At 45.4% G+C, this 64,393-nt stretch overlaps 3 protein-coding genes and 5 non-coding genes across 12 annotated transcripts; 3 read left to right on the top strand and 5 right to left on the bottom strand.

Annotated features, from left to right (window-relative positions):
* Positions 1 to 2,175: 2,175 nt before the first annotated feature.
* On the bottom strand, positions 2,176 to 2,269 carry trnay-gua (transfer RNA tyrosine (anticodon GUA)). Its single transcript has 2 exons — positions 2,233 to 2,269; positions 2,176 to 2,211 (listed from the first exon to the last, which is right to left on the bottom strand). It is a non-coding gene; the product is annotated as a tRNA-Tyr (tRNA).
* A 13,842-nt stretch (positions 2,270 to 16,111) lies between these two features.
* On the top strand, positions 16,112 to 23,886 carry LOC137310894 (zinc finger protein 229-like). The gene has a single exon (XM_067978444.1). The coding sequence runs from the start codon at positions 16,461 to 16,463 to the stop codon at positions 17,640 to 17,642; it is 1,182 nt and encodes a 393-aa protein (XP_067834545.1). The 5' UTR covers positions 16,112 to 16,460; the 3' UTR covers positions 17,643 to 23,886.
* Positions 21,146 to 21,219, top strand: trnat-agu (transfer RNA threonine (anticodon AGU)). Its single transcript has one exon. It is a non-coding gene; the product is annotated as a tRNA-Thr (tRNA).
* trnap-cgg (transfer RNA proline (anticodon CGG)) lies at positions 22,242 to 22,323 on the bottom strand. Its single transcript has one exon. It is a non-coding gene; the product is annotated as a tRNA-Pro (tRNA).
* Positions 23,887 to 30,610: 6,724 nt separating the features above from the next.
* trnaa-ugc (transfer RNA alanine (anticodon UGC)) lies at positions 30,611 to 30,682 on the bottom strand. Its single transcript has one exon. It is a non-coding gene; the product is annotated as a tRNA-Ala (tRNA).
* A 1,652-nt stretch (positions 30,683 to 32,334) lies between these two features.
* Positions 32,335 to 42,676, bottom strand: LOC137310896 (zinc finger protein 235-like). Its single transcript, XM_067978447.1, has 4 exons — positions 42,330 to 42,676; positions 41,265 to 41,385; positions 39,251 to 39,377; positions 32,335 to 34,660 (listed from the first exon to the last, which is right to left on the bottom strand). Exon 4 carries the CDS (start codon positions 34,295 to 34,297, stop codon positions 33,344 to 33,346), a length of 954 nt encoding a protein of 317 aa, XP_067834548.1. The 5' UTR covers positions 34,298 to 34,660; positions 39,251 to 39,377; positions 41,265 to 41,385; positions 42,330 to 42,676; the 3' UTR covers positions 32,335 to 33,343.
* Positions 42,280 to 58,067, top strand: LOC137310897 (zinc finger protein 79-like). 5 transcript variants are annotated; one of them, XM_067978450.1, is made up of 3 exons: positions 42,280 to 42,457; positions 44,880 to 45,037; positions 55,593 to 58,067. In XM_067978450.1, exon 3 carries the CDS (start codon positions 55,943 to 55,945, stop codon positions 56,570 to 56,572), a length of 630 nt encoding a protein of 209 aa, XP_067834551.1. In that variant the 5' UTR covers positions 42,280 to 42,457; positions 44,880 to 45,037; positions 55,593 to 55,942; the 3' UTR covers positions 56,573 to 58,067. The 5 variants fall into 5 exon arrangements, with proteins under 5 accessions (XP_067834551.1, XP_067834549.1, XP_067834550.1 ...); XM_067978448.1 differs by lacking the exon at positions 42,280 to 42,457 and adding an exon at positions 42,900 to 43,030; XM_067978449.1 differs by lacking the exon at positions 42,280 to 42,457 and adding an exon at positions 43,840 to 44,096.
* Positions 58,068 to 60,494: 2,427 nt separating this feature from the next.
* Positions 60,495 to 60,588, bottom strand: trnay-gua (transfer RNA tyrosine (anticodon GUA)). Its single transcript has 2 exons — positions 60,552 to 60,588; positions 60,495 to 60,530 (listed from the first exon to the last, which is right to left on the bottom strand). It is a non-coding gene; the product is annotated as a tRNA-Tyr (tRNA).
* Positions 60,589 to 64,393: the final 3,805 nt, after the last annotated feature.

The raw sequence follows: 64,393 nt of genomic DNA on the forward strand, positions 1-64,393 counted from the left end.
CACTCATGAAGCTCGACACCATCCAGGACAAAGCAGCCCGGTTGATTGGCGCCCCATCCACCGAGCACCAATCACACATCCCACCACAAGGTCTTTAATATCCCGTCTCATACCCGGCCACCATCTCATTTATCCGAATGTTTCCTCCATATCTTCCCATTTAGGGTGTCCGCCTGCTTTAGAGCCACGGATCCACTGCATTTCCGAATCGAATTGGGAACCTCTCGAAGTAAATCACTCTCCTCACAGTTTATTATCCTCACTGTTCACTACACTTTCAAGTTTTGGGTCATCTGCAAATTTGGAAATTGTGCCCTGTATACCCAGGTCCAAGTCATTAATGTATATCAAGGAAAGCAGTGGTCCCAGCACCGACCCCTGGGGAACACCACTGTACACCTCCCTCCATTCCGAAAAACAACCGTCCACCACTACACTCTGTTTCCTGTTATTTAGCCAATTCTGTATCCATGCTGCTACTGCCCCTTTTATTCCATGGGCTTCAATCTTGATGACAAACCCATTATGCGGCACTTTATCTGATGCCTTTTCGAAGTCCACACACCACATTAACTGCATTGCCGTCATCTACTCTCTGTTACCTCATCAAAAAACTGTATCAATTTAATTAAACACGATTTGCCTTTATCAAATCCGTGCTGGCTTTCCCTAATCCTTGTCCAATTGACTGCTAATTCTGTCCCGGATTATCGTTGCTAGAACTTTCCCCACTACCGAGGTTAAACTGACTGGTCAGTAGTTGCTGGATTTTTTCTTTCACCCTTTCTTGAACAGGGGTGTAACATTTGCAATTCTCCAGTCTTCTGGCATAACCCCCATATCTAAGGAAGTTTGGAGGTTTTTTGCCAGTACCTCTGCAATTTCCACCGTTACTTCCCTCAGCAACCGAGGATGCATCCCATCCGGACCAGATGACGTATCTACTTTAAGTACAGCTAGCCTTTCCAGTACCTCCTCTTTGTGAATTTTTAGCCAATCCAGTATCTCTACAACATCTTCCTTTACTGACACTCTGGCAGCGTCTTCTTCCTTGGGAAAGACAGATGCAATGTATTTATTTAGTACCTCCGCCATGCCCACTGCCTCCCACTGCTACTAATTCGTTATAATCTGGGCCAGTGGTGCAATGGATAACGCATTAGGTTCGATTCCGACCTGGCTTGGATTTTTTTATGCAAAATTTTATGGCATTCAATACCTTGCAAGCTGTCCTACTTGGTGGTGCTGCCTGGCTCCATACCTGGTAAGTGCCTTCTCAGTGCAGCAAGCAGTGCATCAGTGTCATAATCTGAAGGTCCTGAATTCAATCTTCAGAGAAGGCATCAAGGATTACGAAGCTTTTTTTCCATCTCTCACCTCATCTTTCCATCTTTGCTGCATAGCAAAATCAAGAACTTTTGCTAACTGCAGCACATCAAAAGATTTGCTGCCCCTTGATCTCTCTGTACCCAAACACACAGTGAAGTTTAGGAAGTCCATGGGCGATGGACTCACTGACAACACTCTTGTTTCTGTATAATTGCCCCAAGACAAACGGTGAGTGGAGAATATAATCAACGATCCCGCTACTTCTCACAGGCCAAGTGAGCGCTCCACCAGTTGAGCTAATTCCTCGTTTGCTGTTTGTAAATCGCCCCTCACAGTTCCTGCCTCACACTCGCCTTCAAGCTGCTCCAAGACCAGCAGAGAAATCTTGCCTTGGGTTGCCGCTCCCTGAATATATTAAATACTTTGCTCCAATCGGCGGTATCGAGCATCAGCAAGTGAGGAACAGCAGAACGGGAAGCCACAGTAATCATGAATGATGCTGAGAAGAGCCCGAGCCTTCGGAAGGAAGACGAGGTCACCGGAAAGCAACAGCCGCCCGAGCTCGAGGAGCAGCGAGAGCCCTGACTGACTGACTGATCGAAGACCATTTTGCCTGAAATTGAGGGCGATTTGAAGTGTTGCTGCTCAAAGGCACTCCCTGCTGGTGAGCAGAGGGAAATGCTCGAGTGAAACAGCCGTGCTCAGGCAGACAGAGAAAGCTTTCAGGTTTTGGAAAGGAAAAGAGGTGTCTTGTGCCTGAGTGGCAACATGTTAATCTGTGAGCTGCCTGCGAAGTTCAGAGAGTGACCTTGAGGTAATTGCTGCTTATTCCAAAATCACACTCACTCCTTCGAGCCGGAATTGAACCAGCGACCTAAGGATGACTTTATTTTGTTTTATTCACTACAGTCCTCCGCTCTACCAGCTGAGCTATCGAAGGGAAGTGATAAACAGTGCTGTCTTTGGTGATTGTTCACCGTGCGCCTGTTGACACGTTCAGACTCGTGGAGTCCGGTGCTGATCGAAGACTTCTTTTGCCTGAAAGCGAGAGCTGAGTGTTTTGAAGTGTTGCTGCTCAAAAGCGCTCCCTGCTGGTGAGCAGAGGCAGAGCAGCCTTGTTTGGGCAGACACAGAAAGTTTTCAGGTTTGAGAAAGGAAAAGAGGCGTCCTGTGCCTTCATGGCAACATGTTAATCTGTGAGGTGCCTGTAAAGTTCAGAGAGCGACCTTGAACTAATTGCTGCTTATTGCAAAATCACACGTTCTCCTTCGAGCAGGAATTGAACAAATGACGGAAGGATGACTTTGTCTTATTTTCCACGACAGTCTTGTCGCTCGACCAGCTGAGGTATCGAAGGGAAGCGGCAAAAATGTTTCACTTTGGTGATTGTTCACCGTGCACCTTTGACACACCCGGACTCGTGGATTCCAGTGCTCATGACTGAGGCTGACTCGGTACCTGCTCATACCGCAGTGCTGTGGGAGTGGGAGCTGCTCCGTGTTCTCCACAGCCTGGGCCAGTGACACAATGAATAATGGGACTGATTATTGATCTGGAGATTGTGGGTTCAAGTTTACGGAGGGTGTAAAGTGGAAGGCCGGGCCTGGAGAGCATTGGAATAGTCGAGTCTCGAGGTAAACAAAGGCACGGATGAGGGTTTCAGCAGCAGAACATCATTCTGGAAGTTGGGATTTGTTTCTGCTGATGTTAATAACCGCTATAACTGGGCTGAAATTCAATATTCTGGATCGATGTCAAATAATCAACTTTATTTCAAACAGAATGGGTCAATTACTTGATGAATTCAAGATAAGAGACTAATTGATGTCCTCATTACCGATTATTCTGCCTTTTCTCCTTTCTCACTGTAGATTATTTCAGTTCTCATACCTTCAATTACTCTCATGGCCAAGTCCCAGCTCCCCGGTCCTTCCCGAGTGCCTCTCCCAGCCTTGGGATCCAGGGAAGGTATCAGTAATGTACCCGGGATCACTAAACACAAAACCCAGTCTGTGAATCACTTTCAGCTACTGGACTTATCGTGTGTCCCACAGCATCTCTCTCACCTTCGATGTGTGAATAGAGCATCAGGCCTGGGAATCTCGTCTTCAATTTAAATACACTCAGCAAATGTATTTAACAAAATACAAACAAGTAAACACATCAAGGCCCAATAATCCAGCACTAAATTCAAAGGAGTAAGTCTGTTATCAAACTCCTTGAGTGGACAGAATAAAGAAAAATCCCAACTCTAAGATCCCCTCGAATCCTTTGCAAATAATTTACAAATCTTGACAATAATCAACAAGTCTAATTGAATGTTGACCTTTATCTTGAGTGGGGTTGGAATACAGAAGTGATGCTTCAGTTGTAATGAACCTTGGTCAGACCCCACCTGGAGAACTGGGCACCGAACCGAGGGAGAGATAAATCGGCCTTGGAAAAGGTACAGTGCAGATTCACCAGAATGATGCCGGGGTTAAAAGGGTTAAATTATGAGGACGGGTGGCATAAACTTGGTTTTTATTCCCATGAGTTTAGAACATTGAGATGTGACCTCATCGAGGTGTTTAAAATAATAAAATGATTCAATAAGGTAGATACAGAGAAATGATTTCTTCTGGAGGGGAATCCAGAACAAGAGGGCATAAGAAATAGGAGCAGGAGTGGGCCATACGGCCCCTCGAGCCTGCTCTGCCATTCAGTAAGAACATGGCTGATCTTCTACCTTAACTCCACTTTCCTGCCCGATTCATTGATTCCCTCGGTGTCCCAAAATCTCTCGATCTCATTCTTGAATATATTCAATGACTGAGCATCCACAGCCCTCTGGGGTAGAAAATTCCAAATATTGACAACCCTCTGAGTGAAGAAATTTTTCCTCATCTCAGTCCTACATGGCCGATCCCTTATCCTGAGACTATGCTCCCTAATTCTAGACTCTCCAGCAAGGGGAAACTTCCTCTCAGCATCTACCCTGTCAAGCCCTCAATGAGATCACCTCTCATTCTTCTAAACTCCAGAGAATATCGGGCCATTCTACTCAATCTCTCCTCATACAACAACCCTCTCATCCCAGGAATCAATTGAGTGAACCTTCGTTGCACCCCTTCTAAGGCAAGTATATCCTTCCTCAGGTAAGGAGACCAAAACTGTACACAGTGCTCCAGGTATGGTCTCACCAAGGCCCAATATAATTGCAGCAAGACTTCCTTACTCTTATTCTCCAACACACTTGCAATAAAGGCCAACATACCATTTGCTTTCCTAATTGTTTGCTGTACGTGGATATTAACTTTCTGTGATCCGTGTACAAGGACACCCAAATCCCTCTGAACACCAACATTTCTTAGACTCTCACTTTTCAAAAAAATATTCTGCTTTTCTATTCTTCCGACCAAAGTGAATAATTTCCACATTTCCCCACATTATACTCCATCTGCCACCTTCTTGATAATCTTAAAATTAGAGCTCGGTCATTTACGAGCAAAATAAGGTGGCAATTTTTCAAACAAAGGTTAGTGGAAATTACAAACTCACTTCCCCGAAAGGCTGTGGATGCTCGGGCTCGATTGAAATTTTCAATATTGAGATTGATAGATTTGTGTTGTGTGAGGGGTGAAAGGGACATGGAGCAAAGAAGAGCAAATGGAGTTGTGGCACAGATTCGTCCTGATCCAATTGAATGGCGGAGTGGGCTTCAGGGGCTAAATGGTTCATTCCAGTTCCTGAAACAAGAAACTGACACCAATCACCTCCAGTCTGATAAAAAAAATCACAGTCACTGACACCAATCTCCTCCTGTTTGATATAAACCAACCCCACAGTCACTGACACCAATCACCTCCACTCTGATATGAACCAACCCCACAGTCACTGACACCAATCTCCTCCACTCTGATATAAACCAACCCCACAGTCACTGACACCAATCTCCTCCACTCTGATATAAACCAACCCCACAGTCACTGACACCAATCTCCTCCACACTGATATAAACCAACCCCACAGTCACTGACACAAATCGCACTGAATGGTGGAACAGGCTCGAGGGGCTGAATGGCCTACTCCTGTTCCTAATGTTCCGATGTCACACTGAAGTTTCTAACATTCCTCTTCACAGTTCTTAATGCTCCCGATCTTGGTGCTGTCAGGAAATGTTGATCTTATGCCCTTGTACCCAAGCCCAGGTCATTGCTCTGTATTGAGAAGAGCAATGGCCCCAACACTGCCCCTGGGGGACACCACTGTTTACATCCCCACAGTCTGAAAAACATCCATTAACCAATACTCTGCCCTTTATCAAACTTCCCATCCACACTGACCCACTCCCTGTAATACCGTGAGCTTTAATCTGATCAACAAGCCTCCTGTCCGGCATCTGATCAAACATTTTGTAACAATCCATCTTCACAACATCCATTGCATTTTATCACAACACAGTGTTATTTCCTCCAATAATCCCTGCTGCCTGACCTGAATTAATCCATTTTATCCCGACACTGTGTAATTCCCTCCAATAATCCCTGCTGTCTGTCCTGAATTAATCCATTTTATCCCTACATTGTGTTATTTCCTCCAATAATCCCTGCTGTCTGTCCTGAATTAATCCATTTCAGCACCACACTGTGTTATTTCCTCCAATATTCCCTGCTGTCTGTACTGAATTAATCCATTTTATCCCCACACTGTGTTATTTCCTCCAATAATCCCTGCGGTCTGTCCTGAATTAATCAATTTTATCCCTACACTGTGTTATTTCCTCCAATAATCCCTGCTGTCTGTCCTGAATTAATCCATTTTATCCCTACACTGTGTTATTTCCTCCAATATTCCCTGCTGTCTGTCCTGAATTAATCCATTTTATCCCTACACTGTGTTATTTCCTCCAATAATCCCTGCTGTCTGTCCTGAATTAATCCATTTTATCCCCACACTGTGTTATTTCCTCCAATAATCCCTGCTGTCTGTCCTGAATTAATCCATTTTATCCCTACACTGTGTTATTCCCTCCAATATTCCCTGCTGTCTGTCCTGAATTAATCCATTTTATCCCTACACTGTGTTATTCCCTCCAATATTCCCTGCTGTCTGTCCTGAATTAATCCATTTTATCCCTACACTGTGTTATTCCCTCCAATATTCCCTGCTGTCTGTCCTGAATTAATCCATTTTATCCCGACACTGTGTTATTTCCTCCAATAATCCCTGCTGTCTGTCCTGAATTAATCCATTTTATCCCTACACTGTGTTATTTCCTCCAATAATCCCTGCTGTCTGTCCTGAATTAATCCATTTTATCCCTACACTGTGTTATTTCCTCCAATAATCCCTGCTGTCTGTCCTGAATTAATCCATTTTATCCCTACACTGTGTTATTTCCTCCAATAATCCCTGCTGTCTGTCCTGAATTAATCCATTTTATCCCTACACTGTGTTATTCCCTCCAATATTCCCTGCTGTCTGTCCTGAATTAATCCATTTTATCCCTACACTGTGTTATTTCCTCCAATAATCCCTGCTGTCTGTCCTGAATTAATCCATTTTATCCCTACACTGTGTTATTCCCTCCAATATTCCCTGCTGTCTGTCCTGAATTAATCCATTTTATCCCTACACTGTGTTATTTCCTCCAATAATCCCTGCTGTCTGTCCTGAATTAATCCATTTTATCCCTACACTGTGTTATTTCCTCCAATAATCCCTGCTGTCTGTCCTGAATTAATCCATTTTATCCCTACACTGTGTTATTTCCTCCAATAATCCCTGCTGTCTGTCCTGAATTAATCCATTTTATCCCTACACTGTGTTATTTCCTCCAATAATCCCTGCTGTCAGTCCTGAATTAATCCATTTCATCCCTACACTGTGTTATTTCCTCCAATAATCCCTGCTGTCTGTCCTGAATTAATCCATTTCATCCCTACACTGTGTTATTTCCTCCAATAATCCCTGCTGTCTGTCCTGAATTAATCCATTTTATCCCTACACTGTGTTATTCCCTCCAATAATCCCTGCCGTCTGTCCTGAATTAATCCATTTTATCCCTACACTGTGTTATTTCCTCCAATAATCCATGCTGTCTGTCCTGAATTAATCCATTTTATCCCTACACTGTGTTATTCCCTCCAATAATCCCTGCTGTCTGTCCTGAATTAATCCATTTTATCCCTACACTGTGTTATTTCCTCCAATAATCCCTGCTGTCTGTCCTGAATTAATCCATTTTATCCCTACACTGTGTTATTCCCTCCAATATTCCCTGCTGTCTGTCCTGAATTAATCCATTTTATCCCTACACTGTGTTATTCCCTCCAATATTCCCTGCTGTCTGTCCTGAATTAATCCATTTTATCCCTACACTGTGTTATTTCCTCCAATAATCCCTGCTGTCTGTCCTGAATTAATCCATTTTATCCCTACACTGTGTTATTTCCTCCAATAATCCCTGCTGTCTGTCCTGAATTAATCCATTTTATCCCTACACTGTGTTATTCCCTCCAATATTCCATGCTGTCTGTCCTGAATTAATCCATTTTATCCCTACACTGTGTTATTTCCTCCAATAATCCCTCCTGTCTGTCCTGAATTAATCCATTTTATCCCTACACTGTGTTATTTCCTCCAATAATCCCTGCTGTCTGTCCTGAATTAATCCATTTTATCCCTACACTGTGTTATTTCCTCCAATAATCCCTGCTGTCTGTCCTGAATTAATCAATTTTATCCCTACACTGTGTTATTCCCTCCAATAATCCCTGCTGTCTGTCCTGAATTAATCCATTTTATCCCTACACTGTGTTATTTCCTCCAATAATCCCTGCTGTCTGTCCTGAATTAATCCATTTTATCCCTACACTGTGTTATTTCCTCCAATAATCCCTGCTGTCTGTCCTGAATTAATCCATTTTATCCCTACACTGTGTTATTCCCTCCAATATTCCCTGCTGTCTGTCCTGAATTAATCCATTTTATCCCTACACTGTGTTATTTCCTCCAATAATCCCTGCTGTCTGTCCTGAATTAATCCATTTTATCCCCGCACTGTGTTATTTCCTCCAATATTCCCTGCTGTCTGTCCTGAATTAATCCATTTTATCCCTACACTGTGTTATTCCCTCCAATATTCCCTGCTGTCTGTCCTGAATTAATCCATTTTATCCCTACACTGTGTTATTCCCTCCAATATTCCCTGCTGTCTGTCCTGAATTAATCCATTTTATCCCTACACTGTGTTATTCCCTCCAATATTCCCTGCTGTCTGTCCTGAATTAATCCATTTTATCCCTACACTGTGTTATTTCCTCCAATAATCCCTGCTGTCTGTCCTGAATTAATCCATTTTATCCCTGCACTGTGTTATTTCCTCCAATATTCCCTGCTGTCTGTCCTGAATTAATCCATTTTATCCCCACACTGTGTTATTTCCTCCAATATTCCCTGCTGTCTGTCCTGAATTAATCCATTTTATCCCTACACTGTGTTATTTCCTCCAATATTCCCTGCTGTCTGTCCTGAATTAATCCATTTTATCCCTACACTGTGTTATTTCCTCCAATATTCCCTGCTGTCTGTCCTGAATTAATCCATTTTATCCCCACACTGTCTTATTTCCTCCAATAATCCCTGCTGTCTGTCCTGAATTAATCCATTTTATCCCCACACTGTGTTATTTCCTCCAATAATCCCTGCTGTCTGTCCTGAATTAATCCATTTTATCCCCACACTGTCTTATTTCCTCCAATAATCCCTGCTGTCTGTCCTGAATTAATCCATTTTATTCCCACACTGTGTTATTTCCTCCAATAATCCCTGCTGTCTGTCCTGAATTAATCCATTTTATCCCCACACTGTGTTATTTCCTCCAATAATCCCTGCTGTCTGTCCTGAATTAATCCATTTTATCCCCACACTGTCTTATTTCCTCCAATAATCCCTGCTGTCTGTCCTGAATTAATCCATTTTATCCCTACACTGTGTTATTTCCTCCAATAATCCCCCCTGTCTGTCCTGAATTAATCCATTTTATCCCTACACTGTGTTATTCCCTCCAATATTCCCTGCTGTCTGTCCTGAATTAATCCATTTTATCCCTACACTGTGTTATTTCCTCCAATAATCCCTGCTGTCTGTACTGAATTAATCCATTTTATCCCTACACTGTGTTATTCCCTCCAATATTCCCTGCTGTCTGTCCTGAATTAATCCATTTTATCCCTACACTGTGTTATTTCCTCCAATAATCCCTGCTGTCTGTCCTGAATTAATCCATTTTATCCCTACACTGTGTTATTCCCTCCAATATTCCCTGCTGTCTGTCCTGAATTAATCCATTTTATCCCCACACTGTGTTATTTCCTCCAATAATCCCTGCTGTCTGTCCTGAATTAATCCATTTTATCCCTACACTGTGTTATTTCCTCCAATAATCCCTGCTGTCTGTCCTGAATTAATCCATTTTATCCCTACACTGTGTTATTTCCTCCAATAATCCCTGCTGTCTGTCCTGAATTAATCCATTTTATCCCTACACTGTGTTATTTCCTCCAATAATCCCTGCTGTCTGTCCTGAATTAATCCATTTTATCCCCGCACTGTGTTATTCCCTCCAATAATCCCTGCTGTCTGTCCTGAATTAATCCATTTTATCCCTACACTGTGTTATTTCCTCCAATATTCCCTGCTGTCTGTCCTGAATTAATCCATTTTATCCCCACACTGTGTTATTCCCTCCAATATTCCCTGCTGTCTGTCCTGAATTAATCCATTTTATCCCTACACTGTGTTATTTCCTCCAATAATCCCTGCTGTCTGTCCTGAATTAATCCATTTTATCCCTGCACTGTGTTATTTCCTCCAATATTCCCTGCTGTCTGTCCTGAATTAATCCATTTTATCCCTACACTGTGTTATTCCCTCCAATATTCCCTGCTGTCTGTCCTGAATTAATCCATTTTATCCCTACACTGTGTTATTCCCTCCAATATTCCCTGCTGTCTGTCCTGAATTAATCCATTTTATCCCGACACTGTGTTATTTCCTCCAATATTCCCTGCTGTCTGTCCTGAATTAATCCATTTTATCCCTACACTGTGTTATTCCCTCCAATATTCCCTGCTGTCTGTCCTGAATTAATCCATTTTATCCCTACACTGTGTTATTTCCTCCAATAATCCCTGCTGTCTGTCCTGAATTAATCCATTTTATCCCTGCACTGTGTTATTTCCTCCAATATTCCCTGCTGTCTGTCCTGAATTAATCCATTTTATCCCTACACTGTGTTATTTCCTCCAATATTCCCTGCTGTCTGTCCTGAATTAATCCATTTTATCCCCACACTGTGTTATTTCCTCCAATATTCCCTGCTGTCTGTCCTGAATTAATCCATTTTATCCCTACACTGTGTTATTTCCTCCAATATTCCCTGCTGTCTGTCCTGAATTAATCCATTTTATCCCTACACTGTGTTATTTCCTCCAATATTCCCTGCTGTCTGTCCTGAATTAATCCATTTTATCCCCACACTGTCTTATTTCCTCCAATAATCCCTGCTGTCTGTCCTGAATTAATCCATTTTATCCCCACACTGTGTTATTTCCTCCAATAATCCCTGCTGTCTGTCCTGAATTAATCCATTTTATCCCCACACTGTCTTATTTCCTCCAATAATCCCTGCTGTCTGTCCTGAATTAATCCATTTTATCCCTACACTGTGTTATTCCCTCCAATATTCCCTGCTGTCTGTCCTGAATTAATCCATTTTATCCCTACACTGTGTTATTTCCTCCAATAATCCCTGCTGTCTGTCCTGAATTAATCCATTTTATCCCCGCACTGTGTTATTTCCTCCAATATTCCCTGCTGTCTGTCCTGAATTAATCCATTTTATCCCTACACTGTGTTATTCCCTCCAATATTCCCTGCTGTCTGTCCTGAATTAATCCATTTTATCCCTACACTGTGTTATTCCCTCCAATATTCCCTGCTGTCTGTCCTGAATTAATCCATTTTATCCCTACACTGTGTTATTCCCTCCAATATTCCCTGCTGTCTGTCCTGAATTAATCCATTTTATCCCTACACTGTGTTATTTCCTCCAATAATCCCTGCTGTCTGTCCTGAATTAATCCATTTTATCCCTGCACTGTGTTATTTCCTCCAATATTCCCTGCTGTCTGTCCTGAATTAATCCATTTTATCCCCACACTGTGTTATTTCCTCCAATATTCCCTGCTGTCTGTCCTGAATTAATCCATTTTATCCCTACACTGTGTTATTTCCTCCAATAATCCCTGCTGTCTGTCCTGAATTAATCCATTTTATCCCCACACTGTCTTATTTCCTCCAATAATCCCTGCTGTCTGTCCTGAATTAATCCATTTTATTCCCACACTGTGTTATTTCCTCCAATAATCCCTGCTGTCTGTCCTGAATTAATCCATTTTATCCCTGCACTGTGTTATTTCCTCCAATAATCCCCCCTGTCTGTCCTGAATTAATCCATTTTATCCCTACACTGTGTTATTCCCTCCAATATTCCCTGCTGTCTGTCCTGAATTAATCCATTTTATCCCTACACTGTGTTATTTCCTCCAATAATCCCTGCTGTCTGTCCTGAATTAATCCATTTTATCCCTACACTGTGTTATTTCCTCCAATATTCCCTGCTGTCTGTCCTGAATTAATCCATTTTATCCCTACACTGTGTTATTTCCTCCAATAATCCCTGCTGTCTGTCCTGAATTAATCCATTTTATCCCTACACTGTGTTATTTCCTCCAATAATCCCTGCTGTCTGTCCTGAATTAATCCATTTTATCCCTACACTGTGTTATTTCCTCCAATAATCCCTGCTGTCTGTCCTGAATTAATCCATTTTATCCCTACACTGTGTTATTTCCTCCAATAATCCCTGCTGTCTGTCCTGAATTAATCCATTTTATCCCTACACTGTGTTATTCCCTCCAATATTCCCTGCTGTCTGTCCTGAATTAATCCATTTTATCCCTACACTGTGTTATTTCCTCCAATAATCCCTGCTGTCTGTCCTGAATTAATCCATTTTATCCCTGCACTGTGTTATTTCCTCCAATAATCCCTGCTGTCTGTCCTGAATTAATCCATTTTATCCCTACACTGTGTTATTCCCTCCAATATTCCCTGCTGTCTGTCCTGAATTAATCCATTTTATCCCTACACTGTGTTATTTCCTCCAATAATCCCTGCTGTCTGTCCTGAATTAATCCATTTTATCCCTGCACTGTGTTATTTCCTCCAATATTCCCTGCTGTCTGTCCTGAATTAATCCATTTTATCCCTACACTGTGTTATTTCCTCCAATATTCCCTGCTGTCTGTCCTGAATTAATCCATTTTATCCCCACACTGTGTTATTTCCTCCAATATTCCCTGCTGTCTGTCCTGAATTAATCCATTTTATCCCTACACTGTGTTATTTCCTCCAATATTCCCTGCTGTCTGTCCTGAATTAATCCATTTTATCCCTACACTGTGTTATTTCCTCCAATATTCCCTGCTGTCTGTCCTGAATTAATCCATTTTATCCCCACACTGTCTTATTTCCTCCAATAATCCCTGCTGTCTGTCCTGAATTAATCCATTTTATCCCCACACTGTGTTATTTCCTCCAATAATCCCTGCTGTCTGTCCTGAATTAATCCATTTTATCCCCACACTGTCTTATTTCCTCCAATAATCCCTGCTGTCTGTCCTGAATTAATCCATTTTATTCCCACACTGTGTTATTTCCTCCAATAATCCCTGCTGTCTGTCCTGAATTAATCCATTTTATCCCTACACTGTGTTATTTCCTCCAATAATCCCCCCTGTCTGTCCTGAATTAATCCATTTTATCCCTACACTGTGTTATTTCCTCCAATAATCCCTGCTGTCTGTCCTGAATTAATCCACTTTATCCCTACACTGTGTTATTTCCTCCAATATTCCCTGCTGTCTGTCCTGAATTAATCCATTTTATCCCTACACTGTGTTATTTCCTCCAATAATCCCTGCTGTCTGTCCTGAATTAATCCATTTTATCCCTACACTGTGTTATTCCCTCCAATATTCCCTGCTGTCTGTCCTGAATTAATCCATTTTATCCCTACACTGTGTTATTCCCTCCAATATTCCCTGCTGTCTGTCCTGAATTAATCCATTTTATCCCTACACTGTGTTATTCCCTCCAATATTCCCTGCTGTCTGTCCTGAATTAATCCATTTTATCCCTACACTGTGTTATTCCCTCCAATAATCCCTGCTGTCTGTCCTGAATTAATCCATTTTATCCCTACACTGTGTTATTCCCTCCAATATTCCCTGCTGTCTGTCCTGAATTAATCCATTTTATCCCTACACTGTGTTATTTCCTCCAATAATCCCTGCTGTCTGTCCTGAATTAATCCATTTTATCCCTACACTGTGTTATTCCCTCCAATATTCCCTGCTGTCTGTCCTGAATTAATCCATTTTATCCCTACACTGTGTTATTCCCTCCAATATTCCCTGCTGTCTGTCCTGAATTAATCCATTTTATCCCTACACTGTGTTATTCCCTCCAATAATCCCTGCTGTCTGTCCTGAATTAATCCATTTTATCCCTACACTGTGTTATTCCCTCCAATAATCCCTGCTGTCTGTCCTGAATTAATCCATTTTATCCCTACACTGTGTTATTCCCTCCAATAATCCCTGCTGTCTGTCCTGAATTAATCCATTTTATCCCTACACTGTGTTATTCCCTCCAATATTCCCTGCTGTCTGTCCTGAATTAATCCATTTTATCCCTACACTGTGTTATTTCCTCCAATAATCCCTGCTGTCTGTCCTGAATTAATCCATTTTATCCCTACACTGTGTTATTTCCTCCAATAATCCCTGCTGTCTGTACTGAATTAATCCATTTTATCCCTACACTGTGTTATTCCCTCCAATATTCCCTGCTGTCTGTCCTGAATTAATCCATTTTATCCCTACACTGTGTTATTCCCTCCAATATTCCCTGCTGTCTGTCCTGAATTAATCCATTTTATCCCTACACTGTGTTATTCCCTCCAATAATCCCTGCTGTCTGTCCTGAATTAATCCATTTTATCCCTACACTGTGTTATTCCCTCCAATATTCCCTCCTCTTTGTCCTTTATTAAAGTCCAGTTTTTTCCCACGAGTTTGACATCAATCAGGTTTAAAATTGATGCAGAGTTTCAGCCAATGAGGGAGATCCGGGCTCAGCCCCGCCCACTCGGTGCCGCAAGTCCCGCCCCTCCCCCACTGCCATTGGTTGGAGGACCAACCGACCGCTCGGTCCTCCAGCCCCTCTCCGCTCTTCCTATTGGTCCGGAGCTCCCGTCAATCACCCGGGCAGTGTCAGCTGAGCATGCGCGGCGGGCGGGGAGTGAGGCCGAGATCGTGTCGGCAACAGGTGAGAGATGGGCGGGGGGAGCGGGTTAATAAACCCCGGGGGAGGGGGCGGGGGCTTCACAAACCCCGAGTGCGGCCCCGGGCCCGAATATCAAACAGTGAACATTCTCCTCTCTCTCTCTACACTCCGGGGGCTCCGGTTTAGATCAGACCCGAAACTCAACACACGGCCCGCGGCCTCCGAGCATGCGCAGTGTCAGCGTCAAACCTCGTGACTCATCGAATCAGGGAGCGTCTGTAAATGAAGGAGAAATGGTTTTCGGTCAGGGAGCGTCTGTAAATGAAGTAGAAATGATGATCGGTCAGGGAGCGTCTGCAAATGAAGGAGAAATGGAGATCGGTCAGGGAGCGTCTGTAAATGTTGGAAAATGGTGATCGGTCAGGGAGTGTGTGTAAATGAAGGAGATATGGTGATCGGTCAGGGAGCGTCTGTAAATGAATTAGAAATGTTGTTCGGTCAGGGAGCGTCTGTAAATGAAGGAGAAATGGTGATCTCTGTATCTTCAGTCATCCAGGGAGCTCGAGCTTTGGATGCTGTTCCTTTCCTCCTCGTGGGAATCTGTCTACTCTGTACCCAAACCAACTCCTCCTTGAAGGCCTCCCATTGTTCAATTACTGTTCTGCCTGACAATTTTTGATTCCAATCCACACGGAGAAGATCCCTTTTTAACTCATGAAATTCGCCCTCATCCAGTTCAGAATTTTCACATTTGACTGTCCCCTGTCCTTTTCCATAACTGTTCTGAACCGAATGAGATTATGATCACTGCTGCCCCAATGAAACATGCTCCACCTGCCCCACTTCATTCTCCACACCGAGCCCACTGCTGTACTCACATTCACTCTCTCACACTGTCTCTCTCTCACTGTCTCTCTCTCTCACTGTCTCTCTCTCTCACTGTCTCTCTCTCTCACTGTCTCTCTCTCTCACTGTCTCTCTCTCTCACTGTCTCTCTCTCTCACTGTCTCTCTCTCACACTCTCTCTCACACTCTCTCTCTCTCACACTCTCTCTCTCACACTCTCTCTCTCTCACACTCTCTCTCTCACACACTCTCTCTCTCACAGTCTCTCTCTCTCACACTCTCTCTCTCACACTCTCTCTCTCACACTCACTCTCTCACACTCACTCTCTCACCCTTTCAATCACGGTTTAGGGCCACTGAAAGATGATGCGATGGGTTTGGATTTCAGCACAGGGAGGAGGGAGAGTGTGTGGGACAGGGGATTTTCAGCTTTGAGTAATGAGAGAGGAAATAATGTTCCATAGAAAGTAGAGTTATCTGATCTGAATTTCTATCCTGTACTTACAGTGATAACTTTTTTCAACTCCTTTTACAGGGGAGGATTTACAGAGGGAAACTCAAACCAAAGATCACGTCAAGATCTGACAGAGTCACTCGATTCATCAGGACCTGAATATCATCGGCCTTTGAATGTGGAAGGAGAAAAGTTTGTCTGTTCTATCCGTGGGAGAAGATTTCAAACATCAGTGTGAGTGGAAAAGCACCGAGACACACACACCCGAGTGAGAGTGTTCCAGTGCACTGACTGTGGAAAGAGCTTTAACCAGTTACACAGCCTGAAAAAACATCACACCATTCACAGCGGGGAGAAACCGTACACGTGTTCTGTGTGTGGACGAGGCTTCAACTGATCGTCCAACCTGGAGAGACACAAGGACACCCAGACCATGGAGAAACAGTGGAAATGTGGGGACTGTGGGAAGGGATTCAATTACCCTTCAGAGCTGGATACTCATCGACGCCGTCACACTGGGGAGAGGCCGTTCACCTGCTCCATGTGTGGGAAGGGATTCACTCAGTCATCCGGCCTCCTGACACACCAGCGAGTTCACACTGATGAGAGACCTTTTAAATGTTCTGACTGTGAGAAGAGGTTTAAATGCAAAAGGAATCTGCTGGAACACCAACGCACTCACACTGGGGAGAGGCCGTTCACCTGCTCCGTGTGTGGGAAGGGATTCACTCAGTTATCCAACCTGCTGACACACCAGCGAGTTCACACTGATGAGAGACCTTTTAAATGTTCTGACTGTGAGAAGAGCTTTAAAAGCAAAATTGAACTGCTGAAACACCAACGCACTCACACTGGGGAGAGGCCGTTCACCTGCTCCGTGTGTGGGAAGGGATTCACTCGGTCATCACACTTTCTGTCACACCAGCGAGTTCACACTGGGAAGAGGCCGTTCACTTGCTCAGTGTGTGGGAAGGGATTCGGTCATTCATCCACCTTGCTGACACACCAGCGAGTTCACAATGGGGAGAGGCCGTTCTCCTGCTCCATGTGTGGGAAGGGATTCACTCAGTCATCCAACCTGCTGACACACCAGCGAGTTCACACTGATGAGAGACCTTTTAAATGTTCTGACTGTGAGAAGAGCTTTGAAAGCAAAATTGAACTGCTGAAACACCAACGCACTCACACTGGGGAGAGGCCGTTCACCTGCTCCGTGTGTGGGAAGGGATTCACTCAGTCATCACACTTTCGGTCACACCAGCGAGTTCACACTGGGGAGAGGCCGTTCACCTGCTCCGTGTGTGGGAAGGGATTCGCTCATTCATCGAACCTGCTGAAACACCAGCGAGTTCACACTGGGGAGAGGCCGTTCACCTGCTCCGTGTGTGGGAAGGGATTCGCTCATTCATCGGCCCTGCTGACACACCAGCGACTTCACACTGATGAGAGACCTTTTAAATGTTCTGACTGTGAGAAGAGGTATAAAAGCAAATTTAATCTGCTGACACACCAACGCACCCACACTGGGGAGGGGCCGTTCACCTGCTCCGTGTGTGGGAAGGGATTCACTTGGTCATCCTCCCTGCTGAAACACCACCGAGTTCACACTGAGTGACCTTTAAATGTTCTGAATGTGGGAAGAGATTTAAAATCAGAAACGAACTGCTGAGACATCGACGCACTCACACTGGGGAGAGACTGTTCACCTGCTCCGTGTGTGGGAAGAGATTCACTCGATCATCCCACCTTCTGAAACATTAACTTGTTCACACTATTGAGTGACCTTTTAATGCAGTGACTGTGAGAAGAGCTTTGAAAGCAGAAATGAACTGCTGACACATCAACGCATGCCCATTGGTTGAGAGACTGTTCACCTGCTCCGTGTGTGGGAAGGGATTCACTCAGTCATCACACGTGCTGAGACACCAGCGAGTTCACGAAATGAGCAGGTCCAACGAGCCGGTCTGTAACACAGGCCAATGACTCAGTGCAGCTCGTTACCCAGTCACTGGGCTCCGTTATAGCCTCTCCTGTCAGTAACACACAAAGAGAAATTGTAAATCTGAAACAGAAAGAGATAATGTATAACACTTCATATCAACCACCAGTTTTTCCCTCTTTCCGGCTTTTAAAACAATCTGTTTCACAGTTTGTCAAACCCGAAACAGCCTCTGGGATTTGCTGATCGAGAATTTCAGTGGAAATTGGGAACGTCACTAAGTATCGGAACAAATATCCCCGCTGAGGTTTCGGGATTGTTACTGGTTTATTCATATCAGTGAGTGACCAATTTTAAACAAGGTGACGGTCTAAACCTAAGGTAAGAGCCTGGGATAGACAAGAGATTCTTCAATGTATCAAGTTAAATTACACTGATTCCACCAACACTGGACATCACATCCCTCAAACATTGTTACCTGTTACTGTATAAAACTGGTGAGGGTGGAAATGGGAAATAACTGAAAAAAACTTCATTGTATCAAAGTTAATTCTGATCATTATTATTATACAAACATTCTACAGCCGGTCCCTTAAAAAGGACCCAATATCAAACCAGTCCCCAGTCCTTGGGCCTGTGCCTATGTTGTGATTTGCACCCGCTTCTGACTGACTTGGTATCAGACGCACTCCCGTCAACAGTAAACGGATGGAGCCGGATCCATAAGAGAAAAGTGAGGACCGAGCTCCGCGGTTCTCCCAGAGTGCGGGAGGCAGAGTAACAGCAGCAGACAGAGAGATCTCTCTAAACCAGCCGCTGCCGCCGGAGAGAAGCGAGTCCCGTTCCGAGCCGTGTCTGTCAGGCGCCCGCTGACCCTCTCTTCACTGAAGGGGACCGATTCAGCACCAACTCACACACCCACCATTGGATCATTGAATCACCTTCAACACCTGAATTACATCACCACTTAATCCTCTATACACGAGGAAATACAAACCTTGTCCACGCAACTTGCCCTCATAATGTTACCATTTTAGCCCCGGTATCATTCTGGTCTTTCTGCGCTGCACCTCCTGCAAGGCCAATATATCCTTCCTGAGGTCTGGTGCCCAGGACTGAATGCCGTGCTCTAAATGTGGCCTTAGCAGAGTTTATAGAATTCTAACATAACTTCCACCCTTTTGAATTCCAGTTCCCTTGAGATAAAGGCCGACATTCCATTCGCCATTTTAATTATTTTTTGCACCTGTCTGCCAACTCGTCCTGATTTCCCGAAGTATCTCTGCTCACCCACAGTTCCTGGCTTCTCACCATTTCGAAAATACTCTGATTTATCTTGCTTAGGGCCAAAGTGGATGGCCTCACACTTCCCCAGATTGAAACTTTGAACAGTCTGGGGCTCTTTTGTAGAGAAAAGAGAAGGCTGAGGGTGACCTGATACAGGACTTTAAGATTATGCAAGGGTTTGATAGGTCAGATGTAGATAAGGTGTTTGTACTTTTGGGAGTGGGGACGTCAGAACTTAGGGCCATGAATATAATAGTCATCAATAAATCCAATCTGGCATTCAAGAGAAACATATTTATCCAGAGAGTCGTTAGAATGTGCAGCTCGCTCCCACAAGGAGTAGTTAAGGCGAATATCATGGATGCATTTACAGGGAAGTGAGATAAACACATGGAGGAGAAAGGAATATTCGTGTTTGCTCATCGAGTTCGATGAAGAGGGGTTGGAGGAGGCTCGTCTGCAGCATAAACACCGGTATAGTCTAGTTGGGTCGAATTGCCTGTTTCTGTGATGTGCATTCGATGTAATTCTATGTAAGCTCCATCTGACACAGTTTTACCAACTGACTGAATCTATCAATTTCCTTTTACAACTTTATGCTCCCATCTACACGACTCACTGTGCCTCCTAACTTGGTGTCATCAACAAACCTGGATATACCGCTCTCGATTCCTTTATCTGCCTCATTTATACAGATCCCTGGGGGACACCACTAATCAAATCCTGTCAATTTGAGTACATCCCCATTAACCCTACTCTCTGTCTCCTACCTCCAAACCAACTCCCTCCCAATGTCAATGGGTTGCTTTGAATTCCACATGTCAACAGAAATGAGAACAGTCTCTGATGTTAAACCTTAACGAATGCCTCTGGAAGTCAATGTACACATAACCCCCATAGACACTCCATCATTTACCACGTTAGTTACATCTTCAAAAAGTTCAACTATTTTCATTGGACTTGACTTACACTTTACAAATCCATGCTGGCTCTCTCTGATCAATTCAGGTTTATCCAAGTGCTCAGTCATTCTTTCCCTAATAACAGATTCTGGGAACTTCCCCACAACAGACATCAGACTAATCGGTCTATAATTTCCTGTTTTATCTCTCCTACCCTTCCTATATAATGGAATGATATTTGAATTTTTTCAATCCATGGAACAATTCCTGAATCAAGAGAGTTTTGAACGATCATGACTAAAGCATGTACAATTTCCTCACCTATTCCCCTTCGTCCCCTGGGATGGTAAACATCAGGTCCTGGAGATTTGTCTATCTTTAGTCTAATTATTTTCTCCATTACCATTATTTTACTTACACTGAATCCCCTTGATTTATTTTCAGTTTTCCTCGTGTCTCTGGTTTATTATCCTCATGCTTTTCTGTGAGTATTTAGCAAGTCTGCCATTTCCTGATTTTCAATTACAATATCACCTCCATCTGTCTTTAAGGGGCCCACATTACTCTTAGTCACCCTTCTTTCTCTTAATATACGTGTAAAAACCTTGAAAGTTGTCCTTAATTTCACTCACAAGTTTTTCTCGTTTTCCCTCTTTGCACCTTTTACGATTTTTTTTTAGTTTCAGCACCACAATAAACAACTCTTCACTGTGAAATTTGCTCAATTAATTCTTCAGTGTCAGAGCGAGAATTGTCCATCCCTAATTTATTTAAAGTAACAAACAAACACAAGCACAAATATTCATCCATGTATCAAAGCACTGATGGACACAGAAAGATAAACACAGCCTGAAACGCAGTCAGTATCGGGATTCACAGGGAAACGGGCAAGTGAAATAGACAAAGATCAAACAGTCTGAACCCACAACAGAATGTGACGTGTAGCTGATAGATATTAATGAGAGGAGGTGGGAAACAGTACCATGAATTGGCACCGTGGCTTAGTTGGTTAAAGCACTTGTCTAGTAAACAGGAGATCCTGGGTTCAACTCCCAGCGGTGCCTCTGTGTAATTTGTGATGTTTAGTGAATTTGAGAAGCACACAGTGCTGTGTTTTGTTCAGGATCCAACACGGAACTGATCAGGAGGTCTTTTCAAAAATGCCTTTTCATCAGACAGACAGCCCTCTCATGGAATGTGTCCGTGACACGTTCTTGTTTCTGGGCTCGTTAAGGTCGGGGTATAATTCTTGATTCGATGTTTCATACCCTGGAGAAACACTAATTTAGCCCTGGACTTTGGATCTTGATCTGCGGTTCAAAGTTTTGCGAAGAGGGAAAAGGAGTCCCCAAATCACTCCACCTGAATCTCAAGCGCTTTTGAAAGAAATTCAGTTCAAACAATCAGGACTTTAAAGGCACCTCAATGACCTGCACTTTCATTGAACGAGCTTTGCTTCCAATTACATTCAACCTTGAAACCGCTCTGGGTTTTCCCCTCACTGAAGCAGAGTGTGGCCGCTCTGTATCTGTGAGCATGTCGGTGACGAGGTTCGCTTTGATGTTGGTCGCTTTCAATTTTTAAGATCTCGCCAAGCTCAGGGAAAAGAAACCGCGAATCGAATTGTCCCTGTAAGTGATGAATTGAAGGGATTGGTGCTCCAAGCAGATCTGGAAAATGCGCAGTGCGGTCGCTCAGGAATTCCAAATCCACCCTCTCACCACTCCCCCCGTCTCAGTCTTTCCATCTTTACCCTTCACTGCCGGTGTTCCAGGTTCGATCATCCGTGGCCGTTCAACGAAGCCTGAGAAGTCCATGAGGGAAAAACACGGAGAGTCAAGAGACAGAGACAAGGTGGGATCAAAGTATAGGAAGAAATAGGATCAATGTCAAGTTCTGCGAACGGGCAGAATTTAAGATGGAGCTTGGGAGAGATTCCTTCACGTGTCTTGCAATTTTGCAAGAGACCATTGGGCTCCGAATTAAAAGCATGAGCCGCGCTGGAGAGTCTCTCTGAGAGAGGGAATGCGGTTCGTCAACTCCAGTTCATCGTTATTTGAGCAGTAAACATAACTTTAAGAAGTAGCGCTGCGAGGAGGATTCGAACGTACGCAGGAAATCCCCAGGGGATTCCGAGTCCAACGCCTTAACCACTCGGCCATCGCAGCTACAAACATCTGTTATGCACGGCTGTAAATCAGAATGTGTCGGTTTATCACAAGCGATCTGTGATACAATGTTCTCTCCGACAGGTGAAAGGCCCTGATCCCTGGTCTGTGCTGATTCTCTGATCGTTTACTGGGTAAAGGCCCTGATCCCTGGTCTGTGCTGATTCCCTGATAGTTTACTGGGTAAAGGCCCTGATCCCTGGTCTGTGCTGATTCTCTGATAGTTTACTGGGTAAAGGCCCTGATCCCTGGTCTGTGCTGACTCTCTGATAGTTTACTGGGTAAAGGCCCTGATCCCTGGTCTGTGCTGATTCTCTGATAGTTTACTGGGTAAAGGCCCTGATCCCTGGTCTGTGCTGACTCTCTGATGGTTTACTGGGTAAAGGCCCTGATCCCTGGTCTGTGCTGATTCCCTGATAGTTTAGTGGGATTCATTCTGTGTCTCTCAGTCTCTGGTACTGTGTGTGAGTGTGGGATTCATTATGTGTCTGTCAGTCTCTGGTACTGTATGTTAGTGTGGGATTCATTCTGTATCTGTCAGTTTCTGATACTGTGTGTGAGTGGGATTCATTCTGTATCTGTCACTCACTGATACTGTGTGTGAGTTTGGGATTCATTCTCTGTCTTGTCAGCAGTGTGTGTGAGAGTTTGTGATTCATTCTTTATAGGCAGTCTCTCATACTGTGTGTTAGTGTGGGATTCTTTCGGTATCTGTCAGTCTCTGTTTCTCCATGTGAGTGTGGGACTCATTCTTTATATACAGTCCCCAGTACTGTATGTGGGAGTTGAATTCATCCTAAATATGCAGTTACTCATACTGCATGTTAGTGTGGGATTCATACTGTACCTATCAGTCCCTGGTTCTTGATGAGAGTGTGGGATTAACTCTGTGTCTGTCAGTCTCTAGTACTGTATGTGAGTTTGGGATTCCTTCTGTATCTGTGAGTGTTGGATTCATTCTGTGTCTGTGTGTCTCTGGTACTGTATCTGAATGTGAGTTTCATTCTGTATCTGTACATAATTATTCTCTCAGATTACATTATTGCGTTCAATACTTCAGCTTTAATATCTTAATGTTTGAAGAGTTTTACTCCTTATTTAATTTGTAAATATGGACGAACTTTAGGATTTAATGTTGGAGGTTTTAATCAGATAATTTGTGTGCTTTTTGGACCACTATTAAATCTGCATCTCTGTGAGTACTATTGTGGATGATAATGAATCTTTCAAACTGATAAGGTGACATTTTTGAATTGGTTTGTAATGTGTAGATCAGTCTGTAGAAATGGAATTGATACTGTATCTTTCAGTCTAATATTGTATGAGATTTTTGGACTGGTATATAATGTGTATTTCAGTCTGCACTAATAGAATTGATACTCTATCTTTAAATTTCATTCAACGAGTGCATTCTGAACAGGTATCTAATTTGTTTCTCAGGTTTACTATCTTTCAGTATTTCTCAATCGATACTGTACGTGAGGTTTGGATTTGTTTGCAATTTGTAGCAAATGGTTCACTTTTCGAATGGATATTTCATGTATTAAAGTCATGTGTGAGAGAGTTCTGGGATAGTATTCAATTGGAATCTCGGGTACATTATTGGGATTCATTCTGTCCCTTTCAATCGGATACCGTGTGTGAATTCTCTCTGGTATTTAATTCGTAGCTATGTTGCCCTATTGTGAGATTGACACAGTGCCTTTCAATCTGAGAGTGTGATTTTGGACTGGGATTTTTGTATCTACCTGTCAGCGGGACAGAGTTCGGGGCAAATGGAACAGAGTCTGCCTCACCCGCTCTGTTTGAATGTTGGATTGAAATTGTGTCTCTGGAACTTGGGATCAGTGTGGGACTGACTACTTCTGCTGTCTGAGACTGTGGAACTGATGACCTGTCTGTGTCTCTGTGCTCTGTGGGTGATAATGTACCTCCTGTGTGTGAGAAGGAGCTGGCTGCACTCCTCCTTGTGCCTCGGGTGGAGGAAACATCACATTCATTCTGGATCATTCAAGGATTCGCCTGTGGAAAGAAAATGATCTCTTGTAACTCAAGAAACGGTGAGGTTGAAAATGGAAAAGTGATCAGTTTAATATCTCTAATGATCATTTTGAATATCCACAAATGAAAACCGGTGATACAAACAGTGTCAGTGTCTGACTCCACTGCAGCACTCAGCTTTTGCACACCGGATGTGTTGGGCTGTTTTACAACAATTTAGTGACATCCAGAGACAACCCAACCCCTGCACTGATCCATGAATGGGACTACCCGATGGGGCAGGGACCTTTGTACAGGTCAGGTTTCTAATCCCCTCTCCCATGGGACTAACCGTTCAACCGAAACCAAACAGCCGCTGTTTAAATTGTGTCCTTCACACTTCTCACCTGATGCCTGCAATAGATGCTCTTTGTATAACTCCCCACATCCTTACTGTCCGGCTCTGTTTCCACTCTTCACTGTCCAATAACAATAAACAGGGTGAGACTGGAACTAAACCAGGACCATTCACTCCTGGTTTGGGGAGAGAAAGCAGCAATGGTTTTAATAGCAGGTTCTTCCCATTCTCTCTCCCTTCCCCTGGACACACCCTGTCCACACACAGCCCGAGAATGACCTCTCCCTTCCCCCCCTCTCACTCCATGTTCCGGGACCAGTTCCTGATCCACTCCGCCTCTTACAAACAGGCCCCGGACTCCCCCTGCCCTTCCCCCGGACTCAATGCCGATCTCTGAGCCCATCTGCGGACACGGTCCCGGAGCGATGAGCTGCTGTAACGAGGCTGCTCTTTGCTCCCTTCCCCCGGGGGCCGTGATCTCTCCATTCCCGCCTGTCTGAGCAAAGGAAGTGGGTCTGGGGGAAAGGTCAGAGGGAATGGGCTCCACAGGCAGTGCAGGAACAGGCACCAGAATGGGAAACAGATGGGATTCCACCAGTGCCTAACGCTGGAATCCAGACTGACTTTACAATCTCCAACTATTAAACTCGAGGTTTCCATCCCTGCTGTTTCTCTCGGGCTCTTTTGATGGGAAATCGTCTTTCAGAGATAAAGTGAGCGGCTGTGGAATGAGCCAATGGGTTCTGTTCATTCTTGGCTCCCTTACTGATAAAGTAACGTTTGACTCCGAAACTGGAGGGAGGATTCCTCAAACCAATCCTGGAGAAACGGGAGAGGAAAGTGGGAGTCGGTGTATTTGCTGGGACCGTGTAGGATTAATATCAGGCAGCAACAGTCCCAGTTTATTTCAATCGGAGTGAAACTCTCGGTCACTGAGAGTAATACAGAGCGGCCCTGAGCTGCAAGATTGCAGAGGGGACAACAGGCAAGAGAGGGTTAAATGTGTGACACTGTCCCTGAGAGTGGGATTAATAATGTGTCTGTCTCTGAAATAATATCAGTGAGAGATGAGACTGCACTTTCTGTCACTCCACCTTGGAATAGAAATTGGGATGGAATATTTTCCAATTTGTTACTGGGTGAAAACGGGACATTACAGGTCAGTTTCTCTCTCTCTCTTTTGTACAGCTTATGAAGGTGGGAGACTGTTACTGAGAGTGATACAGAGACACTGATAGGAAGTGTAATTCTGATACTGTGCCTGTCTGTTTTTATCTCTCTCTGGCGCTGTACATGAAGGTGGAATATTGTAACTGAGTGTGAAACGGACACACTGATGGGAAGTGTGAGACTGATACTGTGTCTGTTTGTCTGTGTGTCTCTCTCTGTCTGTCTGTCTTTCTCTCTCCCTAGTGCTGTACAAGGAGGCGGGATACTGTTACTGAGCGTAATACAGACACACTGATAGAAAGGGAAAGACTGATTCTGTGTCTGTGAACAAACCTCCGGTGCTATTGGTGAGAGGGTCACTGTCCCTTTTACTGTATATCAGCCGGTCTGACGGGGCATTCATCATTCGCCAGTCCTGTCAGGAAAGGTGGAGAGAAACCGTCTGTAACTGTCTGACACTGGACTGTCTGTGAGTGTTGAATTTATTCAGTAACTAGTCGTCTCTGGGTGTTGAGAACGGGATGGAGAGGACACCAGTTACTATTATCTGACAGTCAGTTTAGGAGGAGAGAGAAACACAGAGAGACTGGAGGAGCCCAGAGCGGATAATTTGTATTTTCATCTTAACCAAACATATCACTGTGTGCGGACAATATAATAATGTAAAAGGAGGAGGACGAGGTGAGGCACAGACAGCATTGAGTCTCATTTCACTATAGACGGACGCAGGACTTGCCCCAGGTGAGGGTTTTGTGCTTAAAGATCACTTCACTAAAAACACCTTGACGATCTGGGGTTACAGGCGGACATGACGGGCAGGAAAAGACCAGCTCGTTCATCAATCCTGCCCCACATGCCTGGAGCATCGTGACTGGACACTTCCTACACACACCACCAGCCCCACCCACCGGGAACATGGAATCTCCTGGGAGCGGTCACAAACCAGAAAAAAAACCAGAAAAAAGTTGGAGAGTCAGCGCCCACCGCACCAGAGAGAGTCAGCACCCACCCCACCAGAGAGGGTCAGCACCCACCACACCAGCCGGGAATACATTCCAGATGCTCAGTCCTCTCTGGGAAAAGAAGAAGCTCCCAACATCCAGACTATTCTTCCCTCTTTGTGGTCGGAACGCCGGTCCGCTGCTTCCCCCCAATCTGTGAAACTGGAAATAATCTATCACTGGGCAAGCTGATCCACCATGATATTTGTAAACAATTTTACAACACCAAGTTATAGTCCAGCAATTTTATTTTAAATTCACAAGCTTTCGGAGACTTCCTCCTTCCTCAGGTAAATGTTCAGGATCTCCTTGAAGCCTACGCATTTATACATATAGAACAATACATGGTGTTTCCAGACTGCCCCTGCAACTGCCCGTTGCCAAGGCAATCACCGTGTTCAGACAGAGAGGTGTCACCTGCAGAACCCCCGAATACACATTCAACAAAAAAACAAACAGGGAAAAAAAACAGAGAAGAAAAACAGAGAGAGGCAGAAACATCCGGAAGGCAGAGAGAGCCAGCAAATGACCCATTATATTAAAAACAGATAACATTTGTTCGCTGGTGGGGTAACGTGTAGCGTGACATGAACCCAAGATCCCGGTTGAGGCCGTCCTCATGGGTGCGGAACTTGGCTATCAATTTCTGCTCGACGATTTTGCGTTGTCGTGTGTCTCGAAGGCCGCCTTGGAGTACGCTTACCCGAAGGTCGGTGGATGAATGTCCATGACTGCTGAAGTGTTCCCCGACTGGGAGGGAACCCTCCTGTTTGGCGATTGTTGCGCGGTGTCCGTTCATCCGTTGTCGCAGCGTCTGCATGGTCTCGCCAATGTACCATGCTCTGGGGCATCCTTTCCTGCAACGTATGAGGTAGACAACGTTGGCCGAGTCACAGGAGTATGAACCATGCACCTGGTGGGTGGTGTCATCTCGTGTGATGGTGGTATCTGTGTCGATGATCTGGCATGTCTTGCAGAGGTTACCGTGGCAGGGTTGTGTGGCGTCGTGGACGCTGTTCTCTTGAAAGCTAGGTAATTTGCTGCGAACGATGGTCTGTTTGAGGTTGGGTGGCTGTTTAAAGGCGAGTAGTGGAGGTGTGGGGATGGCCATAGCGAGGTGTTTGTCCTCATTGATGACATGTTGAAGGCTGCGGAGAACATGGCGTAGTTTCTCCGCTCCGGGGAAGTACTGGACGACAAAGGGTACTCTGTTGGTTGCGTCCCGTGTTAGTCTCCTGAGGAGGTCTATGCGATTTTTTGCTGTGGCCCGTCGGAACTGTCGATTGATGAGTCGAGCGTCATATCCCGTTCTTACTAGGGCGTCTTTCAGCGTCTGTAGGTGTCCATCGCGTTCCTCCTCGTCTGAGCAGACCCTGTGTATTCGCAGGGCCTGTCCATAGGGGATGGCCTCTTTGACGTGGTTAGGGTGGAAGCTGGAAAAGTGGAGCATCGTGAGGTTGTCCGTGGGCTTGCGGTAGAGTGAGGTGCTGAGGTGCCCGTCTTTGATGGAGATTCGTGTGTCCAAGAAAGAAACTGATTCTGAGGAGTAGTCCATGGTGAGCTTGATGGTGGGATGGAACTTGTTGATGTTATCGTGTAGTCTCTTTAGTGATTCCTTGCCGTGGGTCCATAGAAAGAAAATGTCGTCGATGTATCTGGTGTATAGTGTTGGTTGGAGGTCTTGTGCAGTGAAGAAGTCCTGCTCGAACTTGTGCATGAAAATGTAGGCGTATTGGGGTGCGAATTTGGTCCCCATGGCTGTTCCGTGTGTTTGGGTAAAGAACTGGTTATCGAAGGTGAAGACATTGTGATCCAGGATGAAGCGGATGAGTTGTAGGATGGCTTCCGGAGATTGGCTGTTGTTGGTGTTGAGTATTGATGCTGTCGCAGCGATGCTGTCATCGTGGGGGATACTGGTGTATAGTGCCGAGACGTCCATCGTGGTGAGAAGTGTTCCTGGTTCAACTGGTCCGTGGGTACTGAGTTTTTGTAGGAAGTCTGTAGTGTCGCGACAGAAGCTGGGGGTTCCCTGTACGATGGGTTTCAGGATGCCCTCGATGTATCCAGAGAGGTTCTCACACAGGGTTCCGTTGCCTGATACGATGGGACGTCCGGGTGTGTTGGCTTTGTGTATCTTTGGGAGGCAGTAGAAGTCTCCCACGCGGGGAGTACGTGGGATGAGAGTGCGTAGGATGCTTTGAAGGTCTGGATCGAAGGTCTTGATCAGTTTGTTGAGCTGGTGGGTGTGTTCTTTGGTCGGATCTGCGGGTAACCGTCTGTAGTGTTCCTGGTTGTCCAGTTGTCGGTATGCTTCTTTGCAATAGTCTGTTCTGTTCTGTATGACTATGGCTCCTCCTTTGTCCGCTGGTTTGATGACGATGTTGCGGTTGGTCTTGAGAGCGTTGATGGCGTTGCGTTGTGCTCGGGTGACATTCTGGACTGTCTTCTGAGTGCGGCTGATGAATCTGGCATTGACGCATTTCCTGACAGCTTGAGCATACATGTCCAGCTGAGGGCAGCGACCCTCCGGAGGAGTCCAGTTTGACTCTTTCCTCTTCGGTTGCTGTACCGCGGATCCCTCTGTCTGCTGTTCCGGATTGTCGATTGTCTCATTGGGTTCGCTGCTGAAATCTTGGGGTTTGTGGTAGAATTCCCGGAGCCTCATTCTCCTGATGAATTCCTCTGTGTCCGCCGCGAGACTAGTGGGGTCCATTTTGGTAGTGGGGCAGAAATTGAGCCCTCGGCTGAGAACTTCGATTTCGTCTGGTTGAAGGGTGTGGTCGGATAAATTGACAATAGACTTCCCTGTGGTTGCAACCGTGGTACCAGGGGAAGCTTGGTCGTTGCTGGTGGTGATGCCGAGTTTCTCAAGCTTCCTGCTCTTGGTTTTCATGCAGGCAGCGTAGTTCCGTTGCCTCGTCTGTTTGGCGGTATAACGTAGCTGGTCTGCTGTGTCCTGAGTACAGGTTGAGAGTATGGACTCTATCTTGGTTTCGAGGTTGTGGCGTCTGCTGTAGAGTTGGTGTATGAGATGGTTGCGGAGTGTGCGAGAGGTACGGCGGCAGAGTCTCTCAGCGTAATCCGAGTTGTATGTGGACTTGAGTGGGTTCGTGATCTGGAGTCCTTTCGGGATCTTGTCTGCTTTCTTGCAGCTCTGTTAAAAACTTGATGTCTGTGTCTAAATGCGCGATCTTCTTGGATATCCTTTCCACTGTGAGCCGGCAGTTTGTGGTGTCGATGGTAGTCATGATGTGGAGATGCCGGTGATGGACTGGGGTTGACAATTGTAAACAATTTTACAACGCCAAGTTATAGTCCAGCAATTTTATTTTAAATTCACAAGCAGGTGACACCTCTCTGTCTGAACACGGTGATTGCCTTGGCAACGGGCAGTTGCAGGGGCAGTCTGTAAACACCATGTATTGTTCTATATGTATAAATGCGTAGGCTTCAAGGAGATCCTGAACATTTACCTGAGGAAGGAGGAAGTCTCCGAAAGCTTGTGAATTTAAAATAAAATTGCTGGACTATAACTTGGTGTTGTAAAATTGTTTACAATTGTCAACCCCAGTCCATCACCGGCATCTCCACATCATGACCACCATGAGATGGGAGCCATTGAAACACCGTGGGCGCTCTCCCATTGAATTATATTCTGTGCGGAGCGTTCGGTTTTTCGCGAGGTGAAGAAACTCTTGTCTCTCCTTGTGTGTCAATGTGAGGCGAGTCTCAGATGATATTCTCACAGTTGAATCCAAAACTGGAAATGTAACTTGTTTGGAGATGCCGGGGATTGAACCCGGGACCTCATACATGCAAAACATGCGCTCTTCCACTGAGCGACATCCCCACGGAGCAAAAGGTACCTGAGAAATAAACAAGCAGACACTTTAGAAGTGAAGCCGTGAGCTTTCTGCTCCGTCTCTCCAGGACATCGAGATGCCCAGCGGTCCCGCGTGTTCACAATGTTCAACCTCAGCTTCAGTTCACGGGGTTTCTGCTCCTCTTTACTTTGAACTTTCCAAAAAAAAGTCTGTGGAAATAAAAAAAACCCAATCGCTAATGGTCAGTGACAAGGCTGAAATCCAACCTCTGAATCATAAAGTGAGATGGAAGAATGACAGAGCGTCAAACAGGAACAAGAGCTGGGACTGCTCGCTCGATATTGCACCGTCACACATTCCCCTCAGTCGGCGGCTGCTTTGAGTTGAGCTGTTGAGGGGACCGTGAGATGAAGTCCCGCTCCGGACAATTTAATGCTGGTGGAGCCTCAGAAGTTGGAACTCGCTGAGCTCAAAAAGCGTCATTCAACTTTCCGTGGGTAATTCTGGTGAAAAACTATTTCGGGAGATGCTGGGAGTTGAACCCAGGACCTCAACACATGCGAAACATGCGCTCGATCACTGACCGAAACCCCCAGATTCCACAAACCGCTAACCAAGGAAAGAAGAACTGATTGTCCTAATTTTATGAGGCCACCCGTGGTGGGTGTGCACTCCGCTCACTGCATTTTACTGGAAAAATAATCAATTTATATTATGTAACTATCCCCCACTCACTGCATTTTACTGGAGAAATAATCAATTTATATTATGTAACTATCCCTCCAAGTGACTACGGTGCGGTCTCTCTCTCTCTCTCTTGCTGTGATCTGTTGACTGAAAAGTTATCTTCTTCCTTGCCAGAATCTTGTGCGCCTTCCTCAGCTTTTGAGGTCTCTTCTTATTCCCTTTTTCAGTTTATGAGCAGTTCACTCTCACATCCACATCTCTCAGCCTGACCATTATTCATGTCTCTCAACCTTCAGAAGTTACATTCCAAGCATAACTCCTGGTACCATCCGTGCCTTGTTGTTACAGACTTAACAGAACCTTATTTAGAGTTTACATTGCCAGCCTTCACAGAACCGTTTGTTTCAACAGACTTCGACTCACTGGCTTGTGGAGGCTTGAGATTGAGAGGCCTGAGCCTGAGTGACTCCTTGATTTAATGAACCTTCAGTCCCTTTATCTACATGTCTTTTAGACATTATGCTATTACAGCACATTCCTCCCTTAGGTCTGTTCATTCCCACTTTACTGTTGTCAGCATCCTTTTAGTTTTAACTGCAAACTTGACTGAAATAACCATCATTCATCCTTCTCGGCCCACCAGCGCTTTCTTATTGAACACACGTTACATGGTTCATTCTATATTAATACACAGTACAGTTTACATTTACAGATACATAGATTCACAGTACATTTTGTTCTACTTCTACTATTGATTATAATTATACTAAATTCTATCTGTTAATGGGTTAATCCTTACACGTTGTTCTTCCTGACTCTAAACACACTAGTTCATTCCTGGATTTGATTAACTGCAGAATCCAACCCCGCAGTCATATGTGAACTCGCTGGTGTCTCAGCACGTGTGATGACTGAGTGAATCCCTTCCCACACACGGAGCAGGTGAACAGTCTCTCCACTGTTGTGGGAAAATCACCACTCGGAGTCAGACTTAAAGATTCAACATGCAGTTTATTGGACAAAGCTTTGGGAGAAGAGCTTGACACTCCGCAGTGTACGCAGTCACCTTCTCAACTTTAAAATGGTCGTTGAGATTCTTTTATACATTTCAAGTGCAGACATTTAGCAGCTATTACATTATTAGCCTTGCTTAGTGACACATTAGCCAATTAGGCCCCCACAGCAACAATTGACCTCCAATCACATTAAAACAACTGTTATCAACTTAAGACAGTCTGGTCTTTGTCTATTCAGTCTGGTTCTGTAGTTTTTATCAGTTCGTTGTGCTCAGTCAGCATTTTTAATGTCTTTTCACAGGGTCCATCTTGTTTAGCAGAGTCCATTTTGTTTAGAAGTACATTAATTTGTTAATCATCATTTGTTATGTTTAAGCTTTAATTATGGTTAGTCTGGTTCGCACAAGGCACATTTCAGTGTGGTCTCGGGGCAGTGACCGCAGCCACACACACACTAGTCGCCAAAAAGGTCATTTTTACCTTTAACCCAACAGCTTAAATTTTACTTTAACACCACAATGTGCGTGAGTTGATGTGTCAGCAGTTCATTTCCGCTTTTAAAGCTCTTCTCAAAGTTACTGCATTAAAAGGTCACTCAATAGTGTGAACAAGTTGATGTCTCAGAAGGTGGGATGAATTCGTGAATCCCTTCCCACACACGGAGCAGGTGAACAGTCTCTCCCCAGTGTCAGTGTGTTGGTGTTTCAGATCATTTGTTTTAAAGCCCTTCTCACAGTCAGAACATTTCAGAGGTCTCTTATCAGAGTGAACTCGCTGGTGTCTCAGCAGGTGTGATGACCGAGTAAATCTCTTCTTACACAGGGAGCAGGTGAACGACCTCTCCCTGACGTGAGTGTGTCGATGTCTTCACAATTTCTATCTGCATTTAGAGCTCTTCATGCAGTCAGAACATTAAAAAGGTCTCTCCCCAGTGTGAACAAGTTGGTGTGTCAGCAGTTTGGATGAAATAGTGAATCCCTTCCCTCACACGGAGCAGGTGAGCGGCCTCTCCCCAGTGTGAGTACGTTGGTGTGTCAGCAGATCCCTTTTGCTTTTAAACCTCGTCTCACAGTCAGAACATTTAAAAGGTCTCTCATCGGAGTGAACTCGCTGGTGTCTCAGCAGGGTGGAAGAATGAGTGAATTTCTTCCCACACACGGAGCAGGAGAACGGTCTCTCCCCAGTGTGAACTCGCTGGTGTATCAGCAGGTGGGATGACCGAGTGAATCTCTTATTACACACAGAGCAGGAGAATGGTCTCTCCCCAGTGTGAGTGCGTTGGTGTGTCAGCAGATTAATTTTGCTTTTAAAGCTCCTCTCACAGTCAGAACATTTAAAAGGTCTCTCATCAGTGTGAACAAGTTGATGTTTCAGCAGGGAGGATGAATGAGTGAATCTCTTCTTACACACGGAGCAGGTGAACGGCCTCTCCCCACTGTGAACTCGCTGGTGTGACAAAAGTTGTGATGACAGTGTGAATCTCTTCCCGCACACGGAGCAGCTGAACGGCCTCTCCCCGGTGTCACTGCGTTGATGTCTCAGCAGTTCATTTCTGCCTTTAAAGCTCTTCCCACAGTCAGAGCATTTAAAAGGTCTCTCATCGGAGTGAACTCGCTGGTGTGTCAGCAGGTGTGATGACCAAGTGAATCTCTTCCCACACACGGAGCAGGTGAACGGCCTCTCCCCAGTGTGAACTCGCTGGTGTTTCAGCAGGTGGCATGATCGAGTAAATCTCTTCTTACACACGGAGCAGGAGAACGGCCTCTCCCCAGTGTGAACTCGCTGGTGTTTCAGCAGGGTGGATGACCCAGCGAATCCCTTCCCACACACGGAGCAGGTGAACGGCCTCTCCCCAGAGTGATTGCGTCGATGAGTTTCCAGCTCTGAAGGGTAATTGAATCCCTTCCCACAGTCCCCACATTTCCACGGTTTCTCCATGGTCCGGGTGTCCTTGTGTCTCTCCAGGTTGGACGATCAGTTGAAGCCTCGTCCACACACAGAACACGTGTACGGTGTCTCCCCGCTGTGAATGGAGCGATGCTTTTTCAGGCTGTGTAACTGGTTAAAGCTCTTTCCACAGTCAGTGCACTGGAACACTCTCACTCGGGTGTGTGTGTCTCGGTGCTTTCCCACTCACACTGATGTTTGAAATCTTCTCCCACAGATAGAACAGACAAACATTTCTCCTTCCACATTCAAAGGCCGATGATATTCAGGTCCTGATGAATCGAGTGACTCTGTCAGATCTTGGCGTGCTGTTTGGTTTGAGTTTCCCTCTGCAAATCCTCCCTTTCTAATACCCTACAAAGGAGTTTATAAAAGTCATCACTGTAAGCACAGGATAGAAATTCAGAACAGACAATTCCAGTTTCTACAAAACATTCTTTCCTCTCTTGTTCCCTGACCGATCACCATTTCTCCTTCATTTACAGACGCTCCCTGACTGATCACCATTTCTCCTTCATTTACAGACGCTCCCTGACCGATCACCATTTCTCCTTCATTTACAGATGCTCCCTGACTGATCACCATTTCTCCTTCATTTACAGACGCTCCCTGACCGATCACCATTTCTCCTTCATTTACAGACGCTCCCTGACCGATCACCATTTCTCCTTCATTTACAGACACTCCCTGACCGATCCCCATTTCCCCTTCATTTACAGACGCTCCCTGACCGATCCCCATTTCCCCTTCATTTCCCGGCGGGTAGTGAGGGGGGGATAATGTTCACTGTTTTATATTCGGGTCTGGGGCCGCACTCGGGGTTTGTAAAGCCTGAGCCTGGGCCTGAGCTCGGACCCGGGCCCCGGGGTTTATTGAGCCTCTTGCTCCGATCCTCTGACCTGCACCGAACGCGCTCCTCCCGCAGCCTCGACTGGCCGCGCATGCTCAGGACACACTGCCCGATAATGAGTCACTACTGCGCCTGCGCACTGGGCTCCACTGATTCAGATAGGGCACAATCTGAACCGCGCTGCATGCTGGGTGATGCAGCCGCCATTGATGATCTTAATATCAGGCCGAAAAACAAAGACATTGGAAGCAGATAATTCAAGTGTTTAATTTATTATATAAATAATTCAATCGTTCAATTCATTAAATAATCAATTGTTTAATTTATTACATAAACAATTAGTGTTTAATTTATCATAGAAATAATTCAATAGTTTAATTCATTATATAAATATTTCTTCGTTTAATTTATTACATAAAGAATTCAATATTTAGTTGAATTATTTATAATAAATTAAACACGAGACTTCTTTATATAATAAAGTCAACAGTTGATTATGTGTAATGAATTAAACCTTTGAATTATTTATATAATAAATTAAACAATTGATTATTTATACAATAATGTTTTGAAATTCTTCATACAATAAATTAAATAATGGATTATTAATATGATTAAATAAACACTTGAATCTTTGTATGATAAGTTAAACCTGTGAATTAATTATATAATTTGAACACTTGACCTCTTTATATAATAAACTAAACAATTGGTTATTTATATAATAAATTAAACACTTGTGTTATTTATGTTATAAATTAAGCTGTTGAATTATTTATATAATAAATTAAACACGAATTATTTATATGAATTAAACAATTGTTTCTTCACAGAATAAATTTAACACTTGAATTATTTGTATAATAATTTCATCAATTGAATTATTTAGATGCTTAATTTATTATGAAAATAATTCAATAGTTTAATTTAACAACTGAAGTTGTTATGTAAGAAATTAAACAATTGATTATTTATATAATGAATTAAACTATTGAATTATTTATATAATAAATGAAACAGTTGAATTATTTATATAATAAATAAAACCTTTTAATTATTTATATAATAAATTAAACTATTGAATTATTTAGATAATAAATGAAACAGTTGAATTATTTAAATAATAAATTAAACAAATGAACTATTTATGTAATAAATTATACACTTGAATGCTTCATATAATAAAATAAACACTTGTTTATTTGTATAATAAATTCACAAATTGAATTATTTATACAATAAATTAAACAACGGAGCTATTTATATATTAAATTATACACTTGAATTATTATATAATTAAACTACTGAATTATTTATCCAATATATTAATCAATTTAATTATTCATAGCATAAATTAAACAATTAAATAATTTACATTAAAAAATTAAACACTTGAATTATTTATAATATATTAAACAATTGAATTATTTACATAATAAATTTAGCTATTGAATTTTTTACACAATAAATTAAACTCTTGGTTATTTATATAATAAATTAATCAATTGAATAATTTAAACTATTGAATTCTCTTTATAATAAATGAAACATTTGAAGTATTCATATAATAAATTAAACACTTGAAAACAATTTAATTATTGATCGAATAAAATAAGCAATTCATTACTTATTTAATGAATTAAACTATTGAGTTATTTATATTACATCTTAAACTTTTCAATTATTTATATAATAAATGAAGCCAGCTTGGACAAAATGGCGGCAAGCGCGGCCACCATCTTGGAAAAAAGAGGCCGACAGACTGTCCCCAGTGATCCCGCAGTGACCCCAGGATGTCCCAGTGACCCCAGAGTGATGCCTCTCCTTTTCTAACAGGTCAATCCCACCACCTAGAATCTGACAGCGCAGGAGGCCTCTCGGCCCATCGTGCCTGTGCTGGCTCTTTGAAAGAGCTGTCCAATTAGTCCCACTCCCCTGCCCTTTCCCCATAGCCCTGCAAATGTTTCCTTTCAGTATTTATCCAATTCCCTTTTGAAAGTTATTATTAAATCTGCTTCCACCGCCCTTTCAGGCAGCGCATTCCAGATCATAACTCGCTGCGCAAAATAAAACCCTCATCGCCATCTGGTTCTTTTGCCAATTACCTTAAATCTGTGTCCTCTGGTTACCGACCCTTCTGCCACTGGAAATAGTTTCTCCTTATTTAATCTATTAAAACTCTTCATAATTTTGAACACCTCTATTAAATCTCCCCGTAACCTTCTCTGCTCTAAAGAGAACAATCCCAGTCTCTCCGCATAACCGAACTCCCTCATCCCTGGTACCATTCTTGTAAATCTCCTCTGCACCCTCTCTAAGGATTTGACATCCTTCCTAAAGTGTGGCGCCCAGAATTGGACACAATACTCCAGCTGAGGCCTAACCAGTGTTTTAGAAAGGTTTAGTATAACTTCCTTGCTTTCGTACTCGATGCCTCTATTAATAAAGCCCAGGATCCTGTATGCTTTTTTTAACAGCCTTCTCAATTTGTCACCTTCAAGCATTTGTGTATGTGCACTCCCCAGGTCTCTCTGTTCCTGCATTCCCTTTAAAATTGTACCATTTAGTTTATATTGCCTCTCCTCATTCTTCCTGCCAAAATGTATCACTTCCCACTTCTCTGGGTTAAATTTCATCTGCCATGTGTCTGCCCATTCCACCAGTCTATGTCCTCCTGAAGTCTGTTACTATCCTCCACATTGTTTACTACATTTCCGAGTTTTGTGTCATCTGCAAAGTTTGAAATTATACCCTGAATACCCAAGTGCAAGTCATTAATATATATCAAAAAGAGCAGTGGTCCTAATACTGACCCCTGGGGAACACCACTGTATATTTCCCTCCAGTCTGAAAAACAACCGTTCACCACGACTCTCTGCTTTCTGTCCCGTAGCCAATTTTGTAACCATGCAGCCACTGTCCCTTTAATCCCAGGGGCTTCAAATGATCCCTTCTGTCTCTGGACCCCGTTTATACCGTCCTTCCCCAAAAACTTATTCCACAACTCTGCCCTCTGGTGTAGAAAGGTCCCAGCCCTCTGACTCCAACTCCCTGGTTTAGATGAGTGGAGGCCTCCAGCCCATGGAGCACCCCATCCAACGGCCCATGAAAGGACTCTGTGTTTTCCCTCCGCTACCCTACTGAGAGCCTCCCCTCCGGGTGTTCCATCCTGCCCACACTCGCCCCAGTTTGTACACACGTTCCCTTATCCTGCAGTCAAACTTGGAATGAAAATATGCAGATTCTTATCTGCCTCTACAAGGCCCCCTTGTCAGAAGGTCATGGGATCGAGCCCCACTCCAGAGACTCGAGCACCTAATCCAGGCCGACACTCCCAGTGCAGTACTGAGGGAGTGCCGCACTGTCGGAGGTGCCGTCTTTCGGATGAGATGTTAAACTGAGTCCCTGCCTGCCCCTCTCAGGTGGACGTAAAAGATCCCACGGCCACTAATGGGAGAAGAGCAGAATTCTCCCCTGGGTGTTCTGGCCAATATTTATCCCTCAACCAACGCCACTAAAACACAGATTATCTGGTCATTATCACAACGCTGTTTGTGGGATCTTGCTGTGCGCAAATTGGCTGCCCGTTTCCTAAATTGCAACAGTGACTACACTTCAAAACAGTACATTATTGGCTATAAAGTCCTTTGGGACGTCCCGAGATCGTGGAAGGGGCGAAATAAATGTACGTTTTTTTAAAAACTAAGTCCCTTTGACACCGGGGATCAGTCCTGCAGTCCTTTTAACCCCTGACCCCTGGTACCCAAGCCCTAGACCACCCCTCTTTACTGCGAGGGCTAGTGGAGGGCAGTTGGGGCAAGGGATGCTTTGCCACAAAGTGCCTGAAGCAGAGCCCACTGCATCTTTCACAGGACGACTGGATAACCGTATGAAGCTGAGGCTCGTGCTATGGGGGAAGAGAAGGGGAGAGGGGCTTATGTCCCGGGAGGTGGAGGGAGCTAAAACCCACAAACTTCTGACTCGGAGCGGTGAGTGACGCTGACCGAGGAACGAGACAGGGTCCCCGAGACCGAGAGCAGTAAGTGGAGAAGGGGCGGGTGTTGCAGACTGAAGCCTGTGCTGGGTGCTCCTACCATTGGTGTCCCTCATCTCTTCCTCTCGCTGCTTCATGTCGGCAAAGTCATTGACGATCGACTCTGACAGATCCTCCAATCGTCGCAGCTCCACCTCAAGTGGCTTCAGCTTCTCCGCCTTGGCGATCTGGGCAGGGAGAGAGAGAGAGAGAGACGGTCTGTAAGATCGGACAAAGATGTAGTAAATCCATTGTTGACTTGAGAGACCCACACTACAGAAAGGATATTGAAGCACTGGAGGCGAGGGGAGGGGTTGTAGAGAGGGACTAGGTTCTTAACACTCCCAATCTTGTTTCTTGATATCACGTGGAGTGAATCAAATTGGCTGAAGGCTGGCTTCTGTGATGGTGGGGATATCGGGAGGAGGCCGACATGGATCATCCACTTGCCACTTCTGGCTGAAGATGGTTGCAAACGCTTCAGCCTTGTTTTTGCACTCACGTGCTAGACTCCGCCATCATTGAGGATGGGGATGTTTAGAGAGCCTCCTCCTTCCGTTAGTTGTTTAATTGTCCACCACCATTCACAACTGGAGGTGGCAGGACTGCAGAGCTTTGATCTGATCTGTTGGTTGTGGAATTGCTTAGCTCTGTCTATAGCATGTTGCTTCTGCTGTTTACCATGCATGTAGTCCTGTGTTGTAGCTTCACCAGGTTGGCACCTCATTTTTAGATACGTCTGGTGGTGCTCCTGGCATGCTCTTCTACACTCCTCATTGAACCAGGGTTGACCCCCTGGCTTGTTGCTAATGGTGGAGTGAGGAAAATGTCGGGCCATGAGGTTACAGATTGTGCTGGAATACAATTCTGCTGCTGCTGATGGCCCACAGCGCCTCATGAATGCCCAGTTTTGAGCTGCTAGATCTGTTCTGAATCTATCCCATTTAGCACGGTGGTAGTGCCACACAACACGTTGGATGGTGTCCTCAGTGCGAAGACGGGACTTCGTCTCCACGAGGACTGTGCGGTGATCACTCCTACCAATACTGTCATGGACAGATGCATCTGTGACAGGTAGATTGGTGAGGGCAAAGTCAAGTAGGTTTTTCCCTCATGTTGGTTTGCTCATCACCTGCCGCAGGCCCAGTCTGGCAGCTATGTTGCGAACAGTCCTTTTATACTTGTTTTAACTGTATGATTCACTTGTTTTATTCCTTATGCTATCTGCACTTGTGGAGAGAACTCTTATTTGGGCAACAGACCTACTAGACCACATCTAGAATATACTGTGTGCAGTTTTGGTCTCCTTATTTAAGGACATAATTGCTTTGGAGGCGGTTCAGAGAAGGTTCACTCGACTGATTCCTGGGATGAGGGGGTTATCTTATGAGGAAAGGTTGGACAAGTTGGGCCTGTACACACTGGAGTTTAGAAGAATGAGAGGTGATCTTATTGAAAGATACAAGATCCTGAGGAGACGAGAAGGGGCAGATGCTGAGAGGATGTTTCCCCTTGTGGGAGAGACGAGAACTCGGGGACCACAGTTTGAAAATAAATGGTTTCCCATTTAAGACAGAGATGAGGAGAAACTTTTTCTCTCAGAGGGTGGTGAGTCTGTGGAACTCCCTTCCCCAGAGAGCGGTGGAGGCCGGGTCAGTGAATATTTTTAAGGCTGAGTTAGATAGATTCCTGATTAACAGGGGAGTCAAAGGTTATAGTAGATGGACAGGAAAGTAGGGTTGAGGTCACAATCAGATCAGCCATGATCTTATCAAATGGCAGAGGGGCCGAATGGCCTACTGCTCTTAATTCGTAGGTTCTGATGCTGTTTTTCTCACTTCTTAAAAATATATCACACTTGTTTTTCATCACTGCTGTATTATTTTTTAATCAGTTATTTTATTATTTCCTGTATTTTTTGATGAACCTGAAGTATTTATATTACCCGTGACACTATTTGTGACCTGGACTTTGTTCTCATCCCTTTTTCTTATCAGTGAGCTATTTTCACTTTTATTATTATTTCTGCCCGAGCCCTCCCCGTACCCCAGGACCCCCCCCTCGGACTCACTCACCCGGGGGCAGGCGGCTCTCGAAGCAGATCTCAAACATGTCGTAGTCGTCAGTGGTAAAGGCGAATTTGCCCTTCGTCGCCTCCTCCTTAGAGTACAGGATGTGGCCGGAGGAGTCCGTCACCTGGGGGAGGGGAAACAGAGAGGTTACACCCTGGCTCCAGCCCGGAACTGTCCCCCACAGCTCCCTCCCCACACCACCCTCCCAATGGTGGAAAGGTACAAAAAGATCATTAAAAAGGAGAATGGAACGTTGGCCTTTATCTCGAGGGCTGGAATACAAAGAGGTGGAAGTTATATTACAGCTGGACAGAGCTCTGGTCAGACCCCATCTGGAGACACTGCGTCCAGTTCTGGGCACCGTCCCCTCAGGAAGGATATATCGGCCTCGGAGGGGGTGCAGCGCAGATTCACCAGAATGATACCGGGGCTAAAAGGGTTAAATTACAAGGACAGGTTGCAGAGACGAGGCTTGTATTCCCTCGAGTGTAGAAGATTAAGGGGTGATCGAATCGAGGGGTTTAAGATGATTAAAGGATTTGATGGGGTCGATAGAGAGAAACTATTTCCTCTGGTGGGGGGAGTCCAGAACAAGGGGGAATAATCTTAAAATTAGAGCCCGGCCGTTCAGGGGTGATGTCAGGAAGCATTTCCTCACACAAAGGGGAGTGGGAATCTGGAACTCTCTCCCCCGGAAAAGGGGGAGGCCGGGGGTCAATTGAAAATTTCAAAACTGAGATTGATGGATTTTTGTTGGGTGAGGGGATTAAAGGGAATGGAACCAAGGGGGGAAATGGAGTGAAATACAAATCAGACATGGTCGGACTGAATGGGGAACATGGTCGGACTGAATGGGGAACAAGCTCCCGCTCCCTCTCTCCCCTCCCCTCCCCACCCCCCCCTCCCCCTCCCCACCCCCCCCTCCCCCTCCCCACCCCCCCCTCCCCCTCTCCCCCCCCTCCCCACCCCCCCCCTCCCCCTCCCCACCCCCCCCCCCCTCCCCCTCCCCCTCCCCTTGAGGTGGGGGCGGGCGGCCGGCTGTTCGCTCAGCTCGGACTCTCCGCTCACCAGCCTGTCCTTGTGGATCTCCTCCCGCAGACACTTCCTGGCGTTGGACGGCAGCTGGAAGGAGATGGCGCCGGCGGCCAGCAGCTAGTTCAGGGCGGCGAGGGGCAGGAGCAGGGCGGGGGGAGGAGGTGAGGGCCTGAGGCCGGGGACTGGGAGTCGGGGAGGGGCCTGAGGCCGGGGACTGGGAGTCGGGGAGGGGCCTGAGGCCGGGGACTGGGAGTCGGGGAGGGGCCTGAGGCCGGGGACTGGGAGTCGGGGAGGGCCTGAGGCCGGGGACTGGGAGTCGGGGAGGGGCCTGAGGCCGGGGACTGGGAGTCGGGGAGGGGCCTGAGGCCGGGGACTGGGAGTCGGGGAGGGGCCTGAGGCCGGGGACTGGGAGTCGGGGAGGGGCCTGAGGCCGGGGACTGGGAGTCGGGGAGGGGCCTGAGGCCGGGGACTGGGAGTCGGGGAGGGGCCTGAGGCCGGGGACTGGGAGTCGGGGAGGGGCCTGAGGCCGGGGACTGGGAGTCGGGGAGGGGCCTGAGGCCGGGGACTGGGAGTCGGGGAGGGCCTGAGGCCGGGGACTGGGAGTCGGGGAGGGCCTGAGGCCCGGGACTGGGAGTCGGGCCTAAGGCCGCTCTCGGGTCGCTCGGTTCCTGCGCGGTTTCCAGGGGCAACGGATTCCGGGTCAAGGCCCAGCGACCGTTACTATGGGCGGCCTGGTATTATGGGATGGAGGGAGAGGCCTGTCCCCAACTTTAGTTCTTTCAATGTGGACGCCGGGCAGGGTGGGATGTGTCGGAGGTCCCCGGGGTGTTTGGGTCACGAGGGGAGGGGGGAGACAGGCTGAGGGTGGGGGGGACTCGGTTTGGGGTGAGGGAAGAGGGGGAGACAGGCTGAGGGAGGGGGAGACAGGCTGAGGGTGGGGGGGACTCGGTTTGGGGTGAGGGAAGAGGGAGAGACAGGCTGAGGGTGGGGGGGACTCGGTTTGGGGTGAGGGAAGAGGGAGAGACAGGCTGAGGGTGGGGGGGACTCGGTTTGGGGTGAGGGAAGAGGGGGAGACAGGCTGAGGGTGGGGGGGACTCGGTTTGGCCTGAGGGAAGAGGGGGAGACAGGCTGAGGGTGGGGGGGACTCGGTTTGGGGTGAGGGAAGAGGGGGAGACAGGCTGAGGGTGGGGGGGACTCGGTTTGGGGTGAGGGAAGAGGGGGAGACAGGCTGAGGGTGGGGGGACTAGGTTTGGAGTGAGGGAAGAGGGGGAGACAGGCTGAGGGTGGGGGGGACTCGGTTTGGGGTGAGGGAAGAGGGGGAGACAGGCTGAGGGTGGAGGGGACTCGGTTTGGGGTGAGGGAAGAGGGGGAGACAGGCTGAGGGTGGGGGAGACTCAGTTTGGGGTGAGGGAAGAGGGGGAGACAGGCTGAGGGTGGGGGGGACTCGGTTTGGGGTGAGGGAAGAGGGGGAGACAGGCTGAGGGTGGGGGGACTCGGTTTGGGGTGAGGGAAGAGGGGGAGACAGGCTGAGGGTGGGGGGGACTCGGTTTGGGGTGAGGGAAGAGGGGGAGACAGGCTGTGAGGGTTTCAAATCAGTAAAATAGGTCCTTGAAATGTGGCTCATTCCAGCAGACAGGTCTCCTGGTCAAACCAGTCCTGCCCTGGGCTGTCCCTGGATTAACATGAGAATGGACAGGTCCCTGAGGGAGACCCATTGAGATTCAGTCTAATATCTCAAATGATGTGGAGATGCCGGTGATGGACTGGGGTGGACAAATGTCAGGAATCTTACAACACCAGGTTATAGTCCAACAGTTTTATTTGAAAATCACAAGCTTTCAGAGGTTTTCTCCTTTGTCAGGTGAGTGTGGGATTCCATGAAAGGCACCGCTTTATAGTCAGAGCACAATGCCTGGTGATTACAGATAATCTTTCCAACTGCCCGTAGACAAGGCAATCAAAGGAGTCGAATAGTGTTCAGAAAGAGAGACACGACATACGGGACAATCAGTATATTCAGTAGTCCCGTATGTAACGTCTCTCTGTCTGAACACTATTCGAATCCTTTGATTGCCTTGACAACGGGCAGTTGGAAAGATTATCTGTAATCACCAGGCATTGTGCTCTGACTATGGAATCCCACACTCACCTGACAAAGGAGAAAGCCTCCGAGAGCTTGTGATTTTCAGATAAAACTGTTGGACTATAACCTGGTGTTGTAAGATTCCTTACAGAATATCTCAAAGGCTGAAGCAGGGAGCTCCCCGGGGGTAGGGGATGGCCGTGTGTCTCGTCCCAAACCCTCCCCAGGGGCGGGGACAATCTCTCAGTCTGCCGGGGTCCTCCAGCCTGTCCTGAGTGTATTTCTCTCTCTGTCTCTCTCCCAACTTTTCTCTCTCTTCAGATTCTCTTGTTTGTAACCGGGATTTGTGTTTCAGTGTTGGGGCTGAGGGATTGTCGGTGTAACTGGGAGAGGGAGGGGGGAGAGAGAGGGGGAGTGGGAGGAGAGGAAACTCTGGGCTCTTGCTGTGCCTTTTTAATCCCTTGCTTTTGTGTTGTAATCAATTCCCTCTCTCCCCTCAGGAAACTTTTCGATGAAATGCTGCAAGGAGATGATCCAGGAAAGAGACATTTTGTGAGAAGGAGGAGGATGAGGGGGAATCCTGGGCCAAGAATCGTTCTCTCTGCTGGGGACTGACTGACTGAGACCTTCACCGCAGCCTGGACCCGATGGGGGCCACGTGAGTCATGTCTGGGTTACTCTGGGGATCACTGGGACATTCTGGGGATCACTGGGACATTCTGGGGACACTGGGGGATCACTGGGACATTCTGGGGACACTGGGGGATCACTGGGACATTCTGGGGACACTGGGGGTTCACTGGGACATTGTGCAGGAGCTGACACTGAGACACACACTGACCGTCTGACAGTGCAGCGCTCCCTCAGTACCGACCGTCCAACTGAATATCACCATCTGTTCACTGCAAGTGCAACTTTTCAGAAATAACACAAAGTGGATCAAACTATTCTTCAGAGGCTGACAATGTGACATATCTCGGGTCTTAATTGAAATTAAAAGCTCTTTCAGGGAGCGTCCTGCAGCACGCAGAGGGCCCAAATGTGAAAACAGCCTCCAAATGTTTTCTTAGTTTGAAGTTTAATTTTTGAAAAGGTCACTGACAACTCAGAAAGAAATCGTGTTAATTCTCAAGCCATTTTGGGCCCCCATGTGAAATTGTATTGTAATGGAACCACACAGACACATGGGGAAGCTCGGGTGCAAACTGATTGGAATTTGAGATTTTAATCCCATATTCATTTGTGGCACAGCTCAGCTCAATTCAAACCCAATGTCTGTGCAAGGGACACGTGTCTCCTGACTGTACAGTCTGTGTGTGTGTGTGTGTGTGTGTGTCTCAGTCTCACTGGTCTCATAACATAACTTTAAAGCAGTAAAATTAACCAGAACTTGCTCCAAAGACAAAACCGATCCGCACCCATGAGGACGGCCTCAACCGGGATCTTGGGTTCATGTCACGCTGCACGTAACCCCACCAGCGAACAAAAGCTATCTGTTTTTAATATAACGGGTCATATGCTGGCTTTCTCTGCCTTCTGGATGTTTCTGCCTCTCTCTTTTCTGTTTTTATTTGTGTTGACTGTATATTCGGGGGCTCTGTAGGTAACACCTCTCTGTCTGAACACTGTGATTGCCTTGGCAACGGGCAGTTGCAAAGACTATCTGTAATCACCATGTATTGTTCTGTGATTTATAAATGCGTAGGCTTCGAGGAGTTCCTGACATTTACCTGAGGAAGGAGGAAGCCTCCAAAAGCTTGTAAATTTCAAATAAAATTGTTGGACTATAACTTGGTGTTGTAAAATTGTTTACAATTGTCAACCCCAGTCCATCACCGGCATCTCCACATCATGGCTAAAACCGATCCAGATCTTGAAGGTGTGATGATTTCCTCCTTCTCTCTGCTCTGTTGGTGGGAGGCTCATTTCCAGTCCCAGGTTTTTGTCTATTCCCCATGTCTGATGGGTTGGTTCCTGTGAACAGTTTGTCAGAGAGTGTTTCACTGCCTCAGGGTGTTTACAGAGAGTGCCTCAGGGTGTTTACAGTTTTTTTCCACACCGTTCACCTGAGGAAGGAGGAAGCCTCCGAAAGCTTGTGGAATTTAAAATAAATTTGTTGGACTATAACTTGGTGTTGTAAAATTGTTTAGAATTTACAGAGAGAGAGATAAGCAGCTCCCATCCTGGTCTGAAAGACCCAGTCAATGAGAGATTTATGAACAATCCAGCCCAGTGCAGTTAAACCTTGTCCCCCATTAATCCAAACACACCATATTGTGAGCAAAATTCAATATTTCACAGGGCCAGTGAGTCCAAGACACAGATTGTACCCACCTCCCTAAACTCAACTCCTTGCTGTAAAAAGTGTCTGTCAAAACACAGCCCGTTTAGGGACTGAACCCCTCAAATAACCGTTACACTCAACATTGCAATCTCTCAGTGAATCATTCCCTTTTACCCACTGTGTGCTGTACATGTACAGGAGCTAACACTGAGACACACATGGGCCGTACAGTACCTGAGTACTTTTCAATCAAGAGAAATTCAGAAAGACAACAGAGAGAGAGGGGCAGAGAGAGAGAAAAGGACAGAGAGAGAGGGGGAGAGAGGCAGAGAGAGAGAGAGAAAAAGGCAGAGCGGGGAGAGAGTCAGAGAGAGAAAGACAGAGAGGGTGAGAGAGAGAGGAGCGAGAGGCAGAAGGAGAGAGGGGGACAGAGAGAAAGAAAAAGAGAGAGAGAGGGGCAGAGAGTGTGGTAGAGAGGCAGAGAGTGGATTGGTCCTGCCTGGTGATTTACCCATTTCCCGCGAGCAGCCAGGCCTTTCTGGGCTGTTTAATGGCTTCTCACCAGCAAGGGAGGGCCCCATCTCCCACCTCGCAATAAACTCTTTCAATCAGATGCTTCCTCTCACCCTCACACATTACCACTGTCACGAGCCGCACACCCACAACCCACAGGTCACACACACTGGCACCTATTCAACCATGACAGGCACATCACCCAAACAACCACCAGGTCCCTCACCGACACACGTCCCGTTTTCTTGCAGGGAGTCCCTCTCTCTCTGTCCCCCCTCTCTCTGTCCCCCCTCTCTCTGTCCCCCCTCTCTCTGTCCCCCCTCTCTCTGTCTTTTTCTCTCTCTGTCTTTTTCTCTCTCTGTCTTTTTCTCTCTCTGTCTTTTTCTCTCTCTGTCTTTTTCTCTCTCTGTCTTTTTCTCTCTCTCTCTTTTTCTCTCTCTCTCTTTTTCTCTCTCTCTCTTTTTCTCTCTCTCTCTTTTTCTCTCTCTCTCTTTTTCTCTCTCTCTCTTTTTCTCTCTCTCTCTTTTTCTCTCTCTGTCTTTTTCTCTCTCTGTCTTTTTCTCTCTCTGTCTTTTTCTCTCTCTGTCTTTTTCTCTCTCTGTCTTTTTCTCTCTCTGTCTTTTTCTCTCTCTCTCCCACTCTCTCTCTCTACCGCTATCTCTGTCACTCTCTCTCTCTCCCTCAGCCCTCTCACTGTCTTTTTCTCTCTCTCTCTCTGCCTCTCTCCCGCTCTCTCTCTTCCCCTCTCTCTTTGTGACTCCCTCTCTCCATCCCTCTCTCTGTCCCCATCTCTCTCTTTCTTTTTCTCTCCACCTGTCTCTCTCTCTCTCTCTCTCTCTCCCCCCCCCTCGCTGCCGCTCTTCCTCTCTCTGTCCCTATCTCTCTCCCCCTGTCTCTCTCTCTCTCTCGCTGCCTCTCTCCCTTCTCTGTCTTTTTCTCTCTCTCTCTCTCTCTCTCTATCTTTTTCTCTGTCTCTCTGTCCCTCTCTCTCCCTCTGCCTCTTTGCCCCTCTCTCTCTCTGTCTCCCTCTCTGTCTTTTTCTCTCTCTCTGTCCCTCTCACCCCTCTCTTTCTCTCTCACCCCTCCCACTCTGTCTTTTTCTCTCTCTCTCTGTCTCTCCCCCTCTCTCTCACCCCCCCCTCTCTCTGCCTCTCTCCTGCTCTCACTCTGTCTCTCTCTCTTCCCCTCTCTTTCGCTGCCTCTCTTCCTCTCTCTGTCTTTTTCTCTCTCTCTCTCTCTCTCTCTCTCTCTATCTCTCTCTGCCTCTCTCTCTGTCTTATTCTCTGTCTCTCCCCCATCCTCTGTCGTTTTCGCTCTCTCTCTCTGCCTCTTTCCCCCTCTTCCTCTGTCTCTCTCTCTCTCTGTCTTTTTCTCTGTCTCTCTGTCCCTCTCTCTCCCTCTGCCTCTTTCCCCCTCTCTCTCTCTGTTTCTCTCTTTCTCTGTGTGTGTCTCTCTCTCTCTGCCTCTCTCCCTCGTCTCTCCGTCCTTTTCTCTCTCTCTATCCCTCTCTCCCGCTCTCTCTGTCTTTTTCTCTCTCTATCCCTCTCTCCATCATTCTCTCTCTCTCTCTGCCTCTCTCCTCCACTCTCTCTGTCCCTCCCTCTCTCAGCCTCTCTTCTCCTCTCTCTGACCTTTTCTCTCTCTCTCTCTCCCCCTCTCTCTCTCTGTTTTATTCTCTATCTATCTGTCCCCCTCGCTTTCTCGCTGCCTATCTCCCCCTCTCCCTCTGTCTTTTTCTCTCTCTGACCTTCTCTCTCTCTCTCTCTCTCTCCCCCTCTCTCTCTCTGTCCATTTCTCTCTCTCCCCCTCTCTCTCTCTCTCTCTCTCGGCCTCTCACACCCTCTGACACTGAGACACACATGGGCCGTACAGTACCAGACAGGAGTGAATCGTTCCCTTTTACCCACTGTGTACTATACATGTACAGGAGCTGACACTGAGACACACACAGGCCGTACAGTACCTGAGTACTTTCCTAACAAGAGAAATTCGGAAAGACAACAGAGAGAGAGGGACAGAGAGAGAGGGGGTGAGAGGCAGAGAGAGAGAGAGAGAGAGAGAGAGAGAAAAAGACAGAGCGGGGAGACAGAGAGAGAGGAGGCGAGAGGCAGAGAGAGAGAGAAAAAGATGGAGACAGGGCGAGAGAGAGGCAGAGAGTGAATTGGTACTGCCTGGTGATTTACCCGATTCCTGCGAGCAGCCAGGCCTCTCTGGGCTGTTTAATGGCTTCTCAACAGCAAGGGGGGCCCCCATCTCCCACCCACCAAAAAACTCTTTCAATCAGATGCTTCCTCTCACCCTCACACATTACCACTGTTGCAAGCCGCACACCCACAACTCACAGGTCACACACACTGGCAGCTATTCAACCATGACAGGCACATCACCCAAACACCCTGCAGGACCCTCACCGACACAAGTCCCGCTTTCTGGCAGGAGACCCCCTCACACTCTCTCTCCCCCTCGCTCTGTCTTTTTCTCTCACCCTCTGTTCGCTGTCTTTCTCTGCCTCTCTCCCCTCTCTGTCATTTTCTCTCTCTCTCTTTCTCTCTCTCTATCTCTCTGCCTCTCTCTGTTATTCTCTCTCTCTCCCCCCACTCTCTCTGTCTTTTTCTGTCTCTGCCTCTGTCTCTCTCTGCCTCTCTCCCCTTCTCTCTGTCCCTCTCTCTCCCTCTGCCTCTTTACCCCTCTCTCTGTCTCTCTCTCTCTGCCTCTCTCGCCCTGTCTTTGCCTTTTTCTCTGTCTCTCTCTCGCTCTCTTTCTATCTCTCTCTCCATCATTCTCTCTCTCTCTCTCCTCCTCTCCCTCTCTATCCCCCTCTCTCTCTCTCGGCCTCTCTTCCCCTCTCTGACTTTTTCTCTCTCTCTCTCCCCCTCGCTCTCTTTCTCTCTCTCTCTGTTTTTCTCACGACCTATCTGTCCCCCTCGCTGTCTCTCTGCCTATCTCCCACTCTCCCGCTGTGTTTTTCGCAATCTGTCTCTCTCTCTCTCTCTCTCTCTCTCGCTGTTACTCTCTCTCTCTCTCTCTATCTCTGTCACCCTCTCTCTGTCTCGGCCTCTCACACCTTTGACACTGAGACACACACGGGCCGTACAGTACCAGACAGGAGTGAATCGTTCCCTTTTACCCACTATGTACTGGACATGTACAGGAGCTGACACTGAGACACACACGGGCCGTACAGTACCAGACAGGAGTGAATCGTTCCCTTTAACCCACCATGTGCTGTACATGTACAGGAGCTGACACTGAGACACACAGTAACAAACTTTATATGGTATCAGGAGTTAACCCCTTACATGCTGTTTCTAGCAATACAAAAATATAAGTTAAATTAGATGGTGGGGAGGGCAGGAATGCTGTGGATCCAATCGCTCATCTCTGCCCAGCTCCGTCATGCCAGAATATCAGCATCTGTTCGAGCCCAAATTCCTCCCTTCGTTCATTGCAAGTGCAACTTTTCAGAAATAACACAAAGTGGATCAAACTATTATTCAGAGGCTGACAATGTGACATATCTCGGGTCTTAATTGAAATTAAAAGCTCTTTCAGGGAGCGTCCTGCAGCACGCAGAGGGCCCAAATGTGAAAACAGCCTCCAAATGTTTTCTTAGTTTGAAGTTTAATTTTTGAAAAGGTCACTGACAACTCAGAAAGAAATCGTGTTAATTCCGAAGCCATTTTGGGCCCCCATGTGAAATTGTATTGTAATGGAACCACACAGACACATGGGGAAGCTCGGGAGCAAACTGATTGGAATTTGAGATTTTAATCCCATATTCATTTGTGGCACAGCTCAGCTCAATTCAAACCCAATGTCTGTGCAAGGACCACGTGTCTCCTGACTGTACAGTCTGTGTGTGTGTGTGTGTGTGTGTGTGTGTGTCTCAGTCTCACTGGTCCCATAACATAACTTTAAAGCAGTAAAATTAACCAGAACCTGCTCCAATGACAAAACCGATCCAGATCTTGAAGGTGTGATGATTTCCTCCTTCTCTCTGCTCTGTTGGTGGGAGGCTCATTTCCAGTCCCAGGTATTTGTCTATTCCCCATGTCTGATGGGTTGGTTCCTGTGAACAGTTTGTCAGAGAGTGTTTCACTGCCTCAGGGTGTTTACAGAGAGAGAGAGAGAAGCAGCTCCCATCCTGGTCGGAAAGACCCAGTCAATGAGAGATTTATAAAACAATCCAGCCCAGTGCAGTTAAACCTTGTCCCCCATTGATCCAAACACACCATATTGTGAGCAAAATTCAATATTTCACAGGGCCAGTGAGTCCCAGACACGGATTGTACCCACCTCCCTAAACTAAACTCAACTCCTTACTGGAAAAAGTGTCTGTCAAAACACAGCCCGTTTAGGGACTGAACCCCTCAAATAACCGTTACACTCAACATTGCAATCTCTCAGTGAATCGTTCCCTTTTACCCACTGTGTGCTGTACATGAACAGGAGCTCACACTGAGACACACACGGGCCGTACAGTACCAGACAGGAGTGAATCCTTCCCTTTTACCCACCGTGTGCTGTACATGTACAGGAGCTGACACTGAGACACACACGGGCCGTACAGTACCAGACAGGAGTGAATCGTTCCCTTTTACCCACCGTGTGCTGTACATGTACAGGAGCTGACACTGAGACACACACGGGCCGTACAGTACCAGACAGGAGTGAATCGTTCCCTTTTACCCACTGTGTACTGTACATGTACAGGAGCTGACACTGAGACACACACGGGCCGTACAGTACCAGACAGGAGTGAATCGTTCCCTTTTACCCACTGTGTACTGTACATGTACAGGAGCTGACACTGAGACACACACGGGCCGTACAGTACCAGACAGGAGTGAATCGTTCCCTTTTACCCACTGTGTACTGTACATGTACAGGAGCTGACACTGAGACACACACGGGCCGTACAGTACCAGACAGGAGTGAATCGTTCCCTTTTACCCACTCTGTGCTGTACACGTACAGTACAGTTGTGGTGGTTGTTGTGGCGGCCCAAACGCAAAGGCCGCCGCTCTGGCATCGCTCTGGGATCCCCGGCTGCACCCTGGCCTCACTCTGGGCTGACTGGGTGCACGCTGGGATCCCGGCATCACTCTGGGGTCACTGGGACATTCTGGGGTCACTGCGGGATCACTGGGACATTCTGGGGTCACTGCGGGATCACTGGCGACACTCTGTCGGCCTCTTGCCGCCATCTGATAAGATGACGGCGGCGGCCACTTTTTCCAAGATGGTGGCCGTGCTTGCCGCCATTTTATCCAAGATGTCGGCCGCGCCTGCCGCCATGTTTTCCAAGATGGCGGCCGTGCTTGCTGCCATTTTTTCCAAGATGGTGGCCGCGCCGGCCGCCATTTTGTCCAATACGGACTCTGCGCTTGCCTCCATTTTGTCCAAGCTGGCTTCATTTATTATATAAATAATTGAAAAGTTTAAAATGTAAAATAAATAACTCAATATTTTAATTCATTAAATAAATGCTTATTTTATTATATCAATAATCAAATTGTTTTCAAGTGTTTAATTTATTATATGAATACTTCAAATGTTTCATTTATTATAAAGTGAATTCAATAGTTTAAATTATTCGATTGATTAATTTATTATGTAAATAACCGAGTTTAATTTATTGTATAAAAAATTCAACAGCTAAATTTATTATGTAAATAGTTCAATTGTTTAATATTTTATAAATAATTCAAGCGTTTAATTTTTATGTAAATTATTGAATTGTTTAATTTATTATATGAATAATTAAATTGATATATTTGATAAATAATTCAGTAGTTTAATTATATAATTGAAGTGTATAATTTACTATATAAATAGCTCCGTTTAATTTATTGTATAAATAATTCAATTTGTGAATTTATTATACAAATAAACAAGTGTTTAATTTATTATATGAAGCATTCAAGTGTATAATTTATTACGTAAATACTTCATTTGTTTAATTTATTATCTAAATAATTCAACTGTTTCATTTATTATATAAATAATTCAATAGTTTAATTCATTATATAAATAATCATTTGTTTAATTTCTTACATAACTACGTCAGTTGTTAAATTAAACTATTGAATTATTTTCATAATAAATTAAATATCCAAATCATTCAATAGTTTAATTTATTATATAATAATGCATGTCTAATTTATTATATAAAAAAATCAATTGTTTAATTTATTATATAAATAATTCAAGTGTTAAATTTATTCTATGAAGAAACAATGGTTTAATTCATTATACAAATAATTTGTGTTTAATTTATTATATAAATAATTCAACAGCTTAATTTATTACATAAATCACACAAGTGTTAAATTTATTATATAAATAACCAATTATATTGTTTAGTTTATTATATAAATAATCCAAGTGTTAAAATTATTATATAAAGAGGTCAAGTGTTTAAATTGTATAATTAATTCACAGGTTTAACTTATCATACAAAGATTCAAGTGTTTATTTAATCATATTAATAATCCATTATTTAATTTATTGAATGAAGAATTTCAAAACGTTATTCATTATATAAATAATCAAGTGTTTCATTCATTATATAAATAATCAAGTGTTTCATTTATTATATAAATAATCAAGTGTTTCATTTATTATATAAATATTCAAGTGTTTCATTTATTATATAAATAATCAATTGTTGACTTTATTACATAAAGAAGTCTCGTGTTTAATTTATTATATAAATAATTCACCTAAATATTGAGTTCTTTATATAATAAATTAAACGAAGGAATATTTATATAATGAATTAAACTATTGAATTATTTCTATGATAAATTAAACACTAATTTTTTATGTAATAAATTAAAGAATTGATTATTTAATGAATTGAACTATTCAATTATTTATGAAATGAATTGAATGATTGAATTATTTAGAAAATAAATTAAACACTTGAATTGTCTGCTTCCAATGTTTTTGTTTTCCGGCCTGATATTAAGATCATCAATGGCGGCTGCATCACCCAGCATGCAGCGCGGTACAGATTGTGCCCTATCTGAATCAGTGGAGCCCGGTGCGCAGGCGCAGTAGTGACTCATTATCGGTCAGTGTGTCCTGAGCATGCGCGGCCAGTCGAGGCTGCGGGAGGAGCGCGTTCGGTGCAGGTCAGAGGATCGGAGCAAGAGGCTCAATAAACCCCGGGGCCCGGGTCCGGGCTCAGGCCCAGGCTCAGGCTTTACAAACCCCGAGTGCGGCCCCAGACCCGAATATAAAACAGTGAACATTATCCCCCCCTCACTCCCCGCCGGGAAATGAAGGGGAAATGGGGATCGGTCAGGGAGCGTCTGTAAATGAAGGGGAAATGGAGGTCGGTCAGGGAGCGTCTGTAAATGAAGGGGAAATGGTGATCGGTCAGGGAGCGTCTGTAAATGAAGGGGAAATGGGGATCGGTCAGGGAGCGTCTGTAAATGAAGGAGAAATGGAGATCGGTCAGGGAGCGTCTGTAAATGAAGGAGAACTGGTGATCGGTCAGGGAGCGTCTGTAAATGAAGGGGAAATGGGGATCGGTCAGGGAGCGTCTGTAAATGAAGGAGAAATGTTGATCGGTCAGGGAGCGTCTGTAAATGAAGGAGAAATGGAGATCGGTCAGGGAGCGTCTGCAAATGAAGGGGAAATGGGGATCGGTCAGGGAGCGTCTGTAAATGAAGGAGAAATGGGGATCGGTCAGGGAGCGTCTGTAAATGAAGGAGAAATGGAGATCGGTCAGGGAGCGTCTGCAAATGAAGGGGAAATGGTGATCGGTCAGGGAGCGTCTGTAAATGATGGAGAAATGGTGATCGGTCAGGGAGCGTCTGTAAATGAAGGAGAAATGGTGATCTCTATATCTTCAGTCATCCAGGGAGCTCTAGCTTTGGATGCTGTTCCTTTCCTCCTCGTGGGAATTTGTCTACTCTGTACCCAAACCAACTCCTCCTTGAAGGCCTCCCACTGTTCAATTACTGTTCTGCCTGCCAATTTTTGATTCCAATCCACCTGGACAAGATCCCTTTTTAACTCACTGGAATTTGCCCTCCTCCAGTTAAGTATTTTCACATTTGACTGTCCCCTGTCCTTTTCCATAACTGTTCTAAACCGAATGAGATTATGATCACTGCTGCCCCACTGAAACATGCTCCACCTGCCCCACTTCATTCTCCACACCGAGCCCACTGCTGCTCTCACACTCACTCACTCTCTCACCCTTTCACTCATGGTTTTGGGCCACTGAAAGATGATGCGATGGGTTTGGATTTCAGCACAGGGAGGAGGGAGAGTGTGTGGGACGGGGATTTACAGCTTTGAGGAATGAGAGAGGAAATAATGTTCCATAGAAAGTAGAGTTATCTGATCTGAATTTCTATCCTGCAATTACAGTGATAACTTTTACAAACTCCTTTTACAGGGGAGGATTTACAGAGGGAAACTCAAACCAAAGATCACGTCAAGATCTGACAGAGTCACTCGATTCATCAGGACCTGAATATCATCGGCCTTTGAATGTTGAAGGAGAAATGTTTGTCTGTTCTATCCGTGGGAGAAGATTTCAAACATCAGTGTGAGTGGAAAAGCACCGAGACACACACACGAGTGAGAGTGTTCCAGTGCACTGATTGTGGAAAGAGCTTTAACCAGTTGCACAGCCAGAAAAAACATCGCACCATTCACAGCGGGGAGAAACCGTACACGGGTTCTGTGCTTGGACGAGGCTTCAACTGATCGTCCAACCTGGAGAGACACAAGGACACCCAGACCATGGAGAAACCGTGGAAATGTGGGGACTGTGGGAAGGGATTCAATTACCCTTCAGAGCTGGAAACTCATCGACGCAGTCACACTGGGGAGAGGCCGTTCACCTGCTCCTTGTGTGGGAAGGGATTCACTCAGTCATCCGACCTGCTGAAACACCAGCGAGTTCACACTGGGGAGAGACCTTTCAAATGTTCTGACTGTGAGAAGAGATTTAAAAGCAAAATTGAACTGCTGAGACACCAACGCACCCACACTGGGGAGAGGCCGTTCACCTGCTCCGTGTGTGGGAAAGGATTCGCTCAGTCATCCAACCTGCTGTCACACCAGCGAGTTCACACTGGGGAGAGACCTTTTAAATGTTCTGACTGTGAGAAGAGGTTTAAAAGCAAATTTAATCTGCTGAAACACCAACGCACTCACACTGGGGAGAGGCCGTTCACCTGCTCCGTGTGTGGGAAAGGATTCACTCAGTCATCTGCCCTGCTGACACACCAGCGAGTTCACACTGGGGAGAGACCTTTTAAATGTTCTGACTGTGAGAAGAGGTTTAAAAGCAAATTTAATCTGCTGAAACACCAACGCACTCACCAGCGAGTTCACACTGGGGAGAGGCCGTTCTCCTGCTCTGTGTGAAAGAAGAGATTCACTCGGTCATCCCTCCTTCTGTCACACCAGCGAGTTCACACTGAAGAGAGACCTTTCAATGTTCTGACTGTGAGAAAAGATTTAAAATCAGAAATGATCCGCTGAGACATCGACGCACTCACACTGGGGAGAGACTGTTCACCTGCTCCGTGTGTGGGAAGGGATTCACGAATTCATCCCACCTTCTGAAACATCCACTTGTTGACACTATTGAGTGACCTTTTAACTCAGTGACTGTGAGAAGAGCTTTAAAAGCAGAAATGAACTGCTGACACATCAACGCATGCCCATTGGTTGAGAGACTGTTCACCTGCTCTGTGTGTGGGAAGGGATTCACTCAGTCATCACACGTGCTGAGACTCCAGCGAGTTCACAGATGACTGCAGGGGTTGGATTCTGCTGTTAATCCCATCCAGGACTGAACCATGTTCATTCTGACAGTTGGGGTTTGTTTCTGCTGATGTTAATAAGCCCTATAACTGGGCTGGAGTTTAATATTCTGCGGTACCAGAGGAATCCTTACTAAGGAACCGTCTGGGGTTTTACCTCTCAGTGTGGGTCTAGCGGTGAATGATTCCTGACTCCCCGAACTGTCTTACATTTAACCCAGATCGGATCAGGATGAATTCAGTTTACAGGAGAATTGGGTCAAATATCACCCACAATCGAGGGAGACAAAAGCAGCCATTAGAGAAGCTCAGAGATCTTTGGAAAAGAAGATGGTGCCCAATTCTGAGAATAATAGCAAATGTCTTTCCAGCTACGTCAGGAGTCAGAAGACCATTAAAGATGCTTTAGGGCCACTGAAAGACAGTTCAGGACAGATTCCTGGGCTATGGCAGAGCTGTTGAATGACTATTTCTCATCAGTCTGTGGATGAGGCTCAGATTCCAGCTGTGGGATGTGCTGTCAACAATAACATCATAAATATTAAAATAGAATGGGATGTCACTTTGGATAAAATATGAACTCTCAAAATGCATTGTGCTCCAGGTCCAGATGATATCCACCCCCGGGTGTTTAAAGAGATGGGACGGGTGCTCTGTGAGCCCCTTGCCTGTATCTTCAACAGCTCAATAGAGTCAGGGATTGTCCCCTGAGATTGGAAGGGAGCTCATGTAGTTCCCATTTTCATTAAAGGGGACAAATCAGAGCCGGGGAATGACAGGCCCATCAGTGTGACCTCGATCAGAGGGAAGATGCTTGAAGGGATCCTAAGAGATGCTGTTTATGATCACGGGGAAAGAGAGGGAGCCATTAGAGATACTCAACACGGCTTCTGGGAAAGAAAATGGTGTCTGACAAACTTGCTTGAGTTTTTTGAAGAAGTTGCTGGGTTAGTGGATGAGGGTAATCCGGTTCACATTGTCTATCTCAGGGATGTCAAACTCATTTCCGATGGTGAACCTGACCCGATATCCTGGCACTTGGCCTGGGCCACATTCAGCAAAAGTTATTAAACTAGAAATAGATGAAGATGAAATGTATTGGTATTTACTTACATTTAGATTTTATTTACAGCTACTGCTGCTCCCGATACCTGGCACCTCTGAGCTTGAACTATTGCACCAACATTTGGAGTAAATGACTGGGCTGAGGCCTGTCTTGGATAAAAACATGAGGACCACTTGTCATTACAGAACTGTGTGCCCCAAACACTAACCGTGGAAGTGAATTCCACAGACTGCCTACTCCCTATGTAAAGAAGTTTCTCTTGACTACTGCTCTAAAACAGAGAGTGGGGTTAATTGTAGCGACTCACACTGTATAAGGTGGAAAGTGGGGCTCCACAAGGATTGGTTCTGGGACCACTGTTCACAATTCACATCAACGAATTGGACTCGGGAATCGGAAGTACAATTTCAAAATTTACAGATGACACCAGATTGGCGGGGTGGGGTGGAGTTTGGATAATATTGATGAAGATTGCGACCAAATACAAAATACATCAATAAACTTGCAAAATGGGTGTATAATTGGCCAATGAATTTTAATGCAGATGACAGTGAAGTGGAGCATTTTGGTAGCAAGAATTTGGAAATTGTGCCCTGTATCCCCAAGTCCAAGTCATTAATGTATATCAAGGAAAGCAGTGGTCCCAGCACCGACCCCTGGGGAACACCACTGTACACCTCCCTCCATTCCGAAAAACAACCGTTCACCACTACACTCTGTTTCCTGTTATTTAGCCAATTCTGTATCCATGCTGCTACTGCTCCTTTTATTCCGTGGGCTTCAATCTTGATGACAAACCCATTATGCGGCACTTTATCTGACGCCTTTTCGAAGTCCATACACACCACATTAACTGCATTGCCCTCATCTACTCTCTGTTACCTCATCAAAAAACTGTATCAATTTAATTAAACACGATTTGCCTTTAACAAATCCGTGCTGGCTTTCCCTAATCCTTGTCCAATTGACTGCTAATTCTATCCCGGATTATCGTTGCTAGAACTTTCTCCACTACCGAGGTTAAACTGACTGGTCAGTAGTTGCTGGATTTTTTCTTTCACCCTTTCTTGAACAGGGGTGTAACATTTGTAATTCTCCAGTCCTCTGGCATCACCCCCATATCTCAGGATGTTTGGAGGTTTTTTGCCAGTACCTCTGCAATTTCCACCGTTACTTCCCTCAGCAACCGAGGATGCATCCCATCCGGACCAGATGACGGATCTACTTTAAGTACAGCCAGCCTTTCCAGTACCTCCTCTTTGTGAATTTTTAGCCAATCCAGTATCTCTACAACATCTTCCTTTACTGACACTCTGGCAGCGTCTTCTTCCTTGGGAAAGACAGATGCAATGTATTTATTTCGTACCTCCGCCATGCCCACTGCCTCCCACTGCTACTAATTCGTTATAATCTGGGCCAGTGGTGCAATGGATAACGCATTAGGTTCGATTCCGACCTGGCTTGGATTTTTTAATGCAAAATTTTATGGCATTCAATACCTTGCAAGCTGTCCTACTTGGTGGTGCTGCCTGGCTCCATACCTGGTAAGTGCCTTCTCAGTGCAGCAAGCAGTGCATCAGTGTCATAATCTAAAGGGCTTGAATTCAATCTTCAGCGAAGGCATCAAGGATTACGAAGCTTTTTTTCCATCTCTCACCTCATCTTTCCATCTTTGCTGCATAGCAAAATCAAGAACTTTTGCTTACTGCAGCACATCAAAAGATTTGCTGCCCCTTGATCTCTCTGTACCCAAACACACAGTGAAGTTTAGGAAGTCCATGGGCGATGGACTCACTGACAACACTCTTGTTTCTGTATAATTGCCCCAAGACAAACGGTGAGTGGAGAATATAATCAACGATCCCGCTACTTCTCACAGGCCAAGTGAGCGCTCCACCAGTTGAGCTAATTCCTCGTTTGCTGTTTGTAAATCGCCCCTCACAGTTCCTGCCTCACACTCGCCTTCAAGCTGCTCCAAGACCAGCAGAGAAATCTTGCCTTGGGTTGCCGCTCCCTGAATATATTAAATACTTTGCTCCAATCGGCGGTATCGAGCATCAGCAAGTGAGGAACAGCAGAACGGGAAGCCACAGTAATCATGAGTGATGCTGAGAAGAGCCCGAGCCTTCGGAAGGAAGACGAGGTCACCGGAAAGCAACAGCCGCCCGAGCTCGAGGAGCAGCGAGAGCCCTGACTGACTGACTGATCGAAGACCATTTTGCCTGAAATTGAGGGCGATTTGAAGTGTTGCTGCTCAAAGGCACTCCCTGCTGGTGAGCAGAGGGAAATGCTCGAGTGAAACAGCCGTGTTCAGGCAGACACAGAAAGTCTTTTGGTTTTGGAAAGGAGAAGAGGTGTCCTGTGCCTGAGTGGCAACATGTTAATCTGTGAGCTGCCTGTGAAGTTCAGAGAGTGACCTTGAGGTAATTGCTGCTTATTCCAAAATCACACTCACTCCTTCGAGCCGGAATTGAACCAGCGACCTCAGGATGACTTTATTTTGTTTTATTCACTACAGTCCTCCGCTCTCCCAGCTGAGCTATCGAAGGGAAGTGATAAACAGTGCTGTCTTTGGTGATTGTTCACCGTGCGCCTGTTGACACGTTCAGACTCGTGGAGTCCGGTGCTGATCGAAGACTTCTTTTGCCTGAAAGCGAGAGCTGAGTGTTTTGAAGTATTGCTGCTCAAAAGCGCTCCCTGCTGGTGAGCAGAGGCAGAGCAGCCTTGTTTGGGCAGACACAGAAAGTTTTCAGGTTTGAGAAAGGAAAAGAGGCGTCCTGTGCCTTCATGGCAACATGTTAATCTGTGAGGTGCCTGTAAAGTTCAGAGAGCGACCTTGAACTAATTGCTGCTTATTGCAAAATCACACGTTCTCCTTCGAGCAGGAATTGAACAAATGACGGAAGGATGACTTTGTCTTATTTTCCACGACAGTCTTGTCGCTCGACCAGCTGAGGTATCGAAGGGAAGCGGAAAAATGTTTCACTTTGGTGATTGTTCACCGTGCACCTTTGACACACCCGGACTCGTGGATTCCAGTGCTCATGACTGAGGCTGACTCGGTACCTGCTCATACCGCAGTGCTGTGGGAGTGGGAGCTGCTCCGTGTTCTCCACAGCCTGGGCCAGTGACACAATGAATAATGGGACTGATCATTGATCTGGAGATTGTGGGTTCAAGTTTACGGAGGGTGTAAAGTGGAAGGCCGGGCCTGGAGAGCATTGGAATAGTCGAGTCTGGAGGTAAACAAAGGCACGGATGAGGGTTTCAGCAGCAGAACATCATTCTGGAAGTTGGGATTTGTTTCTGCTGATGTTAATAACCGCAATAACTGGGCTGAAATTCAATCGATGTCAAATAAATCAACTTTGTTTCAAATAGAATGGGTCAATTACTTGATGAATTCAAGATAAGAGACTAATTGATGTCCTCATTACCGATTATTTTGCCTTTTCTCCTTTCTCACTGGAGATTATTTCAGTTCTCATACCTTCAATTACTCTCATGGCCAAGTCCCAGCTCCCCGGTCCTTCCCGAGTGCCTCTCCCAGCCTTGGGATCCAGGGAAGGTATCAGTAATGTACCCGGGATCACTAAACACAAAACCCAGTCTGTGAATCACTTTCAGCGACTGGACTTATCGTGTGTCCCACAGCATCTCTCTCACCTTCGATGTGTGAATAGAGCATCAGGCCTGGGAATCTCGTCTTAAATTTAAATACACTCAGCAAATGTATTTAACAAAATACAAACAAGTAAACACATCACGGCCCAATAATCCAGCACTAAATTCAAAGGAGTAAGTCTGTTATCAAACTCCTTGAGTGGACAGAATAAAGAAAAATCCCAACTCTGAGATCCCCTCGAATCCTTTGCAAATACCTTACAAATCTTGACAATAATCAACAAGTCTAATTGAATGTTGACCTTTATCTCGAGTGGGGTTGGAATACAGAAGTGATGCTTCAGTTGTAATGAACCTTGGTCAGACCCCACCTGGAGAACTGGGCACCAAACCGAGGGAGAGATAAATCGGCCTTAGAAAAGGTCCAGTGCAGATTCACCAGAATGATGCCGGGGTTAAAAGGGTTAAATTATGAGGAGAGGTGGCATAAACTTGGTTTTTATTCCCATAAGTTTAGAACATTGAGATGTGACCTCATCGAGGTGTTTAAAATAATAAAGGGATTCAATAAGGGAGATACAGAGAAATGATTTCTTCTGGAGGGGAATCCAGAACAAGAGTCATAAGAAATAGGAGCAGGAGTGGGCCATCCGGCCCCTCGAGGCTGCTCTGCCATTCAGTCAGAACATGGCTGATCTTCGACCTTAACTCCACTTTCCTGCCTGATTCCTTGATTCCCTTGGTGTCCAAAAATCTCTCGATCTCATTCTTGAATATACTCAATGACGGAGCATCCACAGCCCTCTGAGGTGGAGAATTCCAAATATTCACAATCCTCTGAATGAATAATTTTTTCCTCATCTCAGTCCTAAATGGCTGATCCCTTATCCTGAGACTGTGCCCCCTCGTTCTAGACTCTCCAGCAAGGAGAAACAGCCTCTCAGCATCTATCCTGTCAAGCCCTCCAAGAATTTTAGACGTTTCAATGAGATCACCTCTCATTCTTCTAAACTCCAGAGAATATAGGGCCATTCTGCTCAATCTCTCCTCATACAAGAACCCTCTCATCCCAGGAATCAATCTAGTGAACCTTTGTTGCACCCCCTCTAAGGCAAGTATATCCTTCCTCAGGTAAGGAGACCAAAACTGTACACAGTACTCCAGGTGTGGTCTCACCAAAGCCCGATATAATTGCAGCAAGGCTCCCTTACTCTTATTCTCCAACCCACTTGCAATAAAGGCCAACATAAGATTTGCTTTCCTAATTGTTTGCTGCACCTGCATATTAACTTTCTGTGATCCGTGTACAAGGACACACAAATCCCTCTGAACACCAACATTTCATGGTCTCTCACCTGTTCAAAAAATATTCTGCTTTTCTATTCTTCCGACCAAAGTGAATAATTTCACATTTCCCCACATTATACTCCATCTGCCACCTTCTTGATAATCTTAAAATTCGAGCTCGGTCATTTACGAGCAAAATAAGATGGCAATTTTTCACACAAAGGGTGGTGGAAATCTCAAGCTCAACTCCCCAAAAGGCTGTGGATGCTGGGGCTCGATTGAAATGTTCAATATTGAGATCGATAGATTTGTGTTGTGTGAGGGTTGAAAGGGATATGAAGCAAAGAAGAGCAAATGGAGTTGTGGTACAGATTAGTCCTGATCCAATTGAACGGCGGAGTGGGCTTCAGGGGCTAAATGGTTAATTCCAGTTCCTGAAACAAGTCACTGACACCAATCTCATCCACTCTGATATAAACCAATCCCACAGTCACTGACACCAATCTCACTGAATGGTGGAACAGGATCGAGGGGCTGAATGGCCTAATCCTGTTCCTAATGTTCCGATGTCACACTGAAGTTGCTAACATTCATCTTCACAGTTCTTAATGCTCCCGATCTTGGTGTTGTCAGGAAATGTTGATCTGATGCCCTTGTACCCAAGCCCAGGTCATTGCTCCATACTGAGAAGAGCAATGGTCCCAACACTGCCCCTGGGGGACACCACTGTTTACATCCCCACAGTCTGAAAAACATCCATTAACCAATACTCTGCCCATTATCCAACTTCCCATCCACACTGACCCACTCCCTGTAACACCGTGAGCTTTAATCTGATCAACAAGCCTCCTGTCCGGCATCTTATCAAACACTTTTTAACAATCCATCTTCACAACATCCATTGCATTTTATCCCTACACTGTGTTATTTCCTCCAATATTCCCTGCTGTCTGTCCTGAATTAATCCATTTTATCCCTACACTGTGTTATTCCCTCCAATAATCCCTGCTGTCTGTCCTGAATTAATCCATTTTATCCCTACACTGTGTTATTCCCTCCAATAATCCCTGCTGTCTGTCCTGAATTAATCCATTTTATCCCTACACTGTGTTATTTCCTCCAATAATCCCTGCTGTCTGTCCTGAATTAATCCATTTTATCCCTACACTGTGTTATTTCCTCCAATAATCCCTGCTGTCTGTCCTGAATTAATCCATTTTATCCCTACACTGTGTTATTTCCTCCAATAATCCCTGCTGTCTGTCCTGAATTAATCCATTTTATCCCTACACTGTGTTATTCCCTCCAATATTCCCTGCTGTCTGTCCTGAATTAATCCATTTTATCCCTACACTGTGTTATTTCCTCCAATAATCCCTGCTGTCTGTCCTGAATTAATCCATTTTATCCCTACACTGTGTTATTTCCTCCAATAATCCCTGC

The sequence above is a fragment of the Heptranchias perlo genome, unplaced genomic scaffold (assembly GCF_035084215.1).
Source record: "Heptranchias perlo isolate sHepPer1 unplaced genomic scaffold, sHepPer1.hap1 HAP1_SCAFFOLD_289, whole genome shotgun sequence".
Taxonomy (NCBI): domain Eukaryota; kingdom Metazoa; phylum Chordata; class Chondrichthyes; order Hexanchiformes; family Hexanchidae; genus Heptranchias; species Heptranchias perlo.

Bases quoted from the DNA above. Each gene is read 5' to 3' on its own strand.
- LOC137310894 (XM_067978444.1), top strand. From the start codon at position 16,461: ATGGAGAAACAGTGGAAATGTGGGGACTGTGGGAAGGGATTCAATTAC.
- LOC137310896 (XM_067978447.1), bottom strand. From the start codon at position 34,297: ATGGAGAAACCGTGGAAATGTGGGGACTGTGGGAAGGGATTCAATTAC.
- LOC137310897 (XM_067978450.1), top strand. From the start codon at position 55,943: ATGGAGAAACCGTGGAAATGTGGGGACTGTGGGAAGGGATTCAATTAC.